This window comes from Amphiprion ocellaris, chromosome 13, assembly GCF_022539595.1.
Source record: "Amphiprion ocellaris isolate individual 3 ecotype Okinawa chromosome 13, ASM2253959v1, whole genome shotgun sequence".
NCBI lineage: Eukaryota > Metazoa > Chordata > Actinopteri > Pomacentridae > Amphiprion > Amphiprion ocellaris.
The window spans coordinates 95,840-167,928 of record NC_072778.1 but is presented as its reverse complement, the minus strand read 5'-3'; the positions used below and the strand labels follow the sequence as shown (position 1 = coordinate 167,928).

Sequence of the window (72,089 nt, the reverse complement as noted above, 5' to 3'; positions counted from 1 at the left end):
GACACGCATGGCATGCAGGACACGCATGACACGCATGACACGCAGGGCATGCAGGACACAGCAGCAGACACGCAGGACACGCAGAGCACGCATGACATGCAGGACTGGACACGCATCACCGTTGTGACATCTTTGTGACTGTTTATGTCTCAGTTTTACAATTTTTTGTGGTTGTTTTGTGTCTCTGTGATTGTTTTGTGTCTCTTTGTGGCTGTTTTGTGTCTCTTTGTGGCTGTTTTGTGTCTCTTTAAGGTAATTTTTTGTCTCTTTGTGGTCATTTAACATCTTTTTGGCCTTTTTTGTGTTACTTTGTGGTGATTTTGTGTGTTTTTGTAGTCATTTCACATTTCTCTGTGGTTGTTTTGTTTCTCTTTGTGGTCACTTTGCATCTGTCTGTGGTTGTTTATGTCTCTAAATTTTTAACATTTTTAAGTCTCTTTATAGTCGTTTAGCATCTTTGTGGTCATTTTGTGTCTTTTTGTTGTTGTATCGTGCTTCTTTGTGGTGATCTCTTTCCATCTCTGTAGTAAATTTGCATCTTTGTGTCCTTATTGTGTTGCTTTATGGTCGTTTTGTGTGTATTTTTGTAGCTTTGTTATGTGTTTTTGTGGTGATTCTGACATGTCTTTGTGTTTGTTTTGCATCTTTCTTGTTATTTTCTGCATGTATTGCATCTCTCTGTGGCTGTTTATGTCTCAGTTTTGCATTTTTTGTGGCTTTTTCTCTCTTTGTAGTCATTTTGTGTTTTTGTGGCCTTTTAGTGCATCTTTGTATCGATTGTGTGTGCTTTTTTCTGTTATGTCTTGTTTCTTTTTGGGTTTTCTGCTCTTTGTGGTCATTTTTTGTCTCATTTTCATCTCTCTGTGACTATCAGTTGTGTCGGCGTGTCGTTGATGAATGAACCACCAGTTAGATTATTATTATTATTATTATTATTATTATTATTATTATTATTATTATTATTATTATTATTATTATTATTATTATTATTTATTATTATTGTTATGTCGTTTCCTGAGGAGCGTAGCTGCCGTTTGTCCTTTCAGAGGATTCTGGGAGACAGTCTCCCTCCTCCAGAGTCTCCGTCCCACCTTCACCTTCCCGCTGCCCGTCGCCATGGTGACGGAGGATGCCCCGGGGCCGGCAGGAGGATTAATCGCCGTCGGATGGCGAAGCATCTGCTGCTGATCGCCACCAACTGCTGCAGAACCGACGTGTAATGGATCCTTCAGGAGAACATGTGGAACCGCCAGGCTGACTGACTGACTGACTTTAGACGTGTTTGGAGTTATCTGAGACAGATTAAAAATCGTTTTGAGCAGGTTTTAAGTAATTTTGGACATTCTTTGATTCATTTTAGACGTGTTTTGAGTCATTTTGGACACGTTTAGAGTGATTGTAGATGTGCTTCAGGTCATTTCAGATCAGTTTTGAGTCATTTTTCTGCAAGTTTTCAATCATTTTGAACATATTTGAAGCTATTTTGGACAAGTTTAAGTCATTTTGGACACGTTTTAAATTCATTTTGGCCAGATTTTAAGTCATTGTGGACATATTCTAAGTCATTTTTAACAAATTTCTGGACATTTTAAACAAATTTAAAATGTTTTAGACACATTTTAGGTAGTTCTGGACTGGTTTTGGGTCTTTTTTTTTTTTTTAGAAAGTTTTCATGCATTTTTAACAAATTTAAAATGTTTTAGTCATGTTTCAAGTCATTTTAGACGTGTCACTTTTGTGCAGATTTTCAGTGATTTTGAATACATTCAAAGCTGTTTTGGATGAGTTTATGTCATTTAAAACACATTTTTAAATCATTTTGGGCACATTTGAAATAATTTTGAACAGGTTTGTAGTCATTTTAGACATATTTCAAGTCATTCTGACAAGTTTTAAGTGTCAAGTCATTTTTAACTAGTTTTCAGACATTTTGAACAAATTTAAAATGCTTTAGTCATATTTCAAGTCATTTTGGACGGGTTTTAGGTCGCTTTTCTGCAAGTTTTCAATCATCCTCAACATATTTGAAGCTATTTTGGCTGAGTTTAAGTCATTTTGGACACATTTTGTGCAAAGTAGTGTGGAAAAGGTTTGTAGTTTGTGAAAAATGAACCCCAGTGAGGAAAAAACATGATGTGAGCAGAAATCAAAGAGGAGTTCAGAGGGTTTTATTGACAGAGGACATGTTTTAAATCATTTTGGACACGTTTGTAGTCACATTAACCTTTTTTAACAAGTGTTCTGCCATTCTGAACACATTTTAAATGTTTTAGGCATGTTTCAAGTGATTTTGGACAGGCTTAGGTCACTTCGGACACGTCTGGAGTCATTTTTAGACAGATTTACATTACTTTGGGGCAGGTTTTAAGTCATTTTCAAAATATTTTAAACATTTTAGACATGTTTCAAGTGATTTTGGCTCAGTTTTTGAGTCATTTTTCTGCATGTACTCAGTCATTCTGAACATATTTGAAGCTAACATCTCTGATTTCTCTCTCCTTCTTCATGTTGTTCTGGTTCCACAGAGCTGCAGGACTTTAAAATGAACCACAGTGAGGAATAAAATGCAGATTATTGTTCAGGTCTGGTTATTTCTGTGTTTTCCTGTCTTTTCAGCTGCTGTTTTTCTCCATATAAACCCGTTTGAATGCTTCCAGCTCTTCTCAGACGTCAGCAGATCTGTGAATATCTCTATCTGGATGTAAAAGCGTGAAGGTAAACGTCTCCTTCTGCTCAGCTCCAGGTCCAGAGGTCCGGGTCGTCCTGCCAACACCACACGCCTGGTTGTGTTCCGGCTGGCCTGGTTCTGCTCCACGCTCACGTCTGCTGTGTTCCTGCAGCAGATGGAGGACGAGGTGAGAACGTTTAGCTGCTCAGGAACTCAGGAAACATGTTGTTCTGCAGTGTTTCCTGCTGATAGCAGCACAGCCTGAAGTGTTCCATTAAATAGACTTTTACTTCTGTGTTTTAGCTAGTTGTGTTGCTCATTGTAATCATTTTACAACTGAGTTTGTGTTTGTTTTGTACATTTTTGACGTCTTTTGTGTCTCTGCAGTCATGTTGCATCCACTGGTAGACATTTTTGGAGTCATTTTGCTCCTCTTTGTGGTTGTTTTGTGTCTCTTTGTGGTTGTTTTGTGTTTATTTGTGGTTGTTTTGTGTCTCTTTGTGGTTGTTTTGGGTCTCTTTATGGTCATTTTGTGTCTCTTTGTGGTTGTTTTGTGTCTTTTTATGGTCATTTTGTGTCTCTTTGTGGTCATTTTGCATATTTGTGGTCATTTTGTGTGTATTTGTAGATATTTTGTGTGTCTTTGAAGTCATTTTTCTCCTCTTGCAGTTGTTTTGTGTGTTTTTGTAGTTGTTTGGCATCTGTGTGGTTGTTTTATGTCTATTTCTGGTTGTTTTGTGTCTTTTGTGGTCATTTTGTGTGTCTTTGTGGTCATTTTTCTTCTCTTTGTGGTTGTTTTGTGTCTCTTTGGAGTCATTTTGTGTCTCTGTGTTCATTTTGCTTTTTTGTTGTAGCTATTTTGTATTTGTGGTACATTTTTCCACATATCTGTATTGATTTTGGCCATTTTGAGGCTCTTTGTTGTCATTTTACTCCTTTTGGTGTCATTTTTTTGTATCACTATTGTCATTTTACGTCTTTGTAGCCTTTTTGTGTTTCTTTGTCGTCATATTATATTTTTTGTGTCTATTCTGTGTATCTTCTAGATTATTATGCTACTCGTTTTATTTATTTTTCTCCCATATCAGGTGTTAGTGTTTTTCCCCTCCTTTCATGTGTTATAAAGTGGATTTTTGTGCAGAAAGTAAACTGATAAAACACTAAAACAATCTGTTGGCTGCAGGACATTCTGGAAGAGAAAAGTTTAAGAAAAGCCCAAATGACGCTTCGCTTGTTCACCAAAGTTAAAAAAGAGAGAGAGTTGGTTTTTTAGTCTCAGGAAGCATCAGAGTAAAGTCACGTCTGAGTGTTGGAGCTGTCACAGTCCAGACGGCAGCCAAGGACGAGCTGGTTAGTCGTCTAAACGCCAAATAAACACTTTTAACAGGAACCTTGAAAAGTTTCTCAGAAAGCACCGAGACGTTTCTGTTTTTTTCTTTACTTTTCTCGACTTTGCCCTTGTCTGAGCTGATGTCTGCTCCAGAAGACACCTGCCACGGCGAGGTCAGCGCCCCCGCAGCCTCACGCCATCAAAACCCTGGAGCAGAAACACAAAGGGGGCTTCATGGCGCGCTCAGAACGGACGCTCCGTCAGGGAGCGCGCTCAGACGTACGCTCCGTCAGGAGCGCGCTCAGACGGACGCTCCGTCAGGGAGCGCGCTCAGAGCGTACGCTCCGTCAGGGAGCGCGCTCAGACGGACGCTCCGTCAGGGAGCGCGCTCAGCGGACGCTCCGTCAGGGAGCGCGCTCAGAACGTACGCTCCGTCAGGGAGCGCGCTCAGAACGGACGCTCCGTCAGGGAGCGCGCTCAGAGCGTACGCTCCGTCAGGGAGCGCGCTCAGACGGACGCTCCGTCAGGGAGCGCGCTCAAACGTACGCTCCGTCAGGGAGCGCGCTCAGAGCGTACGCTCCGTCAGGGAGCGCGCTCAGAGCGTACGCTCCGTCAGGGAGCGCGCTCAGAACGTACGCTCCGTCAGGGAGCGCGCTCAGACGACGCTCCGTCAGGGAGCGCGCTCAGAGCGTACGCTCCGTCAGGGAGCGCGCTCAGAGCGACGCTCCGTCAGGGAGCGCGCTCAGAGCGGACGCTCCGTCAGGGAGCGCGCTCAGAGGACGCTCCGTCAGGGAGCGCGCTCAGAGCGGACGCTCCGTCAGGGAGCGCGCTCAGAGCGGACGCTCCGTCAGGGAGCGCGCTCAGAGCGTACGCTCCGTCAGGGAGCGCGCTCAGAACGGACGCTCCGTCAGGGAGCGCGCTCAGAGCGTACGCTCCGTCAGGGAGCGCGCTCAGAACGGACGCTCCGTCAGGGAGCGCGCTCAGTGGAGGCTCAGAGGAAGAGCAGAAGGTCCCATTTTAAATCAATATTTCAACGCAGACAATATTAAAATCTGAATATTTTTTACATCTTTGTGGCCATGTTGTGTGTTTTGTGGTCGTTTTAGTGTTTTGTGGTCATTTTGCATGTTTGTGGTCATTTTGTATCTATTTGTGGTCATTTTGTGTCTCTTTGTGGCCATTCTGTGTGTCTTTGTGGTCATTTTGCATCTCTTTGTGGTCATTTTGTGTCTATTTGTGGTCATTTTGTGTCTTTGTGGCATTTTGTGTCCCTTTGTGGTCATTTAGTGTCTCTTTGTGGTCATTTTGTGTCTCTTTGTGGTCATTTAGTGTCTCTTTGTGTTGTCATTTCAGTGGAGGCTCAGAGGAAGATCAGAAGGTCGGATTTTAAATCAATATTTCAACTCACACAGCATGAAAATCTGAAAGCAACGAGTATAAAACCTGATCAATGAGTGTATTTCCATGTATCTCTGCAGGTCAGTTTTATGATTTATTCACAATAACCGTCCAATCACACGCTCAGATCTCCTTATATCTCCACATCCACCACGTGTTGAGCAGAAACATTTATCCAGACCTGCAGAGACAAAGTCCTTGGACTGAATCATGTTTCAGTTCCATGAAGAAATAAAAAATAATGTATTCTTAAATATAAATACGTTGGATTCCTTTAGAATGAAGCTGATCTTGAACATCATCGTGATGAATCTGGTTTATTGTTGATGTTTTAATGGATTCAAAGGTCATAAAAACGGTACACTGAGGTCCTTAAAGACAAAAGTTCATTATTATTATTGTTATTATTTTTAACCTTTGATCAGAGTTTGAGTCTGGGATGTGTCCATGTTCAGCACCAATACTGACTCCAAAAGCATTTTTACTTTTAATGCAGTGACAGACAAAAGAAACTGCCAAAAAAATTGTATTTATTCATTTAATTTTCCACTTTTACTGAGTAAACTTTTTTCATGAACAGTACTCTGAATCATAATGACCAGATATTAACTCATTTTCTGGGTTTTAACCATTTAAATATCATTTTCATTTATTTAAAACAATAGACGTCCTGAAGTATAAAGACATTTTCTACATAATTTAATGCAGAAAATGTCCCAGAATGCAGCAAATTACATTTCATGCTCAAAATTAGCTTGAGGAGGACGTCCAGGTCTCTACTTAATGTGTCCCCCCGATGTTCAAACAAAGCCGAGATTAATCTTTGCAGAAATTCAAATTTTACACCTTTTTCCCCCATTTTCAAGAACCAGTTATTAAAAAATGTGTCCTCTGTTGGATCCATTCACTCATTAGGATATTCAGATTAGATTAAACCTGAAAAATGTCTTCTTTCGAAGGTCAAAATACAATTCCCAGGTGTGATATCTGCAAAATTCATATTCATTAGTGGTCAAAAATAACAAATATGAACAAAATCAGTGACACATTTAATGAATTCTGTCTGATTTGACACAGATTGACCCATAATTAAGGACATTTTCGACATAATTTGATGCAGAAAATGGACCAGGATGCAGAAAATTAGGTTTCTGATTCTCACATTTTGCTGTTTCCGACCCAATATTTAAACAAAACCTGCACTCATCTGTGTAATATTCACATTATTCACTCTGTGATGTGACGTCTTGGAGCAGATCCTGGTTCTGTGGTGGGTTCTGGTGTCTCTGGTTCTGAGGCCTCGGCTGTGTCGTGTCGATGAAGCTGCTCTCTACATTAAACGTCCATCAAAGCGTCCCCCGTCCTCTGCGTGGCACCATGGCGCCCCCTGGAGGCCGCTGGGTCCTCGTCCTCCTGCAGCAGCAGCAGCAGCATGAATATTTCAGCGGCTCTAACTCCTTAAAATATGCCTTCTAATTGGGCCTAAGTGGCGCCGCTCGGCTCCGAGTATCTCCTTCCTCCTCTCTGCTTTCTAACCGACACGTTTCTCACGCCTTAACGTCGACCTGTTTCCTCCTCGGGATGAACTTTTTGCCAGAAGCTCTGGTGTTTCCGGTGGTGCGCCTCCTCCAGGGCTGCAGTATTTTCTGTATTAGAGCATCTGGCAGCTTTAAACCGCTGCTAACATCTGGATCTGTGCATTTTAAAGCACGCAGAACTGTGTGTTCTCTGGTTCTGTGTTTGTCTGCAACGTTTTCTGGAACTCTCAGGGGAATCTGAGGTGTTTGAGTGCATTAAAAACAGTTTTTCTTTTTATTTCTGTGTCTTTTTGGAGCCGTATCTGTCTGTTTGTAGTCGTCTTGTTGACATTTTTTAAAGATCTGTCATCATTTTACATCTTTGTGGTCATTTTGTGTTTCTTTGTGATCATTTTGCATGTTTGTGGTCATTTTGTGTGTCTTTATGGTCATTTTGTGTCTCTGTGGTCTTTTTGTGTATCTTTGTGGTCACTTTGTGTGTCATTGTGGTCATTTTGTCTCTCTTTGTGGTCTTTTTGTGTGTCTTTGTGGACACTTTGTGTGTCATTGTGGTCATTTTGTGTCTCTTGGTGGTTATTTTGTGTGTCTATATTGTCCTTTTGTGTCTCTTTGTGGTCATTTTCCTTCTCTTTCAGGCTATTTTGTCTGTTTTTGTGGTCATTTTTTCCCTTCTCTTTCAGTTAATTTTGTGTGTTTTTGTGGTCATTCTTTTCTTCTCTGTCATCATTTTTGCATCTTTCTTTCTCCATTTCTGTATTTTTCTGAGTTCTGTAACATTTTCTGCAGCTATCAGTGGAATTTGAAGTGTTTGAGTTTTAGAGCATCTCTTTAAATCACTGCTAACATCTGAAATTGTGCATTTTAAAGCATACAGAACAGTGTTTAGCTCTAAGTTTTCATTCTTCTTTATGCTACATTTCTTCCTTCTCCTCATCCTGTTTAAAAAATGTCCTGATATGGAGCCATAATTCAACCTGTGCAGCAGCCACTTGGCTATAAATAATAAAAGATTAGCAGTTTAATGTCTGCAGAAATGAGCTAAACTGTGCAGTTTTCATTCAGGCTATTTTATTCTACTGCAGTGTTTCTTTATTCTCTTCATTTTTTGGCCCAAGATAAAAAGATTATCTTTTTAAGCCCCAACTACCAAACTAGCAGGAGGTCGTTAGCCTAGCTTAGCATAAAGACTGAAAACAAATGGAAAAGTTAGCATGACTCTGTGCTACAGAATATAAAACAAATCTCCTATTAGCAACTCACAATCTCACAAAATGACTCGTTAGCACATTACTGAGTTGTTTAAATGTTGTTAACTTAATTTAGTAATGGCTAGCTCTCCACCTGTAAAGCTAAGCTAAGCTAACCAGATGCTAGTTTTAGCTTAATATTTAGGGAGAGGTTTGTGAATATTTAGTACAATATACTTTGACGAAAACTACAACTTGCATAAAATGAAAAGATTCATTCCTGTTAAATCAGCGAGAGATGATTAGCCTAGCTTAGTATAAAGGCTATAATGAGAAAGGAGATGTTAGCATGAGTCTCTGTGCTAAGATATTAAAAAAAAATCTCCTATTAGCATCTCAAAATTTCACTAAATAAACAATTAGTACATTTTTTAATTCTATATATTTTGTTCACTTCATACAATTTAATGAAGAATGAAAGTTGGGCTAGTTCTCGATATGCTAAGAAATGATAAGCTAACCGGATGCTAGCTGTAGCTTCATATTTAGGGAGAGTTTTCTCAATATTTACTACAATATTCTTCTGCGACTGACACAACTTACAAGAGATGAAAAGATTAATTCCAGTTAAATCTGCAAGAGGTGATTAGCCTAGCTTAGCATAAAGTGTAGGAATAGAAGGGAAACGTCAGCATGACTCCCTGTGCTAATGTAACCCGGGTAGATAACCTCAGGTTATTAATAATGTGTTTTTAGCCAGTATTTTGAGTTAGTCTCTTAATTTGCCTGTTCTTTCAGGAGAATCAGTACCTTAAATTGGCCACAAGGTGGTAGTAGAAGGCCACTATTGTCCCTAAGATTGATTTGATAAGTTTCCTTAGTACGCGAAAAAGTGCTCGGGTGATCATCTTACCGAAATACGCCATCTTTTCTTTCTCTGTGTGGATGCTACGCTGGAGCTAGAGCTGGATTTACTTAGAAAACAGACCATAAAAGAGGTATTTTGACACTAACGTTAACTGCAGAAGTTATGGAAATAGACAAGAACCATCAGACGTCTTTGAACCACGTAGAAATCGATATTTCGGTGAGTTATGGGTGTTCTTCAAGGTTTTACCGTAGCATGCTAACGCTAGCAAAGTGAAGCTAAAAACAGGAAACACGAGCCCCGTAGTCTGTCTAAAAAAACAGTCGGGATAACTTTGATAGGAATTAAATGGTTTTCCATTGATATCTGTTAACTGTTTCATGTGTTTACTGAGTTGTATGTTGTTGCTACTTGAATAATTTACTGTGTAAAATGAAGGATCTCCACTCGGTGCTGGCTAGTTAGATGCTGCATATGTTCAAATGCTAGAGTACATTTCATGCAGTTAGACTGAGTTACTGAGTCTAATAATGTGTTAAACTGTAAAATGTGTTGTATCATCAGCTGTAGGATGAGGGAAGAATGTATTTAAATTCAGAAGGTTATATTGTTTATGATATGTTGTACTGTTATGTGTGCAGCCTGTTATAAGCTAAGAAGGAACTGGCAGAAAGGCAGCTTTATTGGAGTAAATGTATTGAACAGTTATTATGGATTGTATGAGTAACTGCCCTGCACATCCGTGTAGGCTGGTTTTTGAGGATTCTCTTCAGTGGGACTTTGATCTTCATCCATCTGCTGTGTGTTGATGTCCATCCACGTCCACATCTCCATTTCCATCACGCTGGGATCAGCCATCACCTCGGACCGTCTCGTCAGACATTCATTATAAGGAGGAGGTAGGATTTTCTTTGTGAGTGCACTCGGTGTTTTTTGTTTTTGTTTGATGCCCCAGGGTTTGGGTTTGATTTGCCTGGCCGGCCAGTTGTGGGTGTACAAAGACATTTTAATTCTTGGAACTGTTCAGTGAACTCGATTGTGATCATTGAGGACTGTCAATGGATAGAATGTTTTGGTAGTTTCGTCATTAATAAGCTAAACTTTATGTGTGGCTTCAATATATGTTCTTGCCTAAAAATGTACTATCTGTTGTCATTGTGTGTTTTTGGGTTTACTGTATTCTTAACAAAATTCCTTCCTGAACCTGAATCACAGCTTAAGGTGTTAGAACCGAAAGGGAGGGTTATACTAAGATAACAAAAAAATCTCATCGTAGCATTTCAAAATTTCAGTAAATAATCCATTCGTACATTATAAATAAACTGATTATTTATTGTAAACTTCATTTAATTTATTATGGGATAAGTTGGGCTAGTTCTCCACATGCTAAACCAAGCTAATTGGATGCTAGCTGTAGCTTCATCTTTAGCGAGAGTTTTCTCAGTGTTTGCTACAATATACTTTTGCGAACACCACAACTTACATGAGGTTTAAAGAATGTTCCCTGTTAAATCATCAAAAGCTGATTAGCCTAGCTTAGCATAAAGACTGGAAACTGAAGAGAAAATGTAGCATGACTGTGCTAAAATGTAAAATAAACACCCATTAGTACATTATTAAATTGATTATTGTTAATTTAATTTAATTTAATATAGGCTAAGTTGGGCTAGCTCGCCACATGCTAAGCTAACTTGATGCTAGTTGTAGCTACATATTGAGGGAGTGTTTTCTGAATGTTTACTTCAATATACTTTGTGTTTAAAGATGAAAAACCGATGATTGCACCATGGCTAGCTTGTGCTAAAGCTAAATTAGCTGCTTTTTCTGTTGTTTTGTGAAATTGAAACCTTTCATTGAGAATTGAATTGTTCAAACGTATAAACCAGGTAAACCAGCAGAAAAAGGCTCAGAACAAAAAGCTAACTAGCCTAGCTTAGCAGCGAAGCAGTTTGTGAAAACATACAGTGTAGTATCTAAAGTTCTTTTTCGGTAAATATTTGACAATTATCACTTTAAAATGAATAAAATTATGGTTTAATTATACTAAATTGACCAAAAAACGTTTTTAGCATGTTATTGTTCGCAGGCGGTGATTTATTTAGCAGATTTTCTGCAGTTTAATAACTAATTTATTCTCCTGCTGCATGAAATTGGCTCCAGAAGTGTTTATAGCTGCTTGTTTTAGCACAAGAACATGAGCACTTTCTATCATCTGCAGGGGAAAGTGAAAATGGAGTCCAGCTTTAGCCCATTAGCGGTGTTTATTGGACACACTCAGCTGAGTAGCGGCGCACCGACAACAAGTTTAACCCGAGTTCAGCACTGGCTGCAAATCATCGGGTCAAATGTGATGAGCTGGAGTGTTTATTCTGGTCCTACAGCGGCGCTTCATTTTCTGGCTTCGTGATTCCACAGTCGTTTCTGCAGATGGGAACTTCATTTTGTTCCTTTTTAAATAATAATTTGCTGGAAATTGTGTGCCAGCAAATGAAGTGTCACAGAGCTCTGCTGGGTGTTTGGTTAAAATAGACCCACAACGGTGACATCCATACAGCGACGGACAAACAGCAGCATGTAGGGATGCTTAGGGTCGCACAAAAGGGGATTATTAAACAATTTAATGGCAAATATGAAGCAGAGTTCACAGCCGGCAGTCTGCAAACATTAAGACTTCTGTTTAATGCCATTAAAAAGGTGCCTATGCTGTTTATTTCTTATTCTTTCATGTTTAAACGTGTCTGAAATTCAGTTTCACCTTCTAAAGAAAGTAAAGTTCTGCCACACAAATCTGATCCTTTGCTGAGAAACTAGATAATTGGAGCATTTGTTGGAATTAGTTTGTATTTTACATGCTTGTCATTTATCCAGAGTGACTTCAGAATTTGGCCAAAAGGATAAAAACGTGTCCAAAATAGCTCCAGATTTTGCTATAAATGATAGAAATGTGTCCAAAATACTTAAAAATTTGAGATGAAAATATTAACTCCTGTTAAATCAGCAGGAAGTAATTAGCTTAGCTTAGCATAAAGACTGGAAACTGAAGAGAAAAGTTAGCATGACTCTGTGCTAAAATGTAAAATAAACAGTTCACTAAATAACCCATTAATACATTATTGAATTGATTATATAATGTTAATTCATTTAACTGAATAAAGACTTAGTAGGGCTAGCTCTCCATCTTCTAAGCTAAGCTAACTGGATGCTAGCTGTAGTTTTATATTTAGCGAGAGTTTTCTCTGTATTTACTACAATATACTCCAGTGATTGCCACAACTTACACAAGATAAAAATGCAATTTCCTGTTAAATCAGTAAGAGGTGATTAGCTTAGTTTAGCATAAAGGCTAGACACAGAAAGGAAATGTTAGCATGACTGTGCTAAAATGTAAAATAAAAACCTCTTAGCGACTCAAAAGTCCACTAAATAACCCGTTAGTACATTATGAAATTGATTATGTAATGTCTATTTCCTTTAACTTAATAAAGGCTAAGTTGGGCTAGCTGTTCGCCTGCAAAGCTAAGCTATCTGGATGCTAGCTGTAGCTTCATATTTAGTGTAATATACTTCAGCGATTGCCACAACTTACATGAGGTAAAAATAATATTTCCTTTTAAATCGACAGGAGGTGATTAGCCTAGCTTAGCATAAAGACTGGAAACAGAAAGGAAATGTTAGTCACTCTCCACATGCAAAGCTAAGCTAGGCTAACTGGATGCTAGCTATAGCTTCATACTTAGCAAGAGTTTTCTCAGTATTTACTACAATATACTTTGGGGATTGCCAGAAGATGAAAAGATTAATTCCCTGTTAAATCAGCAAGAGGTGATTAACCTAGCTTAGCATAAAGACTGGAAACAGATAGGAAACGTTAGTTGCTCTCCACATGTTAAGCTAAGCTGAGCTAAGTGGTGCTAACTCTAGTTTCATATCTATTCCAAATACTTTGGCGATTGCAGCAACTTACACGAGGTGAAAATATTATCACCTGTTAAATCGGCAGGAGGTGATTAGCCTAGCTTAGAATAAAGACTGGAAACTGAAGAGAAAAGTTAGCATGACTCTGTGCTAAAATGTAAAATAAGCACCTATTAGCAACTCAAAAGTCAAAAGGATGTATTCGTCGGCCACATTTGAAGGAATCTTCATGTCTCCATGAATTGCGACGGTGTTCACCGCATCGCTGGGATGCATTGGGCCTTCAGCTGCTGCTGCTGTCGGCCGTCCTCATACTTATGGTCTGTTTGTGTGATTCAGAGTAAATTCAATGACTCACAACTGCTGCAGAATTTAGATGCAGACACTTTTTTTTTACCCACTTTTCATGGCGTTAAACACAAATTCTCACACACTTCAAATTTCAAGCTCGCTTTGTTGCATCAAACGCTCACACAGACACACACGTACACACACATACACACACAGACACACACATACACACACACACACACGGGGGGTCCACTATGGTTGAGTAGAAAGAGACTCGCTGTTGGTTTCATCCTCGCTTGTCGCCGTAGTGACCGAGATGCTTTGATCCTCCTCTCCACTACAGCTCTCTCTCTCTCCCCCACTGTCTGTCTATGCGGCTCGCCCCTCGCTCGCCCTCCCTTCTGAAACATAATGGATGGTGGCGAGGCAGGCGCAACGCTTTGTTGCCATGGCGACGGCAAAGGAACTAATAACCTGGTGGAGAGCAGATAAGACGGCGAGCAGAGAGAGAAACACAGAGGGTATTTACTGAGTAGTACTAGCGGTACTGGGAGTATTTATCGCTGAAATACTCAGATGTTTCAACAGCAGTAAAACTAAACGTCCACAATCTGAGGCTGGAGGACGATGAGGGACGAATGTCAGGGAATAAATTATGTATGCAAATGAGGCCAGCATAAATCTGAAGTCCAGTGAACGTAGCCAAGACCACCACAGTGAATGCATGGTCCTGACAGTGAAGGACGAAGGTGTGATGTGTGTCTTTGTGGACATTTTGTGTCTCTGTGTAGGTGTTTTGTGTCTCTGTGTGGTTGTTTTGCAACTCTGTACAGCTCGTACAGAGTGTGTGTCTCTTTGCCAAGAATACCACAGTGAATCCATTGTCCTGACAGTGAAGTGCAGAATCATTTTGTGCGCCTTTGTGGTCATTTTGTGTCTTTGTGTGGTTGTTTTGCAACTCCGTTCAGTTCTTTGTGGTCATTTCACATGTCTCTATGGTCATTTTCAATCTCTTTGTGGTCATTTTGTGCCTCTGTGGTCATTTTGTGCCTCTTTGTGGTCATTTCGTGTCTCTTTGTGGTCTTTTTGTGTCTCTGTGGTCTTTTTGTGTCTTCTTGTGGTCATTTTGTGCCTCTTTGTGGTCATTTTGTGTCTCTTTGTGGTCGTTTCGTGTCTTTTTGTGGTCGTTTTGTGTCTCTTTGTGGTCGTTTTGTGTCTTCTTGTGGTCGTTTTGTGTCTCTTTGTGGTCGTTTTGTGTCTCTTTGTGGTCGTTTTGTGTCTTCTTGTGATCGTTTTGTGTCTCTTTATGGTCGTTCGTGTCTCTTTGTGGTCGTTTGTGTCTCTTTGTGGTCATTTCGTGTCTCTTTGTGGTCATTTCGTGTCTCTTTGTGGTCTTTTTGTGTCTCTGTGGTCTTTTTGTGTCTTCTTGTGGTCATTTTGTGCCTCTTTGTGGTCATTTTGTGTCTCTTTGTGGTCGTTTCGTGTCTTCTTGTGGTCGTTTTGTGTCTCTTTGTGGTCGTTTTGTGTCTCTTTGTGGTCGTTTTGTGTCTTCTTGTGATCGTTTTGTGTCTCTTTATGGTCGTTCGTGTCTCTTTGTGGTCGTTTTGTGTCTCTTTGTGGTCATTCCAGTGAACCTCAGACAGTGTGAACACTAATTACTCATGTCTTCTAACACATGTAGAACAAAACGTCCACAGATGCTGAATCTGAGGACGGAACACCAACAAGCTGCTCCTGGTTCATGTTTGTGCTCAGAAATACAGTTTAGTGTGACTCTTTTACAAAGTTAACACAGAGACATTCATGGAAAATGTTAAAATTAACTAGAATTATCCTTTAAGTCCACCAAAGTGCATTTCAGCATCATATAACTGTAGTTAAGTGAGAGTATTACTGGTAAGTATATTTGTCTCCTTTGTATTATTCTGCATAAAGGAAAATACATGGACCTTCTTGTTCCATTTTTGGGTTTTCTGAGGACACTACTGAGAACCTAAATGTACTTTTAGACACTCGAATAAAATGGAAATACAAACAGAGCTGGCACTGCATGTCCCTCCAACGCAGACGAACATTACAAGCTCTAATAACGTCTTCAAGAAAACATTTTAAAGATAGTTAGAATTCAGTGTTCCTGTGAGGTTAAAAATGATCAGACATTTCAGCTGCAACACTCACAGGGTGTTTCAAAGATGTTATATGATATAAAAATGTCTTCAAGATGTCACTGAGATCTCAGATGAACTTATCTTTTGCAATGAATTCCCGTAATGTGAAATATAATTTATGCATCACCCAAAAATAGAGGCATGTTTTGACATAGGAGGCATTTTGTGAGTCTTTGTGGTTGTTTTGGAATTCGTTACAGCTTTTTGTGGTCGTTTTGTGTTTTCTTATCCTAGACAGTAAATGCATGTTCCTGACAGTGAAGTATAAAGGCATTTTGTGTGTTTTACCATTTGTGTTTTGTGAAATAATTCATTATTGTTTCTGGCTGCAAAAAGCATCAGGTTTTACCGTTTTTCATCAGATTTTGGAAAGTGTGGCAGTTATTTTGCATATCCCATAATATTAATGTTCAAAGTTGATTATAGTAAACATGAACAAAAAGCAGATTTAGTGCATGTTTTTATCCTGATTTTATGAGTTTTTGTCGTAATTTCACCTGTTTTCGGGATGATTTTGCATCTTTTTGCGGTAATTTTACATCTTTTTATGGTGATTTTGCATCTTTTTGTGATAATTTTGCATCTTTATGTGATGATTTTGCATCTTTTGCAGTAATTTTGCGTCTTTTTGTGGTAATTTTGCATCTTTTTGTGGTATTTTGCATTTTTATGTGGTGATTTTGCATCTTTTTGCAGTAATTTTTCATCTTTCAGTGGTAGTTTTGCATCTTTATGTAGTGATTCTGCGTCTTTTTGTGGTAATTTTATATCTTTTGTGGTGAGTTTGCATCTTTTTGCAGTAATTTTGCATCTTTTTGTAATGATTTTGCTTTTTTGTGGTGATTTTGCATCTTTTTGCAGTAATTTTGCATCTTTTTGTAATGATTTTGCATCTTTTTGAGGTGACTTTGCATCTTTTTGTGGTAATTTTGCATCTTTTTGTAATGATTTGTTGTATTTTTGCATCATTTTGGTTTGATTTTGCATCTCTTTGTGGTAACTGCATCTTTTTGTAATGATTTGTGGTATTTTTGTATCTTTTTGTGGTGATTTTGCATCTTTTTGTGGTAATTTTGTATCTTTTGTGGTGATTTTGCTGGTGCAGAAACAGAAATATGTTGAAATCAAGTTGTTTCTGGTTCACATTCAGCAGATATAATGGGAAGTTTTCTCCGTGCAGCTCTTATTTCCCTCCTGGTCGTCTCACCTGTCATCACTCCGCTACATGAAATGATCTTTAAGAAGCAGAGAGAGGAAGTTAGCGAGACGGTGAAATGTCAAACATTCCGGAGGAATCGCTGGAGCCCGTCTGTGACCTCGGAGGAGATGAACGCTGCCGTCGAATCGTCAGAGTCGCGACCCGCAATCGTCCGATCTGCCGAGGCGAGATGTTTGTTGTGCTTCTGGGTTGGAGGTGAAAGTGTGAATAATCCGGCGATGGCTGATATCCAGGAGCCTCACAGGCCCAGGAAATGAAGCTTTAATAAAAACACTGCAACAGAATTCAAAATCTGAATCTGAAGCACAAAAATCTGTTTCTAACGTCTTATTTTTCTGCTTAACACCTGATTTTTAAATCATTTTATCCATTAAATTATCGTCTTTACTCAGCTTCTACACAATAAACTGCATCTAAAAAGAGCTGCGGTTGAAATAAAATGTTGACATTTGTGGATTTTATCAACTGAAAATTACACATTTTATTCAAACTGGTGTCCGAATTTCAGCAAAATTAGCTTTGTTGCTCCGTTAGCATTTCAGCAATTTTGCATCTTTTTGTGAAGATTTTGTATCTTTTTGCAATAATTTTGCTTCTTTTTGTCAAGATTTTCTGTGGTTTTGTGGTGATTTTCCATCTTTACATGGTAATTTTGCATCTTTATGTGATGATTTTGCATCTTTTTGTGATGATTTTGTGTTTTTTTTCTGGTGATTTTGCATCTTTTTCTGGTGATTTTGCACCATTTAGTGTAACTGCTGTGTCTTTATGTGATAATTTCCTTTTGTTTTTTGCTGATCTGGTGTCAGTTTTTGTCAGAACTTGTGTGTTTCTCCTCCTAAATGTCATGGTTCTATCTGCTGGACTGATGAAGGTCTGAGGCTCAGAAATGATGGAAAAAGTCCATTAAAAAGTGATAAATCTGGACCCACCTCCATGGACTTGAAGGAAAATATTCCCAGTATGAAGGTAGAACTCTGATTATTAGTAAAGTCACTGGAGATGAAGAACCAGATGTTCTGAGGAGAACTGGAGGAACTTTGTCAAGATTTGGTTGATTTTTTTGTGGTGATTGTGTCTTTTTGTGTTTGGTTGCAGCATTTTTTGTGTTAATTTTGACTCTTTGATGGCTTCACAGCTTTTTGTGGTGAGTTTTGGTCTTTTATGAAGTGAATTTTCAGCGTTTCATGTTGATTTTATGTCTTTTTGATGTTATTTCACATCTTTTATGCTGATTTTGAGTCTTTTTGTGACAATTTTGAGTCTTTTTGAGGTTATTTCATGTAATTTGTGGTGATGAGTGTTTTTATGGTGAGTTGTGCCTTTTATAATTGATTTTGCACATTTTTGTAGTGATTTTGTATGTTTTTGTCATGATTTTGCAGTGTTTTTGTGGTCATTCTAAGGGGATTTTGTGGTGTTTCATGGGTGATTTTATGTCTTCTGGAGGTTATTTTACATCATTTGTGCCAATTTTTTTTTAGTAATTTGCACCTTTTATAATTGATTTTGTACATTTTTGTGGTGATTTTGTACATTTTGTCATGATTTTGTGTCTTTTCGTGCGTGTTTGCAGTGTTTTTGATGTTCATTTTGAAGTGATTTTCTGGCGTTTCATGGTGATTTTAGGTCTTTTTTTAGGTTATTTCAAGTCACTTGTGACAATTTTGAGTCTTTTAATGGTGATTTGTGCCTTTTATAGTTACTTTTGCACATTTTTGTGGTGATTTTGTGTGTTTTTGACATGATTTTGTGTCTTTTTGTGCATGTTTGCAGTGTATTTCTGGTCATTTTGAAGTGATTTTGTGGTGTTTCATGGTGATTTTATGTCTTTTTGAGGTTATTTCATGTCATCTGTGGTGATCTTGTGTCTTTGGTAGATAAAAAGTTTGGACTCACCTCTGTAACTCTAAAATATTCCCAGTATGAAGCTAGAACTCAAAGTTACTGAAGATGAAGAACCAGATGTTCTGAGGAGTTTCTGGGTGAAGCTGTGATTGTGTCTTTATGTTTGTTGTTTCTCCTGCAAACTTGTCGTCTGATCCGGCATCAGGAAGCGTCAGATACAGCTTCATAAAACCTCCCTCTGGCCCACAGAAACATCACATTAAATAAAAAATAAAAGACAGACAGTCGGCGGGTTCATTTCCAGCGTCCAGCTGAGTGCCAGCCGCTCGTCTTCCAGCTCCTCTCACATTATTTTACGGCGCTGAGCTCGGCGGGGAGCAGAAAAAGCCTCAGAGCCAAACTGGATGAATTCACAGCTCCCAAAATATTACATTTCCTTTGTGCAGAGATGGAAATCAGTATTCTAACCCAAAGCAAAAACATGATTAATTGCTCCCCGCCAGAGTCCAGGCATGAGGGTAATAAGCCCAACTGGAGGAGTTCCTCTTTTCAAGCAAATACGTTTTTTAATGTATGCACTACATTAGAAATACCCACAGAAAATTGAATTTGGATAGTTACATGTGTAAGTACCAAACTGGTCTGAGATGAGGCTAAATGAGAGCAGACAGAGAAAGAAAAGGAGGAACCGTCTGCAGCTCTTTGATAGGCCGAACAAATAGCGGCGCTGAAAGCTCCCATTTCTCTTCTCAAACGCCAAAGTCAGGGAATCTTTTCATTAGTTTCTGGCTCAGACTCACGCTGAAATAAATGCACCTTTTCTCATTGTAATGTGTGTTAAATATTTCAGAGATGGAGGGAGGAGCTGAAAGGAAAACGCTGAGGCGAGAGGCTGGATGTTTCTCTCTTTGTGTTGTCAGGAGGCAGATAATGTGTCGGAGTGTTTGGATCGACTCTCAGGCCTCCAGGAGACAGACGCTGAGTTTCCTCCAGGATCCCAACCTGCTGCAGGCCAGAGCAGAAAACATGCAGATATTCCAGCTAAACTCGAGGTTCTTTAGCCTCGGCGTGGACCGAACGGAGAAAAACAACCACAAGAATCTTTATTTTCAGGCAAATCCAACCCAGAACAAGAGTTTAGTGTCAGTTCGTGGCTTCACCCGAGACAGAACCCTGGATCTGTTTTCTGATAATCCGCTGGAGAGACGGGATGAGGAGGGTAAACGTACAGAGATATTCTCAAAATTCAGCCTGTTTCTTCCATCATCTCTGAGCCTCAGAACTTCATCAGTACAGCAAACCGACACATGACATTTAGGAGGAGAAACACATCTGAGTTCTTTTAAGGGACACAAAATCACCACAGAAAGATGCAAAATTATAACAAAAAGACATAAAATTATAACAAAAAGATGCAAAATCACCACGAAAAGATGCAAAATTATAACAAAAAGATGCAAAATTAACATGAAAAGATGCAAAATTATCACAAAAAGGTGCAAAATTATCACAAAAAGATGCAAAATTATCTCAAAAAGACATAAAATCACCACAAAAAGATGCAAAATTATAACAAAGATGCAAAATCACCACGAAAAGATGCAAAATCATCACAAAAAGACATAAAATTATAACAAAAAAATGCAAAATCACCACGAAAAGATGCAAAATCCCTACAAAAAGGTGCAAAATTATCACAAGATGCAAAATCATCACAAAAAGATGCAAAATTACTGCAAAAAGGTTCAACATCATCACAAAAAGATGCAAAATCACCGCAAAGAATCATCACGAAATTGCAGCAAAAACACAAAATCACCACAAATAGAGACTAAATCAACATGCAAAATCACAACAAAAACAGAAAATCACGACAAAAAGACATGAAATTATGACAAAAAGTCACAAAATCAACACAAAAAGATGCAAAATCTGAATCTGGTTTCTGTTCATTTTCTCTCTAACCAGCTGTGGTCATCAGTATTATGGGATGTATCCCAGTGTGAACACTTTAATGTCTATGACAGATTTAGCATCTTTTTGTCTTAATTTCACCAAATTTTTGTATGGATTTTTTTGTTTTTGTTGTGATTTTGCATCTTTTCGTGATGATTGTGTGTCCCTTTGTTATGATTTTAGATTCTTTTGCAGTGATTTATCTTGTTGTTGGGATTTTGTGCCTTCTTGTGATCATTTCCCTTTTTTGTGGTCATTTGTTTGCATGTTTTGTGGTGATTTTGTGTATGCTTGCAGCATTTTTGTGGTAATTTGAACTGTGTGGTTTCACGTCATTTGTGGTGATTTTGAGTCTTTTTGTGGTGATTTTGTGTTTTTGTCATGATTTTGTGTCTTTTCATGCATGTTTGCAGCATTTTTGTGGTCATTTTGAAGTGATTTTGTGGCATTTCTTTTTTTTTTTTTTTTAAAGTTGTTTTTTTGGCCTTTTTTTCGGCTTTATTTAGTCACAGTGAGATAGAGACAGGAAACAGGGCAGAAGAGTTGGGGGAAGACATGCAGCAAAGGGCCGTGAGCGGGAATCGAACCCGGGCCGCTGCGTCGGGGGCCAGCTCTGTACATGGGTCACCTGCTTAACGTGTTGAGCTGTACGGGCACCCCGATTCTGTGGCATTTCAGGGCGATTTCACGTCTTTTCCATGTTATTTCATATCATTTCTGCTGATGTCGAGTCTTTTAGTGGTGATTTGTGCCTTTTATAATTGATCTTGTATGTTTTTGTGGTGATTTGTGCCTTTTATAATTGATCTTGCATGTTTTTGTGGTGATTTTGTGTCTTTTCATGCAGAAAAGAACTTGGAGTAAAGATTTTTCCTGAACAGTTTCTTTCTGTCCGAGGCGTCTGATCAGAGTGTTTCCTTCCAAACCAGTCGCTCAGATGATCCATCAGTCAGCGACACGACAGGTGAGCAGACAGGTGTGTGTTACAGTGTGTTTAGAGTGTTTAGTGTGTGTTTAGAGTGTTTTCAGTGTGTGTTTAGTGTATTTATCGTGTATTTAGTGTGTAGTGTGTGTTTAGTGTGTATTTAGTGTATTTAGTGTGTGTTTAGTGTATTTTTAGTGTATTCAGTGTGTTTAGTGTGTATTTAGTGTATTTAATGTGTGTTTAGTGTGTATTTAGTGTATTTTTAGTGTATTCAGTGTGTGTTTAGTGTGTGTTTACCTGCTGCTGCTGCTGCTGCTGCTGCTGCTGCTTTTAATTACTGCTCTTTAATTCTGGGTTTGATGACAGAGGCGTCCGTCTGAATCAAGAGGAACCTTGGAAAACTCTCGTCTTGTTCTGAATGTGTCCTTTTTCATTTGCAACTCCTCCCATTAGAGGTTTATTAAAATTCTCGCAGTGGATAATGGATGCTCTCTAGCCATTAGCGGGACGTCGGCTCCACTGGATTATTGTGCGACGTGCCCTTGGTTTGTGAGCGGCGTGAAAAGAAAAGAACCTGCCTCTGAAGGGGAAATGAAAACCCACAGAGCAGCTTTTTATTTCCATGTTTATCACCTTGAGTCTGGATGAAAACATATAAAGCATCAGAAGTGGGAAACAAAACGTACAAACACACACTCGCCGGGTTTGTTCCTGTCTGCGGTGAAAAGCTCGAATCAGTTTTCTGACACCCGATCATTTTTCCTGCGTCGCTCCCAAAACACATATCAGAGAAAATAGCTTCCAGCAAAACAACTAAAACAACAACAACAAGAGGCTTTCTGCAGATTTGCAGATATGAGGTGTTTAAGGTTTACCTGCAAAGTTCAGTTTCTGAACAAATAGATAAATATTCGTTCAAAGTTCTACCTTCAGACTGAGAAGATTTCCACAGTTCCAGCTCCTTGAAATACAGGATTTATTCAGGAATGTTGATTTCTGCTGTTATTTAGTCGACATGTTTAGATTCTGTGTCATTTCATAGAAAATCAACCAAATCTGGACAAAGTTTGTGGTTGTTTTGTTTCTATTTTTAGCTATTTTGTGTCTCTTTGTGGTTATTTTGCATCTGTTTGTCAACGTTTTGCACCTTTTTGTGTTTGTTTTGTGTCTCTTTGTGTTTGTTTTGTGTCTCTTTGTGGTTGTTTTGTGTCTCTTAGTGGTCTTTTTTGTCTGTTTGTGGTCGTTTTGTGTAATTTTGTGTCTCTGGGACTGGTTCTGTTCGTTTTGTGGTAGTTTTGTGACACTAGTTTGTTTTATGGTTGTTTTGTGTCTGTGGCTGTTTTGTGTCTTTTTTTGGTCATTTTGTGACTGTTTAATTTGTTTTTGTGGCTGTTTTGTGTCTTTTTTTGGTCATTTTGCACATTTTGTGGTTCTTATGTCATTTTGTGGTTGTTTTTGTCTTTTAGTGGTTGTTTTGTGTCTCTTTGTGGTTGTTTGTGTCTTTTAGTGGTTGTTTGTGTCTCTCTGTGGTTGTTTTGCTACTGTTTGTCAATGTTTTGCACCTTTTTGTGGTTGATTTGTGTCTCGTGGCTGTTTTGTGTCAGTTTTTGGTTGTTTTGTGTCAGTTTTGGCATCCGGGGTCGGGTCGTGGAGGCAGCAGATGAAGCAGGTCATTCCAGACGTTCCTCCTCCCAGCAACACTTTCCAGCTCTTCCTGGAGGATCCCGAGGTGTTCCACGGCCAGATGAGATATATAATCCCTCCAGAGGGTTCTGGGTCTACCCCGGGGTCTCCTCCCAGGTGGACGTGTTCAGAAAACCTCCAAAGGAAGTCTCCCTGGAGGATCTGAATCAGATATCCAAACCACCTCAGCTGGTTCCTTTAGAGGTGAAGGATCAGCAGCTCTACTCTGAGCTCCCTCTGGATGTCTGAGCTTCTCCCCCTATCTCTAAGGCTGAGTCCAGACACCCTACAGAGGAAGCTCATTTCAGATGCTTGTATCATTCTTTGGATCACTACCCAGATCTCATGACCATAGGTGAGGGTTGGAACGTAGATGGATGGTAAACTGACATCTTCTCCTTGAGGCTCAGCTGTCTCTTCACCACGACGGTTCGGTCCAACGCCTTCATTACTGCTGACGCTGCACCAATCCTCCTGTCCATCTCTAGCTCCATTTTCCCATCACTCGTGAACAAGACCCTGAGATACTTGAAGTCCTTCTCTTGGGGAAGCAACTCCCCCCAACCCAGAGGGAGAATCCACCAATTTCCATCAGAGAACCATGACCTCAGACTTGGAGGTTCTGATCCTCATCCCCACTGCTTCACACTCGGCTGCAAACCGCTCCAGTGCTGCTGAAGGTCTGAGGAACCAACAGAACCACATCATCTGCAAAAAGAGACCCAATCCTGAGGTCCCCAAACCAGACACCCTCCACACCCTGAGATCCTGTCCATGAAGACCACAAACAGGATCAGAGACCAGGGACAGCCCTGGAGGAGTCCAACACCCACTGGAAACGAGTCTGACTTTGTGCTGAGTATGAGGACACAGCTGTCACTTTGGTTGTTCCGGGACCAAAGTCAAGAGGTTGAACTCCCACCAGGCCCGCTGGATCCTGTTCTACAGCAGATTGAATTTCACGCTCACCTACTGACCAGGCTCTCGGAACATCAAGCCCAATGCCCTCTCCCGGCAATTCTCCATCTCTGAAACCCCTTGTGACCTTGAACTGATCCTCCCTAAGTCCTGCCTGGTTGCCACCCTCACCAGGGGAGTGGAGACTCTAGTCCACAATGCTCTGGACCAGCAGCCACACCCAGGTACAGGACCTCAGAACCATTTATTTGTCCCTAACACTTTGTGTCTTTGTGGTTGTTTTGTGTCTTTTTGTGGTTGTTTTGTGTCTTTTTTTGGCTGTTGTGTGTCTCTTTTTGGCCATTTTGCATCTCTTTGTCGATGTTTTGCTTTTTCTGGCTGTTTTGTGTCTGTTTTTGGTTGTTTTGTGTCTGTTTTTGGTTGTTTTGTGTCTCTTTGTGGCTGTTTTTTGTCTCTTTTTGGCAGTTTTGTGTCTATTTTGGGTTGTTTTGTGTCGATTTTTGGTTATTTTGTTTCAGTTTTTGGTTGTTTTGTGTCTCTTTGTGGCTGTTTTTTGTCTCTTTTTGGCTGTTTTGTGTCTACTTTTGGTTGTTTTGTGTCAGTTTATGGCCATTTTGTGTCTCTTTGTGGATGTTTTGCACCTTTCTCTGGCAGTTTTGTGTCTATTTTCGACTGTTTTGCATCTATTTGTGTCTGTTTCATGTCTATTTTTGACTCAAACAGAAAACTTGTCATGTCAGAAAGCCTGCAGACGGCATGTGGAATCTGCTGCTTGTAACTCAAAGAGGAGCTGAACATCCTGCCGAACGTCTCTGCGATGCTAAATGCAGTTTTGCCCTGAAGGAGTTTTTCAGACGTACATGGAATAGCCAGACCATTAAGACTTCCATAAAACCGTGAAGCCGGTGGAGGTTTCTGAGAGCAGGATTGATGCAGTCGACTTTCTCCTCTCTCCTCCTGACAGCAGCAGTTTTTCTGCGGCAGTAATGGACCGAGCTGCAGACCGACGGCTTCACATCGGCCCATCATCACGTCTTTCTGCTGCCAATCCGGAACAAAAACAGTCGGATGTGCCAATTAGAGCTGCTGTTTCCCATCCCTAAGACTCAAAGCGAGCCGCCGTTTATTCATTTGTTCATGCGTCAGGGCAACACCTGGAGTTACGGGATTAAAAAAACATCCCGAACGTTTTGATTCCTCTTTCACAGCGCTGCCACGGAGCGTTATTTATCAGCCGCCTTTATTTCATTTGTCGGATCAAAACGCTGCGTTATTCTCTCTCCTGCGACTGATCAAACTTTTAACCGACTGATCAAATGTGCGTTTGAGCTTCCTCGCTACGTTTTGATGAGCGCATGTTAAAGAATCCCTTTCAAGCTTTTTTTTTCTCCTGAGGGAATCAGATAACAACAGTTTGTAGAGCTGCAGGCGTCCAGAGGAGCTGGAACACCGATCCACGTCAGATCAGCCGAAAGAGGGAAGTTTCAGGCTCCAAACCAACGATATTTCACTTATTTTATCCTCTCGAGGCTGACTGATGACTAGTTCTTCCAATTCGACCTTCTCCACTCACTTGAAACTTCCTGATCATAAACTCTGGATATTCAAAATGTTATCTGGTAAATTTTTGCTTCATATATCAAATACTTCTGAGATAATACTTTTTTTTCAATTGTACCACAAAAACAAAAATACTGAGTCTAATCCAAGAAGTACAAACATTTTAGTTTTCAGACAGAAAGTAAATTATTTGATCAACTGGTTTTTATCATTTTTTGTCTCGTTTTTGTCATTTATATCTCATTTTACTTATTTTTTGTCTCATTTTGGGCCTTTTTGTTTCATTTTGCTTTTTTTAAGTCTCATTTTGTTCATTTCTGTCTCATTTTGGTTAATTTTTGTCTCATTTTTTGTCTCCACTCACTTGAAACTTCCTGATCATAAACTCTGGATATTCAAAATGTTATCTGGTAAATTTTTGCTTCATATATCAAATACTTCTGAGATAATACTTTTTTTTCAATTGTACCACAAAAACAAAAATACTGAGTCTAATCCAAGAAGTACAAACATTTTAGTTTTCAGACAGAAAGTAAATTATTTGATCAACTGGTTTTTATCATTTTTTGTCTCGTTTTTGTCATTTATATCTCATTTTACTTATTTTTTGTCTCATTTTGGGCCTTTTTGTTTCATTTTGCTTTTTTTAAGTCTCATTTTGTTCATTTCTGTCTCATTTTGGTTAATTTTTGTCTCATTTTTTGTCTCCACTCACTTGAAACTTCCTGATCACAAACTCTGGATATTTAAAATGTTATCTGGTAAATTTTTGCTTCGTATATCAAATACTCAAAATAATTGTCTTTTTTTTGCAGTTGCAGACAGAAGATCAATTATTTGATCGACTGGTTGTTTTGTGTTTCTTTTGTGTGCATTTTTATTTCTTTTCTGGCCATTTTATGTGGGGTTTTTGGGGGCTGAATTGTGTCTTTTTCCACTTGTTTTGTTTCTTGTGTCTCACTGTGGCCGTTTTTCATTGCTTTTTGGTGGTTTTGTGTGTCTTTACACTCGTTTTATGTCTTGTTCTCTTGTATTGTGTGCATCTATTGCTTTTATGTGGGTTTTTTTTTTTGGTGGTTTTGTATGCCTTTGTGGTTGGTTTATTTTTCTTTATGGCTGTTTTGTGTCTCTTTACAATTGTTTGTGTATCTTTTTGTCTATTTTGTGTTTTTTGTGGCATTTTTATTTCTTTTTTGCCCATTTTGTGTGTTTTTTTTGGCAGTTTTATTCTCTCTTTACTTGTTTTGGGTTTTTTGTGCCATTTTTATTTCTTTTTTGCGCATTTTGTGTGTTTTTTTGGCAGTTTTATTCTCTCTTTAATTGTTTTGTGTTTTTTGTGGCATTTTTATTTCTTTTTTGCCCATTTTGTGTGTTTTTTGGCAGTTTTATTCTCTACTTGTTTTGGGTTTTTTTGTGCCATTTTTATTCCTTTTTTGCCCATTTTGTGTGTTTTTTGGCAGTTTTATTCTCTACTTGTTTTGGATTTTTTGTGCCATTTTTATTCCTTTTTTGCCCATTTTGTGTGTTTTTTGGCAGTTTTATTCTCTCTACTTGTTTTGGGTTTTTTTGTGCCATTTTTATTCATTTTTTGCCCATTTTGTGTGTCTTTTGGCAGTTTTATTCTCTCTTTAATTGTTTTGTGTTTTTTGTGGCATTTTCATTTCTTTTTTGCCCATTTTGTGTGTTTTTTGGCAGTTTTATTCTCTACTTGTTTTGGGTTTTTTTGTGCCATTTTTATTCCTTTTTTGCCCATTTTGTGTGTTTTTTGGCAGTTTTATTCTCTACTTGTTTTGGGTTTTTTGTGCCATTTTTATTCCTTTTTTGCCCATTTTGTGTGTTTTTTGGCAGTTTTATTCTCTACTTGTTTTGGATTTTTTTGTGCCATTTTTATTCCTTTTTTGCCCATTTTGTGTGTCTTTTGGCAGTTTTATTCTCTCTTTAATTGTTTTGTGTTTTTTGTGGCATTTTCATTTCTTTTTTGCCCATTTTGTGTGTTTTTTGGCAGTTTTATTCTCTACTTGTTTTGGGTTTTTTTGTGCCATTTTTATTCCTTTTTTGCCCATTTTGTGTGTTTTTTGGCAGTTTTATTCTCTACTTGTTTTGGGTTTTTTTGTGCCATTTTTATTCCTTTTTTGCCCATTTTGTGTGTTTTTTGGCAGTTTTATTCTCTACTTGTTTTGGATTTTTTGTGCCATTTTTATTTCTTTTTTGCCCATTTTGTGTGTCTTTTGGCAGTTTTATTCTCTCTTTAATTGTTTTGTGTTTTTTGTGGCATTTTCATTTCTTTTTTGCCCATTTTGTGTGGGTTTTTTGGCAGTTTTTTTTCTCTTCACTTGTGTTGCGTCTCTGTCCTTCCTCTCCGTCAGCTCGGCGGCGTCTCAGCTCCATTTTCGCATCCAGCTGAGCTTCTGAAGAGTAAATATATTTATGAGTCCTGACCCGTGATCACTCATTATCCCCCCAAAACTCTCGGAGCTCTTCTCCTCTCACCGACACGAGGACACTTTCACTCCATAATAAAGCTTTTCACGGCTCATAATTGCCTCTCATTACCTCGGCATTTATCTGCCTCCCGTCTCCTTAGCGGGATAAGAATCAATCAATGGCCGCCGCCGCCGCTCCGGCTGCAGTCGGAGGGAAGATGGCGGGTTGAGGAGTGGATTAGGGCCTGGAGCTGTCATCCCGTCCTAATGGGCTTCTTCACGCCGCGCTCACCTAATCACCCATATCAAACCCTCTCAGAGCCGCCACCGCCTCTTATTTATTTGATTTCGCTCACATTAAATTATATAGGATTTAGAAGAGGGATTAAATTTTTACACTTGTAAGAAGCCTCAGCCACTTAATTAGGGCTGGAAATAATACCGCAATTATTTTAGCGGAGGTCGAGAATGGAATTTTTATGGCCTCAGAGTATTTAGTTAATTATAACGTCACACTCTGACGGCTGGTTTCTGCTCACAAAGTTTGTTTTGTTGTTGTTGTTGGATTCAGGTTTTGTTTTCCGATCTGCTGTGGCTTTTGTGTCTCATTTTGGTTATTTTATGTCTTAATTTGGTCATTTTTGTCCTAATTTGGACCTTTTGACCTTCATATTGATCATTTCAGTGTCAATTTATGCATTTTTGTCCCATTTTGGTCCATTTTTTGTAGCATTTTGGTCCATTTTGTCCTATTTCGGTCCTTTTGACTCTCATATTGGTAATTTACATGTCAATTTATGCATTTATGTCTCATTTTGGTCTATTTTTGTAGCATTTTGGTCCATTTTCAATCACATTTTGGTCATTTTTGTCCTGTTTTACGCACATTAAATTATACAGGATTTAGAAGAGGGATTAAATTTTTACACTTGTAAGAAGCCTCGGCCACTTAATTAGGGCTGGAAATAATACCGCAATTATTTTAGCGGAGGTCGAGAATGGAATTTTAATACTTAGTTAATTATAAGGTTGCTCCCTGACAGCTGATTCCTGCTCAGAAAGTTTGTTTTTTGTTGTTGTTGTTGTTGGATTCAGGTTTTTTTGTATTTTTTTTCAATCTGCCGTGACTGCGAGGCCATTGTTATGCAGTCTGTTGTTTATCAACGCCGCTGCTATCAGTAACACAGCTCATCATTCACTGCCATATTGTTCCAGCAAACAATGGATCTGTGTTCGCGGCGTGCGCTACAGAAATCTGATTTAGCCATCAACGGGCTCCATGGTTTTGTCTTCCACACAATGAGCCGTGATGAGACGGGGACGAGCTCCAGGTGGAACAATGGCAGCGGCCAGTTCTCCGCTTTACCTGCGGGTGGGGGGGTGTTTTTATTGGTTTTGTTCTGCTTTTTTATTGGCTTCATCTGCAAAAATAAACCTGATTGTTCTCAGAGTGCAGCTTCAAACACAACAGATCCATTAAAACAGTTCCAGCAAACAAGTTGGAGGCTGGGATTCAGTCAAACGAGTAAACTCTGATTAGTTGGTGGGTAAAATATTGACTCTAGAGACGCAAACTTCTTAACGGATAGTCGGCAGTGTTATCAGCCAATGATTCATTGATTAATGTTCATCATTTTGGTCATTTCATGCCCTGTTTTAGTTGTTTTTGTCACATTCTAGCCTTTTTCTGTGTCATTTTGGTCATTTTTGTTCCATTTTAGTACATTTTGTCTCCAGTGTTGGTCCTTTGATATCTCCATTTATTCATTTCTGCCCAATTTTGGTCCATTTTTGTCTGAAATTGAAAATTTTGTGTCTTTACTTTGGTATTTTTGTCCTATTTTGGCCCCTTTACGTCCTATTTTGGTCATTTTGTTCCTTGCTGTTTTCATTTTTGTCTAACTTTGATCCATTTGAGTTTCAATTTGGTCATCTTTGTCCTATTTTCGCTCTTTTGTTCATCTCAGCAGTAATTTTATGTCTCAAATTATGCATTTTTGTCTCATCTTGGTCCATTTTCCAAAATCTAATATTGGTCATTTTTGTCGTATTGTGACTCTTGTGTGTCTTACTTTGGTCATTTTGTTCCATTTTTGACTCTTTTCTGTGCCATTTTGGTCATTTTTGTCCCATTTTAGTCTTTTTTGTATAATTTTTGACTTATTTTGACTCGTGTCTCATTTTGGTCATTTTTGCCCCATTTTGGTCCATTTTTAAAAATCTAATTTTGGTAATTTTTGTCCTATTTTGAGACTTTTGTGTCTTATTGTGGTTGTTTTCATTTTATTTTATCCCTTTTGTTTTCAATTTTATTTATTTCTATCTGACTTTGGTCCATTTTTTTGTATTATTTTGCTCCATTTTCTGTCTTATTGTGGTCATTTGTTGTCCCATTTTAGTCCTTTTGTCTATCATAGTGATGATTTTCTGTCTGAATTTCCAAATTTTTGTCCAATTTAAGTAATTTGTCATTTTTTGTCCCATTTTGATTCTTTTGTGCCTTATTTTGGTAATTTTTATTTCATTTCAGCCCTTTTGTGTGTCATTTTGTTTTCCATTTTATTTATTTCTATCTGACTTTGCTTCGTTTGTGTCTCATTGTGGCTATTTTTGTCCTAGTTTAACTCTTTTCTGTCTTCTTTTGGATTACTTTAGCTTGTATTGTATTTGGCTGGGGCTGCACAGTGGCGTAGTGGTTAGCACTTTCGCCTTGCAGCTAGAAGATCCCTGGTTCACGTCCCGGCTTTCCCGGGATCTTTCTGCATGGAGTTTGCATGTTCTCCCTGTGCATGCGTGGGTTTTCTCCGGGTACTCCGGCTTCCTCCCACAGTCCAAAAATATGCTGAGGTTAATTGATCATTCTAAATTGCCCGTAGGTGTGAATGTGAGAGTGATTGTTTGTCTCTGTATGTAGCTCTGTGACAGACTGGTGACCTGTCTAGGGTGTCCCCTGCCTTCACCTGAGTCAGCTGGGATAGACTCCAGCCCCCCCATGACCCTAGTGAGGATTAAGCACTGTATAGATAATGGATGGATGGATGGATGTATTTGGCTGCCACTGAGACCTAACTCCAAATAAGACTCTGGACGTTTTTTTGTCGTGCTCCGTCCGTCTCCACCAGGAGAAACCACTTTGTTGCTGATGTTTAGGTGAACTAAAGCGCTGAGAGATGCTGGTGAGGAGCTGGACGGTCGGTGTAGGAGGGAGCCTGGAGGAAAAACATGTGTTCAATGAGTTCAGAGCAGAAAGCAGCAGCTGCATGTGGGAATAGCAGGAGGAAAGGTTGTGTATCTGTGGCGAGCACACATTAGAGGAAGCAGCACCTCCAGGCCTCCGTTAGCCGCTTGGCTACGTGCACGTTAGCCACTCAGAGCGTTTCACTGCTTTTCTCTCTTATTGTGGTCATTTTTGTTTTATTCTAGCCCTTTTGTGTGTCATTTTGTTTCCCATTTTATTTTTTTTATATCAGACTTTGTACCATTTATGTCTCAATTTATGTATTTTGTACCATTTTGTGTCTAATTTGAATCACCTTGGTCATTTTTTGTCCCATTTTAGTCCTTTTGTCTGTCATAGTGGTGATTTTCTTTCTTCTTTTGGTCATTTTTGTTTCATTTCAGCCCTTTTGTGTGTCATTTTGGTCATTTTGTGTCCAATTTTATTTATCTCTATCTGAGCATTTGTGTCTCAGCTTGGTTATTTTTTGTCAAATGGATAATTTTATGTCTCAATGTAAGCATTTGGGTCCATTTTGTGTCTTTTCTTTGGTCATTTTTTTCTTTTTCAGCTGTTTTGTGTGTCTTTTTTGTCCCATTTGATCTATTTTTATCTGACTTTGGTCCATTTATGTCTCAATTTATGCATTTTTGTACATTTTTGTACATTTTCTGTCTCATTTTGGTTTTTTTTTTGTCCCATTTTAGTCCTTTTGTTTGTCATAGTGATGAGTTTTTGTTCTAATTGTTCTGCATTTTTGTCCCATTTTGGTCCCTTTTCTGTCTCATTTTGATAATTTTTGTTCCATTTCGACTTTTTTGTGTCTTATTTTGGTAATTTTTGTCCCATCTTGTCTGACTTTGGTCCATTTGTGTCTCAATTTAGTCATTTAGTCAAATTTTTAGGTCTCATTTTATTCATTTTTGTCTCATTTTAGGTATTTTGTCTCTCAAATTAGTAATTTTTGTCTCAGTTTTTCCATTTTTGTCCCATTTGGGTCCATTTTCTGTCTTATTTGGGTAATTTTTGTCTCATTTTGACTCATTTGTGTCTTAATTTGATCGTTTTTGTCTCATTTTTGTGTCTCATTTTTTCCATATATCAAAATGGTGGAAATAGTTTCTGACTTGGAGTTGGCAGAAAGACCGATTGGGGAAAAACTTGACAGAAACAACTAGTTGACTGTTAAATTATAATAAGTTTGTTTTGGCTGCAGATGCTCAAACTTACAGAATCTAAACTATAAAATACAGACCTGAATCGTTTTATGTTGAAGTATTATTATTGTTAAATTAAGATTGTGTTCCTGTTTTTCGATAAATAAACTAGAAATATGGTTGAGGTGCTCCATCGGTTTAGTTCCCTGCTGGCTGAAGTTGTATATTTCTCTGTTGAGTTTTTAGAAAGTGAACAGAAAGTTTAGGAGCGCTTTAATTATTCATACCTGGAAGAACTCACACCGTTAAAGCTGCAGTTATCTGCTAAACTTGTGGCTGGAATCACCTCAGAACAAGAAAACTTGCTGTTTATTAAATCCTGCGGCGCCCGACTTGTTTTTCTTTTAATACAGTGACAGCAGAGAGAAAACAACACAAGGAGGGGATGTAAAGGCAGAAAGCAGCTGTGATCTGGATGTAAACAGCTGCAGGACGGCGGCGTTGGTTGATCCAGCGCTGGTTTCCTGGTGAGGCCGGAGGGTTCTGCTGGTCCCACGAGGCCCGGCGAGGCGTTGGAACCACAGAAGAAGAAGAAGAAGACCTCCAGCTCTGATTGACAGCCTCTAAAAAACAAACACCTGTGAGCTAAAGGTAGAGGAATAATCCCACAGCGCTGAACGCTAAAACTTTGTCCAACAAGTGCTGCAGAAGTGGATTAGAGAAACGAAGAGCCGTCCTGATTGGATGGAATCAGGTCAGTTTATGCACTTTTGTACCATTTTAGTCCATTTTGTGCCTCATTTTGGTCATTTTTGTCACGTTTTGTGTCTTATTTTGCTAATTTTTCTTCCATTTTGTTCCATTTTCTCTCTTATTTTGGTCATTTTTTTTCCATTTGGTCTATTTGTGTCTCATTTTGGTCCTTATTGGCCCATTTTGACTCTTTTCTCTCTCATTTTGGTCTTTTTTCTCCCATTTTGGTCCATTTTGTCTCTTATTTTGGTCATTTTTCTTCTATTTTGTGTCTTATTTTGGTCCTTATTGTCCCATTTCAAGTCTTTTGTGTCTTATGGTCATTTTTATTTTATTTTAGCCCTTTTCTGGGCCATTTTGGTCATTTTTATTTCATTTTAGTCTTTTTTTCTGTTTTCTTTTGTACATTTTTGTCCCATTTTGACTCATTTCTGTCTCATTTTGGTCATTTTTGTTTTATTTCAGCCCTTTTGTGTGTCTTTTTGTTTCCATTGTATTTTTTTCTATCTGACTTTGTACCATTTCTGTCTTGTTTTGGTCATTTTTGGTATAATTTGGTCCATTTATTGTCTCGGTTAGTTCATTTTTGTCCCATTTCAACTCTTTTCTGTTTTATTTTAGTCATTTTTGTTTTGTTTCAGCCCTTTTGTGTGTCATTTTCTGTCCCATGTTATTCATTTCTGTCTGACTTTGGTCAATTTGCGTTTCAGTTTGGTCATTTAGTCCCCTTTTTTTGTTTTTATTCAGTTTTGTTTTATTTTAGTCCTTTTGTCTCTCAAATTGGTAATTTAAGTCTGAATTTATGCATTTTTGTGCCATCTTGGCCGATGTTGACTATTTTGTGTGTATATATATATATGCACACACACAAAAGAGACAATAGAGCTGCCGGACTTTAGATTGAAAAATGAACCACATTGAGGAAAAATGAGTCAGAAGCAAAAACAAAGGGAGTTCAGAGGAGATTACTGACAAAGGACATGTTTTAAATCAGGTTTATAGTCATTTTAGACAGATTTCAAGTCATTATGGACATATTTTCAATCATTTCTAACAATTTTTCTGCTATTTTGCACAAATTTAAAATGCTTTAGACATGTTTCCGGTCATTTTGGACAGATTTTGAATCTTTTTTTTGCACATATTTGAAAGGAGCCACGACTCTTTGAATCCTTCCAACCAATCAGATGAAGCTCAGCAGCTCCAGGTGACGTCCATTTGTTCGTTTGCACTAACGAGCAGCGAGGTGAACTCAGGTGAGTGAAGATCAACCTGAAGCTGGAAAAGCAGCTTCATGTGTTCAGAAAGTTCTGAACTTTAATCTGAAATGGCCACAAAAATGTTGAAAACAAATCATTTAGTTTGGTTTGTTCTTTCTGTAAAATCAGAATTCAGAGTTTATGTTTCCAGAATCCTGAGCAGCTGCTGAATGTTTGGAGGAAAATGAAACTGAAGGAGTTGAAGCTGAAGGAATGAAGCATCAGGATTATTAGAGTTGGATTTATTTCTGTCAGATTATAGCTGTCACTGTTGGGCTTTATAGTCTGAGCTTCTGTTAACTTTAGAGACAAATCCAGACTTTTAAAAACACATTTACACAGAACTCTTCTTCATGTCTTATTCATGACAAACCTTCAGCTTCTCTAAAATGACCAGAAATTAGAATGAAAGTGCAAAGAAAGCAAATAAAACCAAACAACAACAAGGTTGTGTACAGTGAGAGGTGAAATCGTGTTTTTGAACTTTAAAGCAGGGAAATATTTTCAAATGAATCCACAAAAATGTTGTAAATGAATGAAAAATAATTCTTGATTCTGATTCTGGTGGTTCAAACGTGAGGAAAATCACAGAAAAAAGACCGAATAACAAGATTTACGTTGTTATTTTGAGTTTTTGTCTCATAATTTGGACTTTAACATAAAATAAATTGACATTTTACATGATGCTTTTTTTATTCAACACGCATTTTTGATTGTTTCTCTTCGAACACATTTAAATAATTAAAATTAGGATGAAATCTAATCACTCAAGATTCATTATAAGATTTTTGAAAATCCTCAATGTTCATGTTTTTAGATCTAATTATCACTTTCTAAATAAAATAAAAGTCATGTGTTACGTGAGTTTCAGAGAATGATAATTTCATAAACTAAAAATAGTGATAAACTCACTGATTCCTGTTTTACAGGATTTAATTATAGTTTAAGGAAATATAAATGTCATCTGGCACAGAACATAATTATTTAAGTTGTACTTGGGGGAAAAATGCACGTATTAATATAATAAAAATATTACATAAAAAGTCTTGCTAAATAAATATAATTTGCTGTTATTTTCACAGGTTTTTACAATTTTGGGACATTTATTTATTTTCCAGTGTTTTTTCTGGCAATCTTGCTACCAGATTTTCTCCATTTTTTGGTAGGATTTAAAAAAAAAAAAAAAAAAAAAAAAAATTATTTATTTAATTTGGAATAGATTTTTTTAAAAAAAATAACAATTCTAATTAATAAGTCAATTCCAACCCCAGACTGTTCAAAAAGGCTGATGTTCAGCATTTCGATGCTAACATTTCAATGCTAATTTGTGCTAATTACCTCCAAACTTTTTATTTATTAAAAAAAAAAAAAAAAAACTTTTTAAGGTAGATGGTGATTAAATGATTGATCTTCTGGGGAACATGAACATTTGTGTAAAATTATCTGTTGTTTGTTGAGACATCAGTGGCCTCCAGTCTTTCTGCTAAACTAGGCTAACAGCTTCCACCTCTTTACTGTCTTTGTACCAAGCTAGGCTAACAGTTTCCCCTGCTTCAAGTCTTTGTGCTAAGCTAGGCTAACAGTTTCCCCCAGCTTTCAATCTTTCAGCTAAGCTAGGCTAACAGCTTTCCACAGATTCTAGAATTTGCTTTAAGCTAGGTATACAGTTTCCCCCTGCTTCAAGTCTTTGTGCTAAGCTAGGCTAACAGTTTCCCCCAGATTCTAGAATTTGTTTTAAGCTAGGCTAACAGTTTCCCCCAGATGCTAGTATTTGCACTAGGCTAGGCTAACAGTTCCCTGTTGCTTTTAGTCTTTGTGCTAAGCTAGGCTAACAGTTTCTACCGGCTCCCAGTCTCTGTGCTGGGACATGCTTAGATTTGCTAGATTTTTTTTAAATTTTTGAAAAAATATAATCAAAGAAATTCAACATTTTAATGATTTCCAGGAAAGTTAACGTTCTTTTAAACCCTGAACCTTATCTAAACGTGTCTCGTATTAAACTCCTGCAGGTTTACTTTTCTGGACGCTGCTTCCTGAGGAGAGTTTTCAGTCTCCAGCAGAAGAATCCCAGAAAAGGTCAGAGTTTTTTTATTGGCAGCTGGTATTTTCCTCCAAACGTCCCGTCGTGTTTCCACGAGGCGCCGCCGTGACACGAACACGAGCAGGAAGGCGTCGACGCTTCCTGCTGCCTGACAGACGACGCCGAGGGTTTAAAGGACAAAACAACAGCTGCAGAGAAAAAAGGTTCAGTTTGTCCAAAGGTCCAGATATCAGAGGCTGTCAGCGGCATCACAGGCAATAAATAAAACACCTTTTTAGTTTTAGTTTAATTTCACCTGATTTTTGAAGCAGTTTTGCCATTTTAACCCATTTAGAGCTGAAATATCTCCACAAATAATAATTCTAAACAGATGTTCATGTTCCCCAGAGGATCAATCGTTTCATCACAATCTACCTTAAAATGTAAAAAAATTAAATAAAAATTAAGCTAATTAGCACAAATTAGCATTTGCCATCCAATAACTTACAAATTTATGGCCACACATTGTAGAGAGTAAAGTAACAGCAAAAAGCAGTCAACATTTAAATTATTAGTTTTATTTTTGTAATTTTACTAGATATTTATCAAAACAGGAAAATCAATATGCTAGGCTAAAGGTTTTCCCCATTTCCAGTTTTTGTGCTAAGCTATGCTAACAGTTTCCCCCATTTCCAGTATTTGTGCTAAGCTATGCTAACAGTTTCCCCCATTTCCAGTTTTTGCGCTAAGCTATGCTAAGAGTTTCCCCCATTTCCAGTATTTGTGCTAAGCTATGCTAACAGTTTCCACTCTTCCAGTCTTTGTGTTAAGCTAGGCTAACAGTTTCATCCTGCTTCCAATATTTGCGCTAAGCTAGGCTAACAGTTTCCCCCTGCTTTCAACCATTTCGACTTGAAAAAAATCCAATTATTAGCATCATTTTGGTGCTAATTCTTCAGTGTAATCTATAGTCGAGCACTTAACCAGTGCTATGTAGAATGGTCTGACTGCACCTCGTCAAATTTGGTCAAAATGCGGATGAGAATTTGTAGAAAATGTTCAATCTGCCATGATTTAAAACAAAGGAACTCTTTTGAACAGACTCTTACACATTCAAACTTGCAAAAAGTACAATTATTAGCATTGTTTTACTGTTAAACCTGTAGTGTAACATAAAATCGTGCCCTGAATCAGTGCTGTGTAGAATGATCTGACTGCACCTCGTCAAACTTGTTTGAATTGCAGGGGAGAATTTGTTGAAAGCGTTCAGTTTGTCATGATTTAAGTCAAAGGAACAGCTTTAAACAGACTCTTGCAGTCTAACTTGAAAAAAATCCAATTATTAGCATCATTTTGCTGCTAAACCTTCAGCGTAACATAAAGTCGAGCCCTGAAATGTCGCTAATAAATGTGTTTTTCAGGTTGGACCGTCTGTCTGAGAGCAGGTTAAATAAGACGAGTGTTTACTCCGAACCAGTGCAGTTAGAATCAGGCCGTTCTGTGTTCAGGTGAGCTGTAACATCACTTTCTTGTTGCTGCCAACAGCCTCAGAGGTGGTTTGAAGTGGTGTTACTGCAGAAAGAGGCTCCTGTTACCTTTCAGACAGCCAGATAATGAGAAAGCAACATTTCATTAAAGGTGACACACGTCTTGCTCGCCTCTCCGTCCTCGGTGCCACAAACGCTTCGCCTCGGGCTCCGGCCGACTTCTGCTGCGTTTCAAACCTTCCCTCTGACATTTGGACTGAGATTACTTTTTATTATTGTGGCGGTGCATTCTGGGTAAATATTGCGGGCTGAGGTCGCAGAGGGAGCAGCTTGTTTTACAAAGCGAGGCCCGAGGCTGCAGAAACACGGCGTACCTTCGCAAACAGCAGCTTTTCAAACTTTTAAAAGCAGCTCTGATGAATTAGTAATCGTCTGTGGCGATGCCGTGAGCGTGTGCGGCCCGTTTGCTCGATCACTTGTACATATAAAAGCCTCTCAAAGTTTTAAAAGCACCGGCGATAAATTAGCAATGTGATATAATGATGGACTGCGTGGGCAAAAAACGCTGCAGAGAGAAACTGCTGCTGCTGGAAAACGTCCAGTTTGTCTAAAAACCACACAGGTGACGAGAAATCAGACGGAAAGAGTGACTCTGGAATAAATAGCTGCTTTGTTTTCCTGTTTGTGCTTCTTTAACGTCTGAATTTGAAGCAGTTTCAGAGTGTTTTTCCTCACTCTGGTTCATTTTTCAATCTAAAGTCCTGGAAACAGAACAACATGAAGAAGGAGAGAGAACTCAGAAATGTTAGAATGACACAAATCATTTATCAAACTATGAACATTATCACAAACTCTACAAACCTTTTACACACAAAATGTGTCCAAAATGACTTCAACTTGTCCCAAATAGATTCAAATGTGTTCAAAATGATTGAAAACCTGCAGAAAAGTGATTTAAAACCTGAACATAATGACTTGAAACATGTCTAAAATGTTTAAAATTAGTTCAAAATGACTGAAAACGTGCAGAAAAGTGGCTCAAACCTTATCCAAAATGACTTGAAATGCATGTACAGTCACTGAAAATATGTCCAAAATGACTTGAAATCAAAAATTAATCAAATCAATCAAAATTAATTAAAAGCTGACTAAAATGACTCCAAACATGTCCTTTGTGAATAAATTCTTTCGTATTTTTGCTCCTGTCACATTTTTCTTCACTGTAGTTAATTTTTTAATCTAAAGCTCTGGAAACAGAACTACATGAAGGAGGAGAGAGAACTCAGAAATGTCTTATAGCAGTTAAAATGAAGGAAATCAGGAAAAAGAAACAATTCTTTCATGATTAATTCTATAAAATTAGTCTAAAATGACTTAAAATTTCTCTAAAATGACTCAGACTTGTCCAAAATTGCCCAATACATATCCAAACCCAGTCAATTTGTCCAAAACGACTTTTAACTTCTTTAGAAATTCTCTAAAGCTGTCCAATATTATTCCTAAATTTGCCTAAACTGAATCAAAATGTGTCCAGAATGACTTCAATCTTGTTTAAAATGATTTAAAACTCATTCAGACTAACTCGGTTTGTCCAAAATTACCTGAACCTTGTCCAAAAATACTAAAAATTAGTCACATTTTTCTTTACTGTGGTTCATTTTTAAAATCCTGCAGCTCTGAGGAACCAGAACATCCTGAAGGAGGAGAGAGACCTCAGAGATGTCTTCTCTCTTCAGTTAGAATGGTGGAAATCATTAAAAACAGACATTTATTTCATTATTTTTTCTACAAAATTAGTCCAGTATAATTCACAACTTGTTTAACCCTCCTATTATCCTTGGGGTCAATTTGACCCCATTCAATGTTTAGCGATCAAAAAAATGATAGTTGACTTTATTTTTTTTGCTTCATATTTTATGACTTTTCCTAATTTGATGGGGACTATCGATTAAGCATAAAATGATCATGATGATATTTTGTCAATGTGCTGAACAGGGCTCAATTTGACCCCAGGGATGAAATGCGTTAGTAATATTTGAGGAGAATAGGAGGGTTAAAATGATTCAAACTTGTCCAAAATTGTTCAAAAAAATAGATAGATAGATAGATAGATAGACTACAGATAGATAGATAGATAGATAGATAGATAGATAGATAGATAGATAGATAGATAGATAGATAGATAGATAGATAGGTAGACTACAGATAGATAGTTAGATAGACTACAGATAGATAGATAGATAGATAGATAGATAGATAGATAGATAGATAGATAGATAGATAGATAGATGGATAGATGGATAGATAGACTACAGATAGATAGATAGATAGATATATATATAGATAGATAGATAGATAGATAGATAGATAGACTACAGATAGATAGATAGATAGATAGATAGACTACAGATAGATAGATAGATATATAGATAGACTACAGATAGATAGACAGATAAACTATAGATAGATAGATAGATAGACTATAGATAGACTATAGATAGATAGATAGATAGATAGATAGATAGATAGATAGATAGATAGATAGATAGATAGATAGACTACAGATAGATAGATAGATAGATAGATAACTATAGACTATAGATAGATAGACTATAGATAGCTAGATAGACTATAGATAAACTATAGATAGATAGACTATAGATAGATAGATAGATTATAGATAGATAGACTATAGATAGATAGATAGACTATAGATAGATAGACTATAGATAAAGTATAGATAGACTATAGATAGATAGACTATAGATAAACTATAGATAGATAGATAGATAGACTATAGATATACTATAGATAAACTATAGATAGATAGACTATAGATAGATAGACTATAGATAAACTATAGATAGATAGACTAGAAATAGATGGACTATAGACTATAGATAGACTATAGATAGATAGATAGATAGACTATAGATAGATAGATAGACTATAGATAAACTATAGATAGATAGACTATAGATAGATAGATTATAGTTAGATAGACTATAGATAGATAGATAGACTATAGATAGATAGACTATAGATAAACTATAGATAGATAGATAGATAGATAGATAGATAGATAGATAGATAGACTATAGATAGATAGATAGATAGACTATAGATAGATAGATAGATAGATACTTTATTAATCCAGAGTGAAATTCAAGCAGTTGTTAGTTATCCAAAATTACTCCAAATTTGTCCAAAATGACCAACAAACCACAAAAAGATGCAAAATTACCACAAAAAGATGCAAAATCAACATAAAAAGGTGCAAAATTATCACAAAAGATGCAAAATCATCTTGAAAATATGCAACATCATCCCAAAAAGATGCAAAATCACCACAAAAAGATGCAAAATCATCACATAAAGATGCAGTTATCACAAAAAGATGCAAAGTCATTGCAAAAAGATGCAAAATCATCACATAAAGATGCAAAATTATCACAAAAGATGCAACATCATCTTGAAAAGATGCAAAATCATCTCAAAAAGATGCAAAATTATCACAAAAGATGCAAAATCATCTTGAAAAGGTGCAAAATCATTACACAAAGATGCAAAATTATCACAAAAAGATGCAAAATCACCACATAAAGTGTTTTTCTTTCCATTCTGTGTCTGACCAGAGCAGCAGCTTTTCAGATATTCGTGAGGAAACTGAGCTCCAGACTTTAGTTTCTGTGTTTTTCTTCTGCAAACTGAATTTAAAACAAACAGAATTAACTGTTTTCAAACCTGAATTCTTCTTTCCCCTGAAGATGGAAACCGGATTTCTGATCCCACGTTGTTCATCTCCGGTTAGTTTCCATCCATTAATTCTGCAGAAACAATCCCTGGAATTAGAAGAAGGGGGTTCAGGGAAATAACAGCAAACGGTTCAATCAGAGTTTAATAAATGTTTCATGATCGAGTTAAACGCTGCTGCAGACACAACCTGGAGGAGAAGTTACAGCAGCAGAGAATTATTCAATATCTGGGGATAAATCTGGAAATTCCTCCTAAAAAAAAGTCTTTTCCTGCCCTGAAAATGATAGAAGTGAAAGGATTTCTCTGTTTCTAGTGGTGAAATCTGGACTTCCTGTTAGTTAAACAATCATTTTTTGTCCACATCACCTTGGATTTATGAGTAAAACCTTCATCTGAGCTCAGAATTCCTCCAACTTGGTGCTAAATAAAGATTAAAATCGAACAAAATGAGTGTTTTTAAAGTCACACATCCAGTAAAACATCCACTCTGTTGGCTACTGGTTCTACTTTTCAAAATAAAAGACTAAATCTGAACAAATCGCCTTAATCATCAGTAAAAATGTTGGAAATCTTTACTGATGGAATGGAAAATCCGATTAAATGAATTATGAGAAGAATAAACATGTAAAACTAGTCAAAATATTATGTTATAAAATGGAATCAGATCAGACTTTTAAATGTTATATACATTAAAAAAAAAAGCCCTAATGGGTCACTTTAACTCAATTTTTGCATGCTTTAATGCATGAAATACGGACATTTTTAAAGATATTTGTGAATTTAAACTGATATATGAACTAGTTGACATGAAAAAATGTCTTAAAAATCACTATCATTGTATATCAGCTAAAATTGTATTAATATTATATAAAAATTTCCACATTTTATGCTATAATCATCTAATAATTTAAACAAATTCGACTTATAATGTTAAAAATCTGCAGAAAGTAGGTCGAGAGCTGATTTTAAAGACATGTTATCATGTAAAGTGTTTCATATATCAGCTAAAATTTTACAAATATTTTTAAAAATATCCATATTTTATGCATAAAAACATTAAAAATGAAAATGTCCATATTGTAAGCTATAATCATCTAAAAATTTATATAAATTGAGTTAAAGTGACACATTTGGACTTTTTTCATGATGTTTATGATATTTTAATGAATTATATCAAATTTACCCAACCACAAAATCCAAAAATCTGGCTTTCACTTGAGGGTTTTTGGTCCAAAGTCGTGTTTTAAAGAAAGTTTTTCAGGAACTAATTACAGCAATGAGTCCAGCTTTACATCCTGATAATAAATATATGAAGAACTCAGTTTCTGATGCTAATAAACCTGCTAAAAGTGGCTAGATGGGTGATTTTTAAGCTGTTATTAGTCATCTGACTGCAGGAACAAACGTCTCCTCCTGCTGATCAGGACTCTGACAGCTGAAGGACTTCTTCTTCTTCTGCATTCAGTTTTTGATGATCTTTGAGCCACTGCAGCTCGAGGACTCTTCAGCTTCATCAGAACGACTCACGACAAACTGCTGCGACACAAATCTGTGGGAACAAAACAAAACGGGATCTGATCTTCTTTCATCTCTCCTTCTTTTCCAGCAGTATGTTTTTTTTTTTCCCCAGGAAGAAATAATTGGTGGAGCTCTGGCCTCGTGGGAACCGCTTCATTTAGATTCTCCCACATAAACACACAACAACATCTTCTTCTTCTGCTGCTGCTTCCCAGAGAAACTTCCTGTCGACCTCGCTGCCAAACACGGCCCCTCGGCTCCCCAGTGCATTGTGGGAAGGGTCCCAGCTGGTTCCTGGAGGTCCCCGATCGCTCGTCATGGAGCTCTTTGTTCCGCTGCAGAAAACCTCCCAGATGGCTTCAGCTGAAGGAGGCGTTTCAGCAGCGAGAGGCCAAGTGTCGGCTATTTTTACTCTTATTTTTACAGCAGACTTTCACACATACATGTTCACAAGCCCAGGAAACACATCTTCTGCTGTTTAAAGACACGCTTCAGTCAGTAAACGCTGCAATTAACGTCTCAAAGCTGCACTCAGAAGCAGCGTCGAGCTAAATGCTAAAACAAAGCATCACAAGAGGACGTGAAATTAGCACTAAAGATGCAAATCACCACAAAACGATGCAAAATCATCACAAAGATGCAAAATCCAAACAAAAAGATGCAAAATCACCACAAAACGATGCAAAAATTACAACACAATGCAAAATTTGAACAAAACGGTGCAAAATCACCACAAAAAGATGCAAAATCTCCATGAAAAGATGCAAAATGAGAACAAAACGATGCAAAATCACCACAAAAAGATACAAAATCACCGCAAAGCAATGCAAAATCACCACATAGATGGAAAATCACCACAAAAAATGCTAAATCACCACAAAAAGATAAAAATCACCACAAAAAGATGCAAAATCACCATGTAAAGATGCAAAATCAGAACAAAATGATGCAAAATCAATAAATCCAGAAAAAAAATAATGCAAAAAGAACAGGAGATAAAAACTCACTGAAACTGGCAAAAAAAAAGAATGATGCAAAACCAGCACAAACAGAGAAACAACAAAGATTTTTCTATAAAAACACTGAAAGCTGCTTTTTTTCCACACATTTTACAGAAACTGAATGAATCTCGAATCCTTTAGTTCAGTTTTTGGTTTGGTCTCTAAAATGTTGTGTTTTTAGAGCTGCAGCGGTTTTTACTGTTGGTTTCTTCCAGCCATCGTCTCCTTTTCCTCCTCCAGGCTCTGCTCTGGAATCACGGAGGGTTTTTTTTCTAGTTTTTCATCATTAATTTTCATTTGTGGCAGCGATGGCAGCAGGGAAATAAATGCATTAATACAGAAATGGGTCATCGCAGCATCTTATGGACTTCTAATGCAGCGTGTCGGAACACACACGCACGGAGTATGTGTTTATTTTACAGTCCGTATCCGTGTGACACGCTGCCCGTTGGTTAATGAGTTTATTTCCATTCTGATTTCAGATGATTCTCCAGCTGTGGAGCCTCAGATCAACACAGTCCAGCAGTTTCCCTGAATTAAATCAGCTTTTTTACAATAATAGAGCAGTCTCATTCTGTACACACCCCAAACGTATTCACAATAATAGGAAAATGGCCTCAAAGGACAAAAAAAAAAAAAGTTTAAAATTACTCAAAAAATTTGTCAAATGACCCAAAACGGGTCAGAAAAGACTCATAAATTCTCCAAAATCACTCACAATTTGTCCAAAATGACACAAAACACATAAAAATTACCCAAAATATGTTCAAAATGACAAAAAATTTCCAAAATTACTCACAATTTGTCCAAAATGACACAAAAGACATAAAAATAACAAAAAACATGTTCAGAATGACTTAAAATGAATTCAACTCAATACACAATAACTGAAACAGGACAACAATTTGGCCAAAATGACCCAAAATTTGGTCAAAATGACCCAAAACGTGTCAAAAATTACCCAAAATATGTTCAAAATGACAAAAAAATGCTTAAAATGACCAAGAATATGTCATAAATGACCCAAAACGTGTCAAAAAGACCCATAAATTTGTTTAAAATTATCAAAAATTTGTCATAAATGGCCCAGAACTCATAAAAATGACCCAAAATCTGTCCAAAATGACCTAAAATCAATTCAACTCAATACACAATTACTGAAAATTTTGTAAAAGGACAAAAAATTGTTGAAAATTACCAGAAATTGTCCAAAATGTCACAAATAACTCACATTTTGTCCAAAACTACATAAATATTATTCTCTATTAACAGATTCATTCCAATTTTCCCAACATAAATCATGTTTTTTACAATAACGCATCAAAGTGACTTGGGGTCATACAGAGAGAATTATCATCCAGACTTCTAAATATGTTCAAGAGAAAACACCTGAAACAAACTCCAGGAGCAGCTAAAGATCCTGGTGTTTCCTTCAGACGGTGGAGGAGACCAAACCTGGAGTTAAAGAGGCTGAATTTTGGTCTTTAAATGTTGCTCTGAAACTTCCGGATTTTTGGCCAACAAGTTCAACATTACAGCTTAAAGCTGTGTTTATGACTTGATTCTGTTGATTTATTTCATATACAGGACAGGAAATGTCTTCTAAACTTTACTTTTGCCACCAAATCGCTTGAAAAATTCTCCAAAAATGTTGAATTCCTCCTAAAAACAAGCCCTATGTTTTTGTTAAAGCCTGATATCTGATTCAAGCTTCACTTGTCTGGACTTAAAATAATTAAAACCAGCAGCAGGTGAAGTACAATATCAAATATCTTCTTCTACAACCTAAACTTCTTCACAATGATTATAAATTTAGCCCAAATAACAAAAACTGGTTCAAAATTATTTGAAATCAGTTCAACTCAATTTTCCAGTTCGTTGTTTAGTTCAGAAAATGTCAGAAAATGGTGCAAAAATGTTGATCAGAACTCCTAAAGTCCAAGATAAGAAATGTCTTATTCTGTACACAACAACTGAAAAATTTTGCAGAGGGACAAATATTTATTTTAAATGACCCAAAACATGTAAAAAAAAAAAAAAAAACAACTTTTAACTGCCCGAAATGTCTCCCAATTGCCATAAAAAAATTTGAAAATGTGTCTAAAATGGTGACTTCGTCTAAAACAACTGAAAATTCATCAAATGATTGCTTGAAAATATTGGAAATTAGTCCAAAATGAGTCAGAAATGTCCAAAATCTGTCAAAAATGACTTAAAATTGTCCAAATTAACAATAATGAATTATCAGACACTGAAACCGAAGAAAGTGCAGAATTTTTTCAATCCAGGCTCATCTAGTGTCTCCATAAAGTTCCTATAAGTGTGTATATCTATGGATGGATTCATATTTCTACTAAAATACAGTCTTTGGTCGACATTTCACCAACTTTTAACTTGAATCTTGCTTGAAACTTCTCCAGAATCGCTCAGAATGTGTCCAATATAAGGAAAAAAGTTCCAAAATGACCAAAAACATGTCACCAAATATTTAAAATAAGTGCGAAAAGACAAAGATGGTCAAAAATGACTCAGAGTTGTCCAAAATGACTTGAACTTTGTCCAAAAGCCTTTGTCCAGAATCACACAAAATGAAATAAAGATGATCTAAAGTCATTCAAATTTCTTCAGTGTGTCAATAATGAGTGCAAAACGTTCAACCAAAGTTGGTCTAGTGTCTACATAAAGTTCCTGTAAGTGTCCATCTATGGATGGATCCATATTTCTACTAAAATCCAGTCTTTGCAGCTGTTTCCAAAACTAAAACTCTGTCATTTTTATCCTCTGACTTCTTTCAGTCTGTTTTTATTCCTGACAGCTGCTCTGAAACTCCGACAGATGGACAGTTAATGTTTTACAACCACTTTGTGTCTCCTAATAAAGTTTGAGCTCCGGAGTGTAAAGAATCCTTCTTTTTATTTATGCGGGACGTTTGTATGAATCAAACTTTCCCACTAGAACCGTTCTGATCGAGTTAAAGATCAAACTGAACACAAACCTCCACGATGTGATTCATCAGCTGTTCTGGACGAAGAAACCTCTTCAGGAAAACGTCTTTAGGACAAGATGAGGAAAAAGTTTGTGGATTAGGTCCATTTTTCTGTTATTAACACACAGAAGTAAACACATTCTGATATTTCTGAACCAAAAAGGTGCCAAACATCCAGATTATTAGAAAAATAAGAAGTCAAAGTGACTAATAATTCTATGTTTTGACGATATAATCTCTCTGCCCATTTTTATTTTATTTCTTCAATATTTGCTTTGTTTGAAATTTATTCTGACATTTTTAATTCTATTTTTTTTTCCTGACGGTCTCCTTGCATGTTTGTACAACTGTCCTGTGTTTTAATTTTAAAAAATTATAAAGACTTTGTGAAAATGCATCTAAATGACAGTTTACCCCAAAATAAAAAGCACAAAACTGTCTAAAAAAACATCAAATGTGGAAAAAGGAAGTTCTAAATTCTTAAACCGTTTTCAAAGATGCAAAATAGAAACCAGCAGTAATTTAAAGCAGCGTTCCAGTTTATTATTCAGTTAGTCTGATGAAAGATTCATGAAAGGAGACGCAAAACAACCACAGAGAGACACAAAACAACAACAAAGAGACACAAAACAACCACAAAGAGACACAAAACAACCACAGAGAGACACAAAACAACAACAAAGAGACACAAAACAGCTACAAAGAGACAGTGGACAACCACAAAGAGACACAAAACAACCACAAAGAGCTGCAAAAAAACTACAGAGACAAAAAAAACCCCACAGAGATGCAAAAGAATCAGACAGTAAACATTTAAATAAATCAGAAATCTGTAGTTTTACAACTAATAAGTTGTTTACATGTTGTGAATATAAAATTACCTGTTGTTTTGTCTTTAAAAACAACATTTGTATTTCAACATTTCTCATTATTTTTAGTTTTTACATGTATTTTTTGGGACACTCTTACTGCCATATTGTCACTTTTTTAAGTCATAACTCCGCTCAGCCTCTGTTTTTGTTGGCAAAATGCAAGCATTATTACAAAAACAGTCCAGAAAACTTCCCCCTGGCCCTCATAGTTTGTTCCTTCTTTTATATTTACTGTATTTTCTTTAAATTCTTTGGTTTTTCTGGCTCCGTGGACGCCGTCTGGCTCTGAAACATCCCATTTCTTTTGCTTTCTGTTTCCCAGTGACTGATTTCCTGCTGACCTCCGACCTCTCCGCCTGCAGCCATCACAGACAAACAGCCGGGCTGACTTATGGCGGCGTGGCGGCTATTCCTCACGCAGAGCAGCGCCGCCAGAAGCCCCGTCCGCCGGTGAACTTTGATTTTGCCATTTGGAGGGTGGAGGTGGCGCTGCGGAGCCGCCGGCTGTTTGCTGGTGGAACACGCTGTAATTCAGCCGGGGGAATAATTGACCTGTCAGCGGGTCCGGGCCGCCGGTTCCCGTCACTCGGTCCGTCGCTGCAGATTGATAAACCCCGGTTCACCCTCGGAGACATTTTACACACAACGTGACGGAGACGAAGCTGCCGCTGGAAGGAGGAAGGAGAGATCAGAGCCTGAACTGGGCTTTGTTCGCTGCGGTCAGGTCGACCTCCGTCTGGGATCAGAGTGAAGATCCGCTGCACGAACACAAATAAAACCCTGCAGCTGCTGCAAAGACTCAAACTGGACACGGTGAAAGCTCAGCGAGGAGGATTTAGTGTCCATAAGAGACACAAAAAAGATACAAAGACACAAAACAACCACAAAGAGACACAAAACATCCACACAGAGACACAAAACAACCACAAAGACACAAAACATCCACAAAGAGACACAAAACAGCCACAAAGAGACACAAAACAGATACAGACAAAATTTTGCAGTTTTAACGCTGTTCTTTCCTAAAATCGTGTTTATTTAATCAAAAATAGGAGTAAACTGTGTATTTTGCTGTATTTCATGATATTTTTAGATATGTTTTTATATATTTTATTTTTCATTAAATGAGTCATAATTTAGATATTTTATGTTTTTTTTTACTTTTAATAACCTAAATTTTTGATTTTGTGGTTTTAACACTGTGTTCATTCCTAAAACCTTGTTTATTTGATTGGAAATCAGAGTAAACCTGTGTGTTTTTCAGTATTTCATGCTGGTTATTGTTCGTCCTACAGAACAAATATCTGCAGCAACCCTCTAATCCTGCAGCTCGACCCGCTAACGCTCCTCCACGCATGGCTGCAGCTCGCCAGGACGCCGTCGCTGCAGATCTGGATTAAAACCTCGTCCTTGTTCCGAGTTCGTCTTTGAGCGGGAAGCCGAAGCCGTCAGCTGGTGGAGGGAAGGAGGTCCACGCACACACAAACACAACACAACCAGCGGGAACACAGTAAGAACATTAACCCACAAACTCAGCTGGAAACGGGTTCACAACAGAAGAGAAGGATTAGAAAAAGTTCTTCACACAGAAGCAGCTGAGAGACACACGACAGCTACCAACCAGGTTTTATTCTGGTTTTTCTTGTTCGTTTGCAGAACTTCAGCATTAGTTGATGCTCATTTTCAGTTTCATTTTCTGTCTCTGTTGGTTTTTTCAATCTCAAATCAAAAACAACTGCTACAGGACTTGAAATACCCCAAAAGAGACATAAACTGACAACAAAATGAACTAAAGACACACAAAATAACCACAACATGAACTAGAAAGACCCAAAATGACCAAAAATGAACTAAAGACATACAAAGACACAAAATGACCACAAATAGACACACAACACCCCAAATAAACTAAAAATACACCAAACTTTGACAAAAAGACACAAACTAAAGAGTCACAAAACTCCCACAAAACAGCCACGAGACACAAAATGACCGCAAAGAGACACAAAACAACTACAAATGCACAGTAAAACAACCATAGTCAATTCTCAAAATGCCTCAAAAAGACACAAACTGACAACAAAATTAACTAAAAAGACACAAAACAAACTATAAAGAAACACAAAACAACCACAAAGAGACAGTAACTGACTACAAAGAGACACAAAACAACTTTTTATTCTTTTAAATTAGTTCTGAATTGAGATTTTTACTAAAAACCAACACTAATAATAGGGAGGTATGATGTAGAATCAGTGGACCAGTCGTGTTTAGACTCCTTCTCCTCATTAAAAGTTTGTGTTTTGTGCGTTTCCTCTGCAGCTATCTGTTGGTTCCAGCAGCTTCCTGTAGCTCCGCCCCCCTCACCGTCAAAATAGCGGCGTCTGGAGCTAATCGATGCTCAGACCGTGTGATTTATGGCGTTTGCTGAACTCAGCAGTGGGAGCTGCTGGGGGATTCTCTCTCCTCATAACGCTCGTAATTGGATCTCTGTATGAGGCTTCCAAGAAGTTCTCATCGGGGCTTTACCCACAATGCTCGGCTCTCCCCTCATAACCTACATTACTAATGGAGACAAATGTTGCGTGGGATCCTGGGAGGGTTCTCTAATTGGAGGAGCAGAAAGGGAAGCGTTTTACCAGCATCTCGGCTGTGTGGATCCTGAAAAGCAGCAGAGGGTTAGCGTTAGCTTAGCTCCAACGGCCCTCCGACGCCACATTAGACACCGCCGAGCTGCTGTCTGAACAACACAACGCTGGTGAAACGGAGCTTCACACGTCTGGTTTAGTGGTTCTGACACCTTATCACCACAAAGGAACACAAAACGAACAGGACAAGACACAAAATCACCACAAAGAGATACAAAACGAACAGGACAAGACACAAAATCACCACAAAGAGATACAAAACGAACAGGACAAGACACAAAATCACCACAAAGAGATACAAAACGAACAGGACAAGACACAAAACCACCACAAAGAGATACAAAACGAACAGGACAAGACACAAAACCACCACAAAGGAACACAAAACAGACAGGACAAGACACAAAACCACCACAAAGGAACACAAAACAGACAGGACAAGACACAAAACCACTACAAAGGAACACAAAATCACCACAACAAGACAAAAAAAATCACCACAAAATGAACACGACAAGACTAAAAATGACCTCAAAGAGACACAAACCGAACAGGACAAGACACAAAATCACCACAAAGGAACACAAAACAGACAGGACAAGACACAAAATCACCACAAAATGAATAGGGCAAGACTACCTCAAAGAGACATAAAACCATCACAAAGAGACACAAAATGAAAATGACAAGACAGAAAATCAGCACAAAGTGACACAAATCAACTGGAATAGACAAAAAATGGCAGCAAAGACTCGAAAAACAACAAAAGATGCAAAACGTCCAAAGACACACACAAAACTGACTGGAAAGAGACACAAAATTAGCATAAAGAGACACACAACCACCAGAAAATTAACTGAAGAAACACAAAAAGACCACAAAATTACAGAAAATGACCACAAAATGAACAAGAAAGACTCAAAATGACACAGAAGTACCACAAAATGAGTAAGAAAGTCACAGAATGACCAGAAACGGACACAAAACAACCACAAAATGAACTAAAGAGACACAAAATGACACAAAGGTACCACAAAAGGAATAAGAAAGTCACAAAATGACCAAAAAAGACACAAAACAACCACAAAACAAACTAAATAGTCACTAAACTACCAGAAGACAAACATAAATCTTGCACCAGACTTTATTTCAAATGTTCAGGTTTTTAGACTTGATTCGTTTCATGTTTCCTTCAGGCCTCCAGAAGTTAAGCCGAAGATCTCCGACCTCCTGAATCCAAAGTCTTCCTCTGAAACCGTCCAGCTCAGCAGAAAGACGTCAAGCCGTCCAACAATCCTGCAGATCTGCATGCAGAGGAGAAGAAGCCCTGCAGCAGAGCGTCAGCAGCAGATTCATCAAACAGAGAAGTCAAGCATTAAATAACGACATAAACGGAGACGGGAGGAAGCTGCTGCACTGTTCAGCAATTATTACCTCAACTTTTACTGCCCCAGATCTGACCTGAAACCAGCTAACGTCAGAAAACCCTCCACAGTCTGCAGAGACAGCTGGAGCCACTGCAGCCGATCAGGTTTCATCTTAACGTGTTCAAATCTGTCTTTAGTAACAAACACATGTTCAAATCTGTGTTTAGTAACAAACACGCGTGTTCAAATCTGTCTTTAGTTAAAAAAAAAGTGTTCAAATCTGTCTTTAGTAACAAACACGCGTGTTCGAATAAGACTATAGTAACAAACGCGTGTTCGAATAGGACTATAGTAACAAATAGGACTATAATAACAAACACATGTTCAAATCTGTCTTTAGTAAAAAAAACATGTTCAAATCTGTGTTTAGTAACAAACACGTGTTCAAATCTGTCTTTAGTAAAAAAAAACGTGTTCAAATCTATCTTTAATAACAAACACGTGTTCAAATCTGTCTTTAGTAAAAAAAAAACGTGTTCAAATCTGTCTTTAGTAAAAAAAACATGTTCAAATCTGTGTTTAGTAACAAACACGTGTTCAAATCTGTCTTTAGTAAAAAAAAAAACGTGTTCAAATCTATCTTTAGTAACAAACACGTGTTCAAATCTGTCTTTAGTAAAAAAAAACGTGTTCAAATCTATCTTTAGTAACAAACACATGTTCAAATCTGTGTTTAGTAACAAACACGCGTGTTCAAATCTGTCTTTAGTAACAAACACGTGTTCAAATCTGTCTTTAGTAAAAAAAAAACGTGTTCAAATCTGTCTTTAGTAAAAAAAACATGTTCAAATCTGTCTTTAGTAAAAAAAAAACGTGTTCAAATCTGTCTTTAGTAAAAAAAACATGTTCAAATCTGTCTTTAGTAACAAACACGTGTTCAAATCTGTCTTTAGTAACAAACACGTGTTCAAATCTGTCTTTAGTAACAAACACGTGTTCAAATCTGTCTTTAGTAACAAACACGCGTGTTCGAATAGGACTATAGTAACAAATAGGACTATAATAACAAACACATGTTCAAATCTGTCTTTAGTAAAAAAAACATGTTCAAATCTGTGTTTAGTAACAAACACGTGTTCAAATCTGTCTTTAGTAAAAAAAAAAAACGTGTTCAAATCTATCTTTAGTAACAAACACGTGTTCAAATCTGTCTTTAGTAAAAAAAACATGTTCAAATCTGTCTTTAGTAACAAACACGTGTTCAAATCTGTCTTTAGTAACAAACACGCGTGTTCGAATAGGACTATAGTAACAAACACGCATGTTCAAAGTGAAGGTCTCAGGAGCAAAGTGGTTGTTCAGCTGCTCCATGTTCAGCTTCCAGGAGAGGCAAAGAGAACTGAAAAGACCACAACTGAACTTTTTGATAGAAATCAGTCAAACATTTCACAACAAGGACACAAAATAGTCCCATTAGACGTAAAATGACTGATTAGACTCACAACCAGACTTCCTGGATTCTATCTGCAGACATCAGAAGAATGAGGAGATTATTTCCTAACCTCTGTGATGACTTCACGTCTGGGGAGGATTCTGAGCCTTTTGGAGCCGATTTCACTTTGTTTACTGCTGATTTTACATCTTTTTGTGGTAATTTTGAGTCTTTTAGTGGTGATTTTGAGTCTTTTTGTGCGGATTTTATATCTTTTGTGCTGATTTTACATGGTTTGTTGCTGATTTTACATCTTTTTGTGCTGATTTTACATGTTTTTTTCTGATTTCAAGCAGCAGCCTCCTCGGTTTGTGTCCTCGAGCGCGTTGATCTGCTAAACTCAGATGGTAATTAAGAGAAACGTCTAAATCCTTGCTCTGGTTTCCGTCCTGCTCTTCCACCTCTCTGATATCTGTGTTGCCGTCACACTGGGATAATTCTACCTCTAATGGAGGAATTAGTCGGCCCTGAAATGAGCTGCAGAGGATCAGAGCTTCTGCAGCGACTCGTCTTTAATGTCGCACTGCAGGAGCTTCTCAGAATAAAGGACAGGAGACGCCAAACCAAACATCCTGGTGCTGAGAGAAGCTGCAGATTTCAGATTTTAACCTTAAACCTTTTAGATTCCAGCTAATCTGCACCAGCACCAGCTTTCTGAGCGTCTTTCTGACCAACCGATCGACTCTGGAGCCAAATATTCTGCTCAGGAAACCAGAAACAGTCAGGAAAGAGAGCAGAAATGCATCCTTTATGGTTTTATTTAAGATTACAGAGTGTAACTGCCTTTCTTTATCAAGCTAAACATGTACAAAATGTGGAAAAACAACTATGAGAAGTTAAATATTGATTTTAAAACAACCAAGAACATAAAGTTCACCGTTTAACAGACCTGATGTGGTTTATGGCAGCCTGCTAATTCAGCTACGGAAAAACTGAGTAACTGGTGATTTTATGTCTTTTTGTGGTGATTTCATGTCTTAGAGCGACATTTTCTTGTCCTTTGAGGGGATTTTAGAGCTTTTAGTGGGGATTTCATGTCTTTTTGTGATGATTTTGTTGTGGTTTCTCATTTATATGGTGATTTGATTTCAGAGCTTTTAGTGGTGATTTCATCTCTTTCCCTGGTGATTTTAGAGCTTTTAATGGTGATTTCATGTCTTTTTCTGGTGATTTTATGTCTTATAGCATCGTTTTCTTGTCTTCTGTAGTGATTTTAGGGCTTTCTGTATTGATTTAACAACTTTTAGAGATGATTTCATGTCATTTTGTGGCCATTTTAGAGCTTTTTGTGGTGATGTCATGTCTTTTTATGTTGATAAATCCTTTTGTGATGATTACGGATCTCTTATGGTAATTTTAGACTTTTTTGTGGTGATTTTGTTGTGATTTCACATCTTTATAGTTATTTTAGATCTTTTGTGGTCATTTTATGTCTTTTGTAGTGATTTCAGGTGTTTTGTGGTGCTTTTAGATCTTTTTGTGGTAGTTTTATATATTTTATTGGTGTTTTCGTGTCTTTTGTGGTAATTTCAGGTGTTTTGTGGCGCTTTTAGATCTTTTTGCATTGACTTCCCATCTTTTCGAGGTCTGTTTAAATGAAGTAAATGCTGTTTGTTTGTCCTGTAAACCAGCAGCCAAACTTAATAACTGCAAACCCTCCTAACCCTTTTAAAGGCGACAGTTAAACTTGAACTCTCTCCAGTGTTCTTAGAAAGCATCATATGTGGATGCAGACATCTGCAGCAGGAAGCCGTGACGGTAGCGTGTTATTTCCGTGTGCAGATCTGCGGTCACCAAACAGATTGTGAGCGTTGAGGAGCCGCTGGGATATTTGCTGATTGAGAGCTTTAGACCTACAAAGGAAGTGTAATTGAAAAGGCGAGTTTAGCCCGACAGCCTTTTGTCGTATCTTTTTAATTAAGTTTCTCTTTCTAAGGCTGCGATCGGCGGGAGCGATAGGAGCGGCGGCGGCGACACGCACCACATTGCTGTTCATTAAAACCCTCCAGAATGTGGCGCTAATTAAAATTCATCCAGAGGAGAGAGAAAAAACACACACTTCACAAAGAACCGCCGGCACAGACGTGTTATTAGCATGAACACGGAGAACATGTGTGCTGCTGCAGATAGAAAACTGTCACGTTAAACACACCATACATACATCATTATATGCTTTTATATAAAACAGGAACACAAAGCTGCTGACTGGAACATAAAAATCCACTCTTTTAAGGCCTGAAAACGAGGCTTCAAAGAGCTTCAGCAAAAATAGGTTCTTTCAGGAACCGTTTTCATGATTTCATGTGTTTATCTTCTGATCTCGCTTTGTTTTAGGTGATTTAGTGGTGATTTAACCTCTTATTTAACCTCGTATTGTGTATTCTGTGATGATTTCCTGCCTTTTGTGGTGATTTTCAGTCTAATTTTCGATTTTTTTGTCGAGATTTGAGATATTTTCATGGTGTTTCTGAATCTTTATATGGTTTCATATCTTGATTTTGTATCTTTTCTTGGTGCCTTTAAGGCTTGGTGATGATTTTGCCTTTTTCTGTGATGATTTCTTGTCTTTTTATGGTGATTTTCAGTCTGATTTACAGTTGTTTTGTAGAGATTTTTGATATTTTCAAGGTGATTTTGAGCCTCTGATCATTTTGTTTCTTTTGTGGTACTTTTACATCTTGTGGTGATTTTTTGAGCAGTTTCCATCGGGTTGGACCAGTTCGAAGCTTTGAAAACGTGGGAGTGTTCACAGGAAGTCTGTTTCTCCTGGATCTCAATGGAATAATCCTGGAAAGTTGTTGATGTAGAACTTTTGTCTTTATGAAAGCAACACCAGAGACTGATGAGAGAAAACATCAAGCAGTCGAGGATGTTTTCTGTTCACGTGAAGAAGAATGCTGAAATTAAACCTCAGATCCAAACATGAACAGATATTTGTCAACCCATCGGAGGTTGGACCGACTTCCAATCAGCCTGAATAGACCCCGAAGCGACTGAGCGTCATAGAAACAGTGAATTGTCTGCAGGTGTAGCAGCTGAATGTCGACAGCTCGACGCTCAGTTTGACAACAAGACGCCGGCGGCTAAATAGCAGCAGTGGAGGAGCCTTTGATAGCTGTGAAGAGAGAAGATGGCGTCTGTACAAGAGCAGAAGTTCTTTGTCTTCAGTCGAATGAAAAGAAGCTCTGAAGAGGAAGTCTTTGGTTCTTCATCATCGGCAAAGTCAGGCGGTACAAAGAGGCATCAGAAACAGGAAGCGAGCAGCTGTTTGAGCGCCGTTCGTTTCCCGTATGTCTTCACGTCTAAAGTGTTGTTGAGCTTCGTTCAGCTTCTCTGAAAACAGCCTTTTGTGTCTTTGTTGGTGACGTTGGATAAGAGTTAATGCTGGAGGCAGAAAATAAGAACTAGAGTGGTTTTTCCTTTTTCTTTCTAATGTCAAACACCAAATGCAGCCAAACGCTATTATGGGATGTGGATCACTGCAGAGAGGAGTGTTGATGAAAGTCTTTTGTTGAATGCTTCCGGAAGCTGCAATTTCTCTTAATGATCTGCACAATTATTCAAAATGACTCAGAATCTGTCAAAAATAACTCCAATTTTGAGCAAAATGAGTCAAAATTTGTTCAAAATTACTCGTTTTGTCCAAAATTACAATTTTTTTTTAATCCAAAATGACTCAAAATCTGTCCAAAAGGACAGAAAACCTTTCCAAAATTTTAACAAAATGACTTGGAATCTGTCAAAATAAGTCAAAATTTGTCCAAAATCATCCTAAATCTGTTCAAAATGACTTGAAACTTGTTTAAAATATATTTTTTAAAAACTGTCCAGAAACTGTTAAAATCTTGTCCAAAACTACTCAAATTTTGTCCAAAATAACTCAAAATGTGTGCAAAACAACTTTAAACTTTTCCAAAATGACTCAAACTTTGTCCAAAATTACTACAGTTTTGTTCAAAATCTGTCCGAAATGACTCAAAATTTTTCCATAATTACTAAATCTGTACATAAAATACAAAAAGTGTGTCTAAAATGACTCAGAATCTGTCAAAAATGACTCGAAATTTGTCCCAAATGACTCAAAACTGGTCCAAAAGGACACAAAGCTTTTCCAAAAATGACTGAAAATTAGTTCCACATTATTTAAAACTCGTCCCAAATGACTGAAATGAGGGTTTTCCTCCAGTAGACGTTGGTTCAGCTTCTCTGAAAACAGCATTTAGTGTCTTTGTTGGTGAGGCTCAGAGTTAATGCTGGAGGAAGAAAATAAACACCAGAGTAGTTTTCTTTTTATTTTCTTTAAACACCAAATGCAGTCAAACACTATTTGAAGCCTTTTGTTCTGAAAGATTCTGCTCCTTCCTGTCACTGTGGGTTTAAAGTTTAAATTAAAACTTTTCTGCTAATGATCTCAACACTTTAGCCTCCTGACTGCTGTGATCTTGGTTTCAGCTTCATTCTGAGCAGGAGGACAGTCGGAGGCTGTTAGCAGCTCTGAAGACTTCAAAACTACATCTGAGAACAAAGAACGGCTCCACAGTTCTTCCTGGACTGATCCAGAGTCTGAAATTAAACCGCAACGCAAGAAATTACTGTGAAAATACAGCCAAAATACAGTTAAAAACTGTCCAATCTGAGGCTTTTTTAGATTTTTGAGCCAAAACTAAGTGACATTGTCATGACTGATGAGTGAAAAAGTTTGTAGAGACTATAAAAATGGAAATATCTATATTTAAAGGGACTAAAGTGTGTCCAGAATGTCTTAGAATCTGTTCAAAATGATTTTAAATGTGTCCAAAATAACTCAACAGTTGACCATAAAGACTTGACACTTGTCCAAAAAGACTCAAAATTTGTCCAAAATAAAAAAAAGTCCACATTGATGCTAAATTTGTCTGAAACGTCAAGTAATTGTCTGTAATGACTTAAAATTTGTCCAAAAAAGACAACAAAAACAATGTCTAAGATGCAGAATTTGCCTGAAATGATGCAAAATTTGTTCACAAAAGACTCTCTCTCTTATTTGTGGAAAAAATTGAAATGTGTCCAAAATAATAAAAAAAAAATAATTCTAACATCTCAAAATTTGTCCAAAATAACAAAAATTATCCGGAATGGTGCTAAATTTGGTCAAAATGACTCAAAACATGTCAAAAATAATAAAAAATAATTGTCTGCAATGACTTAAAATCTTCCAAAACTGATGCAGAATCAGAAATTGAACTAAAACATGATAAATTATTGTGAAAATGCAGCCAGATTTTAACAATTTCCTGTTTTTACAAATCACAGTAAAAAATTGTATGACATATATTCAAACTGACAAAAAATGTACAAAATTATATACATTTGTTCAAAATTATTTGAAATGTGTCTAAAATAACACAAAAATTGTTCGAAAATGATACAAAACTTCTCAAAAACAACCAAAATTTGTCCAAAAACAACAAAAATGTATCCAAAATAACAAAAAACATGCTAACAATGATGGTAAATTTGTCCAAAATGAATCAAAACGTAAAAAAATAACCAAAAAATTGTCAGTAATGACTTGAAATTTGTCCAGAAAAGACAACAAAAAGAATGTCTAGAATGATGCTAAATGTGTTTGAAATGATGCAAAATTTGCTCAAAATGACTTGAAAGACTTCAAAAAACTAAAAAAAATTGTCCAAAAACACTCAAAATTTGTCCAAAAAAATAGAATGTCTAGAATGATGATAAATTTGTCTGAAATGATGCAAAATTTGCTCCAAATGACTCGAAACTTAAAAAATAACAAAAAATTTGTCCAAAAAGGAGTCAAAATGTGTTGAAAATACAGAAAAAAAGTCTGTAATGACTTAAAATCTCCCAAAACTGATCAAGTCTGAAATTAAATCACAATGGGATAAATTACTGTGAAAATGCAGCCAGATTTTTACAAAATACAGTTAAAAACTGTACAATCTGAGGCTTTTTTGCTGCCAAAATCAAGAAAGAGTGAAGAACGTTTGTCAGATAAACATGTTGGTTCTGGATCCAGCAGCACCGGTTCCTCCAACGTTTCTCCAGCGTTCCTCCAGCGTTCCTCAGAAATCTGATCCAGGGACGTCTGGAGGCTGACAGGAGTTTCCAACCGTCTGGATGAAGCTTAAAGCCGCTTAAATGAAATGAAACAACAATAATAAGAACAGAAGAACATACGAAGGCTCAGCCGGGAGCTCCGGGTCCACGGAGGTCTTCTTACCCAGCATGCAACAGTGCTATGTGGAGGTCACTGCTGGTTGTCTAATCAGACAAACACGTGTTACTCAGGAGAATATTGCTTAGTTTCTTTATTATTACAGTTTATAGTACTGATTAAAATCTAACGTCAGCTCTTCAGGATGTAGACAAAAATAAAGTAAAAACTACAGAACATTATGGTTTTGGATTAAAAAGCAATAAAACATAAAACAGATTCATAATTCGTAACACCAGTACTTAGTAAATTCATATTCAGTCTCCAAGTTTTCTGTCATGAACTGACATGAAGCAAATATGGCACGTAGTGGCTGATTGCACATTTAAATACCTGACTACATCACTGCAGACCAAAAAAAATGTTTTAAACAACCTGAAAGAGACAATGTCCAAATCTGACAAAAAATGTGGCCCAAATGACTCCAGCATAACCTAAAATAGTCCAAAGTCTCAAAATTTACCCTAAATTACCTGAAATTTGTCAAAAATGACTCAGAATCCGCCCAAATTGACAAAATAAATGGTCAAATTACTTGGTACTACATTTACTTGGTATTTAACTTTAAAAACACTGCAGAAAGTTGCAAAAAAAAAGTTTAGAAATGACCAAATTCTGTACAAAATGACAAATGACTTGGTACTTGTCCAAAGGGATTCAAAATGTGCACTAAAAAAACTTTTAAAAAAATCATTCATGCTTTCCCAAAACTCCCAAAATACTGCAGATAATTGCAAAAAAAAAAAAAATCCAAATGACTTGGTACTTGTCCAAAAGGGATTTAAAATGTGCACTAAAATCCTAAAAAAAACCACAGATTCATGTTGCCTTAAAACACTAAAAGCATTGCAGAAAATTGATTTTTTTTTCAATTGTCCATGAGGACTTGAAATTTCTATAAGACAACAAAAATGAATGTCCAGAATGATGCAAAAAATTTGCTCTAAATGACTCGAAACATCATAAAATAACCTTTTTTTTTTTTTTTTTAAAGACTAATGAGGAATGATGCTAATTTTGCTAAATGGGTCCTTAAAAAACCTATTTTTGATAAGTTTTTGGAGCAACTTCTGGTGACCAAAGGACTTTTGTTGTTGTTTCTTTGAAGGAGAGTTGTTTGGGGGTTTTTTTGTTTAAAAAAAAACAAACATGTCCTTTAAGTTTGTTTTTGAAACTAAAACTTTGTGGGGGTTTTTTGCTACATCACTGCAAAGGAGCCTTTTTAGCTCCAGTTAGCACCTGTAGCTTTCAGTCAAACTTACCTGCAGGTGTTTTTCTGTTGTTTCTTAAATCTCTGCATTTGTAATATAAGAACTAAACTCTGTCTGGTTTCCACAAACATGAATTTGCTTCAGAGATATAAAGCTGCAGTAAAGACGGCTGGTTTCATGGAACTGAGCAGCTTATATTTGGATTAACGGAACAAAAAGCCTCTAGCTTCACCTGTGTGGCGGCTCTAATGAATTAAACACAAACAGCCTGCAAAAAATGGCCGCCCATCCATCCCCATTCAGCACCGTTTAATCAGCCGCCGCTCGGCCTTTTGTTCTGTGATTACATATTTGTGTTTGGATGCAGGAAAAGGCTGATAAATAAATGGGACGAAACAATCTTTTGTGCCGCGCTGCCCGGCGGGCTTTTATTCTGGAGGTTTTTATTTCAGGTTCGTTTCATTCAGGTTTAATTGCAGACGATGATGGCGAGCGGACAGAGGTGAACGGAAAAATTACAGAGCTGCTTCAATATAGAGGAGGAGATTTGAATGGAGAGCTTCACTTAATAGGAGTTTCCGTCCACGTTAACCCTCAGCAGCTATCCAAAATATGTAAACAATCTATTAAATCAGCAGATTATTTTCTCATTAGCCCTATAAAACACCAGAAAAATTACTCGAAACTCATCAAAATGACTCAAAGTCTGCCCACAATGACAGAAAAAAAAGTTCAAATGACTTGGTACTTATCCAAAGGAACTCAAAATCACCCCAAAACCTAAAAACACGGCAGAAAATTGCAGAACAAATTGTCCAGAATTACTCAATTCTGTCCAAAATGACAGAAAACTTGCCCCAAATGACTCGAAATTTGTTCAAAATAACCTAAAATAGTTCAAAGTTACCCAAAACATCTTCTGAATGACTTAAAATTTGTCCTAAATGACCTAAAACTTGTAAAAGTGATTAAAAATTTGTCTGCCTTCTATTAATCAGCAGATTATTTTCTCATTAGGCCTGTAAAACATCAGAAAAATGACTCAAAATCTGCCTGAAATGACAAAAAAAATGTTCAGATGACTTGGTACTTGTCCAAAGGGATTTAAAATGTGCGCTAAAAACTTAAATATCACTCATGTCACCCTAAAGCTCTACAAACATTGCAGAACATTGCAAAAAAGAAAACATGGCCCAAATGACTCAGAATTTGTGTTTTTGTTTAGGTCAATTTTCTGTCATTATAGACTTTTTTTTACAACTTTCTGAAGTGTTTTTAACGTTTTACTGCGACATTAATGATTTTTAAGTGTTTTAGTGCACAGTTTAAATCCCTCTGGACACGTATCAAGTCATTTAGACATTTTCTGTCATTTTCTTGTTAAATTATCTGCAATGTTTTTAGAGTTTTAGGACAACATGAATAATTTTTAAAAAATTTTTTAGTGCACATTTTGTGTCCCTTTGGACAAGTACCAAGTCATTTGGACATTTTCTGTCATTTTTTCAAAAAATTCTCGCCAATATTTTTGTAGTTTTGGGATGACTTGAATGATTTTTAAGTTTTTATTTCATATTTTGAGTCCCTTTGGACAGAATGTGGTCATTTTGGACATTTTGTTTGGCAATTTTCTCCAGTGTTTTTAGAGTTTTAGGGCGACATGAATAGTTTTTTAAAGCTTTTTAGTGCACATTTTAAATCCTTTTGGACCTACAGAACATTAAGGTACAGACTGGAGGCAGTAATGCAGTTTTTTCTGAGCACACTGCAGATCTATTCAGGTTGTTGACATATAAATTGATTGTGATGTACTTCAAGTGTGTATTATCTGGAAATATGGCATCAGATTGGGACTCTGCATGGTGGCTCATCTCTGTACAGCTTCATTCTGGTTTAATCTCGACACACACGAACGGCGTCCGAAGGCCGAGGAGATAAAAAATTCACTTTTGCAAATGAAAACGGGACGGATGAGGAGCGCAGAGGGCAGTGAAACCACAGCAGAGTGTGAGGGATGTGGACGCTCGGCCTGCAGACCTCCAGCGGAGTTCGTTCACCGAGCAGCACATTCATCCCCAGCTTCACCCTCTCACACTGTCAGCCGATATTGGACTAATGGTGGAATAATCCAGGAGTTCATTTATGAAGCGGTGGGCGAATAAAACAGTATGAATCCCTCGACTCTGCAGGAACACATTAGGCAGCGTACAGTAATTCTCTGTTCAACTTGAGTGCAGCCAGTTCCTCCATTAAAGAGCGGCGTGCTGTTTGCTCTGTAATTACTACAGCAGCTAGAAACGCTCGCCGCTAATGTTCGCCGTGTTAAAGTGCCTTTAAAAAGAAAACACAGAGCGAGCAGGGTGCTGCTGTATTCTGAATTGACCATCGCATCAATAATGCAGCAGCAGCAGCAGCACAACCGGACTAATAAACCTCCAGCCAAGAGTTCGCCTCCTGTTTGTGCAATTATTAAAGTTCTGTTTTTGATAAAGGAAGCGTCATTTTAATTCATTTACTCGTTAAAACTGCACCTTCATTCATAACGCTTTCCTCAATAGAGCGAGTCGCACAACTTATCAGGGAAATTACACGTGATTGTGGGAAAGTTTACACTAAAAGTGTTTCTCTGAATGCCCAGCAGTGCTGTTTGTTTATTATTAGGTATTAAAAAGAAAAAGCCCCGAGTTTTAATAACTTTAACAGCTCCCAGCTTCAGAGTGAAGACTTGGTCCTTAATAACGAAGCCGGCGGCGGTAAATCCTCCGAGAGAAGAAAAGGTTTACCGGTAAGGAGGCCACGGATTCCAATTCTGAGGAATAAAACAGGCGAACAAATCAGGGCCAAGCCGAGGCCGAGGAGATTTAAAAAAATTCACTTCTGCAAATGAAAACGCAACGGATGAGGAGCGCAGAGGGCAGTAAAACCACTGCAGAGCGAGAATGTGGACGTTCAGACCTCCAGCGGTGTGTGTTTCAATTCATTATGAACAATTTTCATCTTTTTTGGACAGAAATTAGTCATTTTGGACAAGTTTTTGGGCAATTTCCTGCAGTGTTTTCAAAGTTTTAATGCGATGTGAATGAGCTTTTAAGTGTTTTAGTGCACATTTTAAATCCCTCTGGACAAGTATTAAGTCATTTAGACTTTTCCTGTCATTTTCTTTTTCAATTATCTACAATGTTTTTGGAGTTTTGAGACGTATAATTTTTTAAAAAGTTTTTAGTGCACATTTGAAATCCCTTTACATGCGTAACAAATCATTTGGACATTTTTAAATTTTTTTGCAATTTTTTGCAATGTTTTTAGAATTTTCGGACAATATGAATCATTTTTCAAAGATTTTTTTAGTGCACATTTTAAATCCATTTGGACAAAAACCAAGTCATTTGGACATTTTCTTATTTTTTCAATTATCTGCAATATTTTTAGAGATATAGGGTGACATGAATCATTTTTCAAAGATTTTTAATCCACATATTGAATTCCTTTGGACCTAAAGAACATTAAGCAACAGGTCGGCCTGCAGACCTCCAGCGGTGTGTGTTTTGGGTCATTATGAACTATTTTTATGGTTTTTAGGACAATTTTCTGTCATTTTGGACAGAATTTAGTCATTTTAAAATTTTTTTTTGCAAATATCTACAGTGTTTTTAGAGTTTTGGGGCGACATGAACGATGTTTACGTTTTTTAGTGTATATGTTCAGTCCGTTTGGACAAGTGCCAAGTCATGTTGACAGTTTCTGTCATTTACAAAAATAAACTTTAGTATTTTTAGAGTTTTAGAGCGATATGACAGGTTTTTAAGTTTTTTACCACACATTTTAAATCCCTCTGGACACGTACCAAGTCATTTGGACATTTTCTATCATTTTCTTTTTTCAATTATCTGCAATATTTTTAGAGATATAGGGCGACATGAATAATTTTTCAAAGATTTTTAATCCACATTTTGAATCCCTTTGGACCTACAGAACATTAAGCAACAGGTCGGCCTGCAGACCTCCAGCGGTGTGTGTTTTGGGTCATTCTGAATTATTTTTATGGTTTTTAGGACAATTTTCTGTCATTTTGAATAGAATTTAGTCGTTTTGGGCATTTTTTTCCCACAATTTTCTGCAGTGTTTTTGGAGTTTTGTGGAGATGTGAATGATTTTTAAGTTTTTAGTGCACATTTTAAATCCCTTTAGACAAGTATCAAGTCATTTGGACATTTTTTGTCTTATTTTTCAATTTTCCGCAATGTTTTTTGAGTTTTAGAACAACAGGAATCATTTTTTCAAAGATTTTTAGGGCACATTTTGAATTCCTTTGACCCTACAGGACATTAGAAAACAGCTCAACCTGCAGACCTCCAGTGGTCTGTGTTTTGGTCAGTATGAATGTTCTGTCATTTTGGACAGAATTTAATTTGGACTTTTTAAAAAAATTTCTGCAGTGTTTTTAGAGTTTTAGAGCAACGTGAATGATTGAACAAGTCGCACAACTTATCAGGAAAATTACATATGATTGTGGAAAAGTTTACACTAAAAGTATGTTTCTCTGAATGCCCAGCAGTGCTGTTCAACTGTTTATTATTAGATATTAAAAAGGAAAACGGTTTTAATAACTTTAACAGCTCCCAGCTTCAGAGAGAAGACTCGGTCCTTAATAATGAAGCCGGCGGTGGTAAATCCTCCCAGAGAAGAAAGGTTTACCGGTAAGGAGGCCACGGATTCCAGTTCTGAGGAATAAAACAAGTGAACAAATCAGGGCCAAGCTGACATTAGCCTCCCGCTAGCAGGATGCCCACTCCTCATGAAGACCAATTACTGAACATCCACACCGGCGACGGAGGGTTTCCGCGACTCGCAGCCGGCGTTTTCATGTGAGGTTAAAAGAGGTGAGAGGAAGCGGCCGGGTTTTTACCTTTACAGACATGTCTGCCAGAGCTGACATGTTTTTCTTCTCTTCTCCGCGGCCGGCTGCTGCATAATGAGGCTATCTGGCCTTAAGAGAGAGCATTAGCAGTCCGCTGGCTCGCTCGCTCTCCCTGCTATCTGTGACACTTCGCCGCTGAGAGCCGTTTTCCCTTTGAAGAAGATATCAGAATCATTTCATATTTCCTGCTCATCATCTCTGAGAGGAAGCTGCAGGGTCACCGAGCTGCTCCTCGCTTCGTTTTTCTGCTGAGACTAAATTACTGCCGATTGGAGTATCGATTAATTAAAGTCACTCCTCAATCATCTGCGCCATTTTTCTCGTTCTCGGGGTCGACGTTCTCAAGAATAATTAAGATTTTTAAGAATCAGAGTGTGGAATAATGAGCTCGTTTGTGAGAACTCGCTTGCTGGTTGCTCGGTAATTTACCGCCTTGTTTAGCTGTTCAGAGAGATTTTTCAGGTGTTGTGGGTGATTGTAGCTTCGCTGTTGGTGCTGTTAGATGTCATAAATGTGTTCTCAGCCCTCCAGGATTGATGCTTTATTTTTGGCAGGAACAGATTACCAGATTGCGTTCCTAGATTGAAATCCAAATATTGCTTTGACATTGCTCCAAAGTTAGCTAGCAACAGGCACCATGACAAAGACTTCTGCGGCAGTGAATGACCTCAAACCAGAACATAGGCATTTGAAATGAGCCACAGTCTACTAAGCTAATGTAACCAAGATAATGTAATTAAAATTTGCATTCATGGTTTAAAAGTTAGTCAAATATAGCTGTGATGTTGCTGGAAAGGATAGCTAGCAAAAGGCACCATGACAAAGATTTTTGTAGCATTTAATGACCTCCAGTTAGAACTTAATATCCAAAACTAGCTGTAATCTACAAAGCTAATGTAACCAAAAAAGGAGCTTAAAATTAGCATTTATAGTTTAAAAGTTAGCCCAGTACCGCTTTGACATTGCTGAAAAAATTATCTAGGACAGGGCACAATGACAAAGACTTCTGTGGTAGTTAATGGCCTCTAACCTTATGTTACATATTCAAAATGAGCTGAAGTTTACCAAGCTAATGTAACCAAAAAAATCTGGTTTCAGTTTGCATTCCTAGTTCAGAAGTTAGCCCAGTATTGCTTTTACATTGCTGGAAAAGTTAGCTTGGAAAGGGCACCATGACAAAGACTTCTCCTGCAGTTAATGAATATTTAAGATGAGATGGAGTTTACTAAGCTAATGCAAAAAAAAAAATAAATAAATTAAAAAATTGCTTAAAATATGCATTCCTAGGTTGAAACCCCAGTGTTACTATGACATTTCTGGAGAAGTTTGCTAGCAATGGGCACCATGACAAAGACTTCTGCGGCAGTCAATGACCTCAAAGTTAGACCTTGCATTATCAAGACAAGTTGAAATCTACTAAGCTAATGTAAGCAAGATAATGAGCTTAAAATTTGCATTTGTAGTTCAAAAGTTAGTCCAGTATTGCTTTGACATTGCTGGAATAGTTCATGTAAATGTTGCCCGTTTACTTTTTTGTCGTCAAACCTTAAAAACACAATAAACTGGCACATTTTTGATAACTGACCATCACCCAGAACACAAACCAGTCATACGATAAATTATCTCCACCAGCAGTGTCTTGATCATTGCGGCGTTACACAATATGATCTCATCAGGGTGCAACACTGTTTTATTTCCCTGCAACAAAGCACTTTTGTTCCATTTGCCACCCAGTTTGGAACATGCTAGCTATTGTCTGTATAATACATCCTGGATGCTTTGGGGTTTTGGCCACATCCTCCTCACGCTGTGTGTCGCAGTCAGATGTCCTGGCAGCAGCCGGCCGGCTATTTTTTGTCTTTTTGAAAGGCCTGATTAAAAAAAGAGGGGAGGTGGGGGTCCTTTAATCTATAATGGAACAGACGTTATCATTATTGTTAAATAATGCACAGCAGCCACCAGCATCAAGTATTAATAACTTATTGAACAGAGCAGTTTCCGGTGACCTGCCTCTGGGCCCAAACCATGACTTTGAACAGGATTGCTGTGTGTGTCTGTGTGTGTTTTTGTGTGTGTGTCTTTATTGACTAAAGGCCACTGTAATATCGAGAGCTGAAAAAAGGCCCAGAAGGGATTTAAAACCCAGAAATTGTGTCTTTGTCACCTTTCGCTGCTGCTGTTTGGTGAATCGTTCTCATAATCTTTGTTTTAAGTCACATTTGTTTGCTCTATTTTACGAAGAATGAAAAAAGAGGAATCTATGAAGCTAATATGCCCAGAAAATCTGGTTTAAATTTGCACCCCTAGTTTAAAAGTTAGCCCAGTATTACTTTGACATTGCTGGAGAAGTTAACTAGCAGCAGGCACCATGACAAAGACTTCTGTGGTAGTTAATGACCTCCAGTCAGACCTTACAAATTTGAAACAAGCCACAGTCAACTAAGCTAACGTAACCAAGACACGGAGCATAAAATTTACATCCCTAGTTTTAAAGTTAGCCAAATATTGCTTTGACATTTCTGCAGAAAGGTAGCTAGCAATGGGCCCATGACTAAGACTTCTGAAGCAGTTAATGACCTCCAAACAGTCATTACATGTTTAAAGTAAGCCGGAAGCTACTAAGCTAATGTACTCAAGTAAATCTGGCCTCTCGCTGCTGCTATTTTGTGAATCGTTCTCGTAATATTTGTTTTAATTTACATTTGTTTTCTTGATTTTATCGGAAAAATAAGGAAAAATCAACTTTTCCAGTGTGTTCTTGAGAGTTTGGGTGGTATTTCAGGACTTTCTTTTTCCCCTGACCTTGCCTCTGATCTGATGAATATTTTACAGACTCTGTTCGACTCGCTCTCTCTTCTGAGTATTAAAATTTATTCTACTGATGCTGCAACTGTTGAAAAGTCTGCAGGGAATTAACTCTGCAGAGACCCGGTCCAGCATTAGTGAAAATAATCAGTGTGCTTGCATGACGTCGGAGAATTTCTGCAAAAATAACAGAATAGAAGTGGAAATATTTTGCTTTTCTTTTGCATGAAACAGCTCAATAATAATAATTACTGAAATAATAATAGTTTCAGTTCCAGCATTGTGTGTAATATTTAATTTCTCTAGTCCGATATTTGAATTTCATCTCTAACATTTCAGTTTCATTTTCATTAAGAATCTTATTCCAATCTCAATTTAAAATGATAATATTTCACAAAAATCACTTTATTTTACATGCCTCATTTAGATTTTTTAAAAAAGCCAAAGAATAAAGTTTGCTTTAACTAGAAACCAAAGAAACAAACTTTACATCTCAATGATTTTATTTAGTTTGTTTTCAGTGCAAATATCTTCTTTTAAAAAAGAAAATATTTTACATATTTAAAGATATTTTTTTAAAAAATCTAATGTTTTTTAAGAGAAACATGCAGAATAAACAATTTTCTTTATCCAGATTCTGCAGAAAACAAATTATATCTTCTTGTTTTTCTCATGTAGTTTTGTTTTCAGTGCAATTTTTTTTAAAAAAGGAAATATTTTACATATTTAATGGTAATATTTTTAAAATTGCTTCATTTTTGTTTTTTTAAAGAGAGACGTGGAATCAACTGTTTTATTTAACCAGATTTTGTAGAAAACATACTATAGCTGATCGTTTTTCTTATATACTTTTCTGAGCAAAATCTGGCAAAAAAAAGAAATTATTTCACATATTTAATCATAATATCTTTGTAAAAATCACTTTATTTTTGGCATTTTTAAGCGAGACATGCAGAATAAACAGTTTACTTTATTCAGATTCTGAAAAAAAAACTGACTGTTTTTCTGATGTAGTTTGGTTTTCAGAACAAATATCTTCAAAAACCAGATAATATTTTACATATTTAATGATAATATTTTTAAAATTGCTTCATTTTTGGCATTTTTAATAGGAAACATGCTGAATAAACAGTTTTCTTTAACAAGATTCTGCAGAAAACAAACTATATCTGACTGTTTTTCCTGATGTAGTTTTGCTTTCAGAGCAAATACCTGAATTTTTTTTTTTACATTTTTAATGATAATATTTCGAAACAAAAATCTCATTTTATTGAGAGAGACATGCAGAATAAAGTGTTTTCTTGAACCAGAAGCAACTAAATCTGACTGTTTTCTTCTGTAGTTTTGTTTTCTGAGCTTAAGCAGCTCCTTCGGGTTAATAAAGTTCTTTCTGATCCGATCTAATTTTGACGTAAATCTAAGTTTTGCATCTGACTTCACCTAAGTTTGTTGTTTTCTGACCCTGATGACAGAAAATACTCATGTTTTCACAGAAGAAGCTTTTCTACACTAGAAGTTTAAAACCAGTCAGATCGATTCTTTTCATTTTGTGTTTGCTTCTCTGTTGAAAGCAGAAAATAAACCTGATGGAAGCTGTCTGCTGGATGCTGCCTCCTCCTCACCTTCCTCCTCCTCCTCCTCCTCGGCTGATTATTGAAACTGTCCTCTGGGTGAGAACGTAAAGCAATAACACACAAAAAGCTAATTGGGTTAAGCAACAAGCGCATCGGCCCTCCGTACACGAGAAAGGGCAGAATCTAATAGTCAGGTGGCGAAATGTGAGCAGAATTAGAGCATTAGTTTCCATCAGTGTCGCCCAGCAGCTAGGTGGGGCTGCAGCACGGCAAATCTAATTGGGAAAAAAAGACATTAACTCCAGGATTGTTTGCAGCTTTATCTTCTTTTTTCCTCCTCCTCGGATACGAAACTTCATTCGAGACGAGATGATGATGATGATGATGTGACAGAAATCAAAGGTTTAAGCAGCGAGCAGCAAAAACAACAGAAAGAAAAACGTCTTGTTTCCAATCAACTCCCAGATATCAACGCTGCTGTTGGATCTCTAGAAAAAAAAGAGACATTCAGCAGAAGATTGTGGGGAGGAAAAAAAAAGGATGACACCAATCTCTCCTGCCCACCATAATTGGCAGTAATACCGAGGTTGGCAACCAGGCCCCAGTTGCTAGGCAACCGTCTCCAAAGCTTTCAATTTACAAACCGTCCGGCGAATAGATTCTTACATTACGGGATGTTTAGGTGAAAGGCGGCCAAAACGGCTGTTAACTCCCATTTCATTTCTCATTTAGACGCTTTTATTTATCTCCGAGCGGAAAAAGATGGAGGCCGACAGGAGGAAGACGTTTCTGATTTAACGTGACGATGTTTTCCTCCTGAGCTGCAAATAAACACACAGACCAACAGATGTTGGGCTTCAGGAAGGGGTGTAGAGCTGGAGGAGTCTGGAAAACACTGCAGAGATGTGACTTTTCAGGAGTTTAATCTGTTTTTACAAAAGCATCGCAGACAAAAAAACACGTTATGACGACTTTTAATGAAATTTAAACCCACAAACTACAGAAACTATAAAACATTTTCACCCCTTTGAAAGTTTTTCCCTTTTATTGCTTTTCAAAATAAAATGATATTTTTTTAATGACAAAAATTTACAAAAAAAGACTCTTCCATGTCAAAATGAAAACAGATTTCTAGAAATTAATGTCAGTTAATCAAAAATATAAAATTTAAAATAAGTGACTGAATAAATATTCACTTTTATTGGTGCAAGAACAACAACAGTTAGTGAACGAAAGAAAATCTAGTGAGGGAGGCCACCAAGACAATGATGACTCCTCTGATAGTTACAAGAAAGAGACTAGTGAGGGAGGCCACCAAGACAACGATGACTCCTCTGATAGTTACAAGAAAGAGACTAGTGAGGGAGGCCACCAAGACAACGATGACTCCTCTGAAGGAGTTACATGAAAGAGACTAACTGTAATCTTTAGTTTTTAGGTGTCTTCTATGTGTCTCTTAGGTGGTTTCATGTCAGCATATCAAACAGCTGCTCTTCTTCAGTTCAGATTTAGATTGAAGGTCCTCAGTTGGTCTCAGCGCCCCCTGGTGGTCCTTCCTGGTGGTCCTTCCTGGTGGTCCTCATATCTCTGGTTTCTGCATCTTCTCTGCACAGCGACATGTCATTGTGTTTGGACGCCGAGTTCTTCAAAGCTGTCGGTTGATGGACGGCTGTTCTTCCTGTTGAACTCTGGGTAATTTTCTCATCTCCAGCTGCAGCTGTTCCATAATGACACGTGAACTTCGATCTTCTGGTCGTCTCGAGTCGTGACCTGACAGCAGGCCGAGTCTCTCCTCCTCAGTTGTTCTGTCTGGAGGTGTTCAGTCTGAGCCACTGATTAAAATGCTTCCTGCTGCAGATTACAGAGCGTTTGACTCAGAGCCCCGGCTGCCTGCTCAGGTGTTTCTGAGGTGAGAGGCTGTCGCCGTGGT

General features: G+C 37.4%; 1 long non-coding RNA gene across 2 annotated transcripts; it reads left to right on the top strand.

The window, feature by feature from the left end:
• Positions 1–32,325: 32,325 nt before the first annotated feature.
• On the top strand, positions 32,326–57,843 carry LOC129350300 (uncharacterized). 2 transcript variants are annotated; one of them, XR_008603653.1, is made up of 4 exons: positions 32,326–33,023; positions 34,175–34,278; positions 36,291–36,525; positions 44,546–57,843. It is a non-coding gene; the product is annotated as an uncharacterized LOC129350300 (long non-coding RNA). The 2 variants fall into 2 exon arrangements; XR_008603652.1 differs by having other exon boundaries at positions 32,331–33,023; positions 48,244–57,843.
• Positions 57,844–72,089: the final 14,246 nt, after the last annotated feature.